Here is a 69,412-nt window from a genome sequence, read left to right as displayed (position 1 = left end):
CCATCCACAGGCAGAGAGACTGGAACAGCACAAAAATGATGTATTTTATTTATAATGTGCATACAGTGTCTGAAAATAAAGTATCCACAGAAAAAGAGAAAAGCCCACATTTGTTACATGGGTTATAATTACAGTATCTGTTATATTGAGGAAATGGTAGTAGCAGTGATATGTAGATGAAAACTGACAGAATTTTTCCTGTGGAAGGTTCCAGAAAGTCTGCTAGCACTGCTGCACTAGTGAATACACATACTCTCACAATCGTGTGCACACCCACATTTGAACGCATTCTTTGAATGAGCTGAACTCCGCCATGGGCTGATTCATTGGCTACTGATGCAATCCCTCGTGCTGACAATTTTGTTGTATACAGTTCCTACCTTAACCCTTTAATGTGTGAGATCACAAATATGTGATCAGAATGTTCTTAACTGAACATTCTACTGCTGACCGAACAGTCACGACTGGTAATTGAAAACAGTGGAGTTCTAGAACACTGACTTAGACTTAGAATTTTGAACAGACATTCCAAAAAACCTGCTCTTCGAAGGGTTAATCTCACCAGGAAGTGACTAATACACTGAGTATACCTGCGCCCCTTGTTCTACGAATAATAACCATTACACAAGAATTTTACAAGAAATGCCTGGGCCAGAGTCCTTGTTCAAAGAGCCCCATCCGCAGTAGGATTGCAGCCAAGACTTCGGCATGGCCCGCCCTGGCTACTTTTGTCGGTTCACCCATAATTAATGCGCCACCGTGTCCTCGAGTACCGCGGTAATGTTTGCTCGCGAGCCGCCAGTTCGTGTCTTTTCTTGCACGGCCGTGAGCGGCGGCAGAAGTCTGTACGTCAGGTTGCGCTGACTCAGTCCATATAACGCGGCGTCCAACCTGATCCCAGTCTCCTTATTTACACCCTTTCTCTCACACTATGCAGTTAAACAGGAATGCAAACTGTCCACTCATCAATATGTTTTTTTTTTATTCTTTTCTTTTTCTTTTACCTGTGCACCTTGCGGAATAAACGGCAATGGGGGCATGATGGTGGATTTACACACGACAAAGTACAACGACAAAGATTTTACCGTGTCTGCAAATAATGAACCAATTAAGCCAAAGACACCACAGAACACAGGCAATGGGACTTAAAACAGGAAACAGTACTGTTTGTCCAATATTATTTGTCATTATTTGTTGTATCAAATCAAAGCAATGTGTGTGTTAACCAAGCCATAAACAGGCTTTAGCTGGTGCACAGACTCAGGCCAGGAGTAGACCAAAACCTGAACAAGCAGGATGAAAAGCAGCTTCTTCCCCCAGGCGGTCAGAATCGTGAACATATTGTGCCCCCTGCAAGCACGCCCACTCCCCTCACCCTCTAGCACCCAAGCACTGGTCACTTTAACACTGAACTCTTAAAATATGTGCCCTTATACTGGATAAATAAGATGGACAATTTAAATGTTTTAAATGCATTTCAAAATGCATACATTTTATACAATTTATTTATACATTTTATTACTTCAAGTATTGTATTACTTCTGTGACTGGACAACTTGAACTCTGGACATTTTATTGGATATTTTATTCTGATGCTGGTACTTGTACTTATATTTAGTGTAACTCAATTGCTGCGGACTGTTTTTTTTTACACTGAGTGTGCCTTCTTTTCTGATATACATATTATTCTAGGCATATTGTCTTTTTCATTTGCACTGTTCTGGACTGGGAGGAACAACATTTTGTTTTTACGTATGCAAGTACACAAAAAATGACAAGTAAAGGAATCTTGAATACACGTGCATTTTAACAGCAGTGGCTTAAAACATCATCCAGGTGATTGTGCCATTTTGCCACTTTGTGTGCATGTGCGTGCGTGTGTGTGCCTGTATACGTGCGTGTGCATGTGTATGTGTGTGTGTGTGTGCACGCACGTGTGTTCATGTGTGCGCATGCGTGTGTCTGTGTGCATGTGTGTGCATGCTGGCCGGGGCGGCCATGTTGTGCTGCTGTGTGCGTGTGTGTCATTGTGTATGCTATTGCGTGTTGCAGGGGTGTGCGTAGGTGGCGGCGGTGCACGTGTGTGTGTTCATGCGTGCGCATGTGTGTGTGTGTGCGTGTGTGCGTGTACTGCATGGAAATTTCCAAGATGTGCTGATAAGAGGACAGCATCCCCGCTAAGGGACAGGACTGGGGGAATTTGGGTGAATTCATTTTCCGCTGACACAGCTCATCTCAGGGGCAGAATAGGGTATAAAAGAAAAGCAAAGGAAACTCTCTTTAAACCTGCAGCTACCTACTGCCTACTGCCCTGCTGGTGAGTCAAAGAGTGAGCAATATCTCTCTGTTTGCCTCTTCCTACTGCTCTCTCCCTTTCCCTCCCTCTCTTTTCCTCCTTTCCTGACCACCCTTTCCATATCTTTTCCGTTTTCTCTACCTCTTCTTCACATGAACTATTCCCTTTTTTTAAAACTCTTTTTCTCCTTCTCTCGCTCTCCCTATCTCCTACTTCCCCCTCACTCCCTCCTTTTCACTCTTGCTGTTGTTGTTCCTTTCCCTCGTCCCCCTCTCCTTCTCCTTCTTTCTGCGATAAATGGGCTAGTCAGCGGCGTTCGCGGCGGGGGGAGGCGCGCGCTGATGTCACGGAGTAATCCCGACGCAGACGGTCTAACGGCAGGTATGAGGCCTTTTTTTTTTTCGACCTTGCGATCTTCTGAAGATCCGGGACAGCTGTTTAAACTTCAGAAGAAAGGCCGTCGATGTTCCTTCATTCTTTCCTCCCCCTTTTTTTCCTCTTGTTTACTCAAACCTCTTGTTCACGCTCCAGGCACACCTCCGCCAGTCTAAGGCAGGGCTGCCCAACCCTCTTCCTGGGAGATCAACCCTCCCGTAGGTTTTCATTTCAACCCTAATTTGGCTGACCTGATTCTATAATTAGCAACTCGAGGAGATCTATAGCTGTGGAACGAGGTGTGCTTTTGTTTGGCTTGGGTTTGGGTTTGAGTGAAAACCTACAGGACGGTAGATTAAGGTGACCAGATTTCAAATCACTGGTTCTCGAGGGCCGTGCTGGTTTTCCAGCCTCCCTTTGCCTGGGAGTCAGGTGTGAAGACGGTCTGGCCAATCAGTAGCACTAATTGTTCAGTTAATTCACGAGGAGAAAAGAAAATAGGGCACCAAAAACATGGGGACGTCTGGTCACCCTACGGTAGATCTCCAGGAACAAGGGTGGGCAGCCCCGGTCTAGGGTGTTTTCCAGTTTCTCCCGGTCAAAAACACACTTCCTGTCACCTTTCTCTCCCAGGCCATCTCACTGCCTTCCCTCTTCACCATGGAGTCTGCCATCAGCACCCTGGTCACTCACTTCAAGACCTTTGCTGGGAAGGACGGCTCCTCCAGCACCCTGAGCCGCGAGGAGTTCCGCAGCCTGGTCGCCTCCCAGCTGCCCACCTTTGTCAAAGTAAGGACGCTCCTCGTTGCTGTGACGACCGTCGTCGGGGCTGTGTGTCCGAGTTTAAGGGCAGGAAGGGCTCGTACTTGCCCCGGTCCACCGTGTGGCTTGACGATGGCTACTTTTAGCCCTTTAAGGTGTGAGATCACGAATGTGTCATTAGAATGTTCTTAACTGGACATTCTAATGCTGATGTAACGATCACTACTGGTGGTCGAAAGCAAAGGAGTTCTAGAGCACTGACGCAGAACTCTGAAGAAACATTCCGAGAAATTTCCTCTTCAAAGGGTTAACAGGCGCTGGATTAGCATGTTGCACCATGCAGGTTGTCCACCGTTCCTCTCTACCCCTCACACCCGTGACCTGGAGTAAGGGGGGCAACCTAGTGGCTGGTCACATGCGTACTGCCTTGAGGTCATGTATGTATGGGTTAGAACCGAAGCTTCACTACCATGCGTTGGTCCTTGTTATCCCGTTTATTTAGCTCGCACATGACAGAAGAGGAGTGTTAAAAAGCGAGAACAACGCCCCTGACTGTATAAACCACCAAAGCTTTAAGTGTATGTGGCAACAATTATGTACTGTATGTTTATTTATTTATTTATTTATTTTTGATGGGAGCAGGTCATGGTAAAACGTGTCAGGTAAAGCAAAAAATTGAAAACCAGCACTAAAAAAAACAAATACAAAATATGCTGTGTATATAGATAGAGACTATGATATATAGTGTATTCTGTTGAATAGCAGTGCTGTTTGTTGGTCCATGAAAGAAGATTCAGACATGAAATGGAATTTGGGGTGATTCTATTAATCTGGAGAGGATGAGGAATGTAAAAGAATGTGCGGTACCACGCACTGCCACAAGGTGTCGCTGGTGCTCAGCATTCTTTCCCCAACCGGTTCTTTCTGCCACGCTGAACATTTTCTGCTTTCTCTTTCATCGTTGACTGTCCGCAGAACAGCAGTGATCCCGGGGTAATTGACCAGCTCATGGGTTCATTGGACGAAAACAACGACGGCGAGCTTACATTCCCGGAGTTCTGGCAGCTGATTGGAAAATTGGCCTGCAAGCATGGGGGCTTCAGCCAATAAGAAGCCAGGGTGATTTGGCTCTCCTTAGCAAATCCATTGTAATGATGTGGTATTTCTTAAATTTGGGCCAAAAGTGGTTGTAATCATACAGTACATTTTTTAATAAGAACTCATATAAATGGTTTATTTAATCCTCTTCCGATATAGAAGTGTAATAATAAAGCTGTTCTCGTTTTAAACCTTCCCTTCGTGTGTCTCACGGTCTCTCATCCTTTCTGCCCTTGTTTCTCAGCCACCAGGGCTAACATGCACCTTCTCTCTTCATTTTAAATGTATAAATCAGGTCTGAATCATTGCTATTACGGTCTAATTATGCATCAAGCCTATTGTTAAGCCTGCATTTAAAACATCCTGTAATCAGCAACGAAAACGTTCGCAACCACGTGGCTACTCTCAACAAAACGTGAAAAATAGACTCAGTCAGCAGGCCTATAATGTCTTCTCATTGTGTAACAGGGCTATGCTTATACTATATGTAAGTGAACGCGTTACTTTATACAGGAGGTTGTGTTTGTACACGTATATTTGCTAAAGGTTTTGGGGAAATTATTAAAAATGGATTTAAATCCAAAACAATATGAATGCTGTATTTTCATGGAATGTCAAGAACTCGTTCAGGAATTATGAATACGAGCTGGAATGTTTTTTAAACCTTCGGCCTCGGTCACCGTACAAACTGAAACAATGGAGTTTGCGTCGGGGCAAGTCTTCAACAAATACTCCCTGTTGACACTGAAGGCGCGGCTGAAGCCTGACTGCTTCTGAAAAACGCTCATTCCACCCTGGCGGACTGGGCGGCTGCGCAACACGAACGCGTAGTTTCAGTGAGCCAGTACGCGTTCGTCATTTGGCGTTCACGCAGCCTGACGGCTACACAAATGACACTCTCACGTTGTTTTAACGTACCCGAGGCGCAATCAGACAACTTTCCATAGCCTGCGACATTGGAGCCTGTCGCTGACAAGGACGCAGTTGTGCACAATATAACTCAACAGTGGTTTTAAAATAAACGTAGGCCTATAGGCAAAAAGGTGAGGCATTTGAAGCGACGGTTTTCTATAGTCAGGAAAGGGTTATTATTCTGTCCTACCCACTGCAGCCTGTGTTGACACGCTCTCTCTCTCTCATTTCCCCTCCCCATCTCCTCGAAGCTGCGTCCTGTGAATCTGATTTTTTTCTCTCCTTTTTTTCTAATTCGAACCAGCTTTACTGGCGAAAACTGCATTCAAATCACGCACAACAAAAATAAGTTACACCCTGCATTCCAATCATTAAAAAAGCAAAATGCAACCATTTGTAAGCTGCAGTACTTGTCCTGGCATCCCCAAATGCGCGTTCGTTTTCCCTATCCCTCTATTCTCTCTCTTCACACTCTTCCAGGTACACGCCCTTTGACTTGTCGGGGGGGAAAAGTTTAAGAAAAACTACAGCACGGAAGAGATTCCACAGACCGTCTAGTTTAGCAAGTTTGCTGGTTCAGAGAGAGAGAGAGGCGGGTTGAAGAGAAGGAAAGTGAGAATAGCATAAGAAAAACAGGAAAAAGTTTCGTCGATTCTTTTTAGGTCAAAATTTTACGGTAAGTTCTCTATTGTACCGCTACTTATGCTAAAAGCTACTTTATAGACAAGACACGATTATATCCCCACGGCCACGTTTCAGCCGACACCCTTGAGTGACAACGAGACGTTTCGAGGTTCACAAGGGTTACAGATACAGGGGATGTGTTAATTCTAGAAAAATGCTCCAATTTAAATCAATGTGTTAAAGATTTAAAGTGTTGATTTAAAGAAAAAAGTTAGGCAGTGCTAAAAGAGAGTAACTTCCTTTGCCAAAAGACTAATTGAAACTGTATGGCAAAGCCAGGATCATGTGTGTTGTGCTATGCGTGGTATTTCACGGCACGATTGTAAATAATAGTTAAATCGAGGGGAAATGGTTGACTTTATGACACAGGTAGATTAACATTAGGCCTATAGAATAATGTGTAAACTATGGATTTGTACTCTTTATTAAAACGTGTAGCCTAAAGATCGCATATTTTAAAATAAGTACAAGGTTTGGAAAAGTTACTAATGTGCCTATTTTTCGACTGCAAATAGCCAAGTACAACTGCCTTTTCAACAGCAATAGGCAAGTAAGTTACCATACGCATGCTGGCCGTTATCATGGAGTACCGTGCATTTGGATTAGTCACACATTCCACCCCACCGCACATCTCCCAACGGACCTTCACATAGTAGCCCAACGTAGGCTACATTTTTTAAAATCGAGATTCGAAGTTTAGTTGCAGTAAACTGGAAGCACGGAAGTTACCTTTTGAGAGATGCGTTCATCTAACCTGTCTTTTATATTGGCTCACGATTGCATTTTTAATTCCACGAAAAATAAATGACAGTTATTAGCCAGTTTGGCGCAGTCAGTAGCCTCCGCCTAACTTGTTCCTCTATTAATTTTTCATAGCATACGAGCGGCGGTATTGTCGTTACTCAGGGAGAACACATATCACATTATCCCAAATGGTAATCCAACTCTCAATCTCTTTTACGTTATAGGGCGGAAACCGGAAACCCGCCGTTAATTTATTTAACTAATTTCAGTCTTGCTTTATTTATTTATTTATTTATTTGTTTCTGGGGGAGTGCAGGTTTGCAGTAACTAACGGATATTATGTTAATTTCGTGTCTGAAGACCGGTGTGTGGCCCAATATAGCCGCCCTACCTTCAGCAAAAGTGGGGGGGCGAAGGTGGCACGGGCAGCGTTTCTAGAAGAGCCTGTCTGTTAACTACACGCCCGTCATAGCCAGGTAGCGGCTAGGTTGTTAATAATGAATGTGCCGAGAAGACGGGGATGGCAAGACAAGAATTGTGACCTTGGCATAGAAATCTAGGAAGAGAAATGGCCTGTCGCAGGTCGGTTGTAGATTTAAGGATGTTATTCAAACCATAGACTGGAAACAATTAGATGAATCATGTGTGTGAATGTTGTTCATTGAACTATGCCGCGGCTTTTTAAATCGAGGGTGGATTTATAACGCCTCGTTGAACACCAGTGCCACTTGGATTGGTTTGCCAAATTTCAAACTCCTGACTCGGGTTGCGACGAGGCTTCTGTCAGAATGATTTGGATTCTTCAGAAAAGGAACAATACATTTTTGTCCGCCAGCATTGGGACCTTGAAATGTCATGGTTCTACCTGTCAGCTTGTTCTTTATTACATAAAGGTGTTAAATACATGATTGAAATGTATACGTTTAAGAAATGCGACATTGTTGCTTATCTATACTGTAGCCTACCTACGAAAACATTTAACATTTAACTGAATCAGTATCTGAATCTGTAGGCTAACAAGACCAAACTGTGACATATTGAATCCTTGTCCAAACTCCCTCAGAAATTTCCGTGAACGGTTTTTTTTTTTTTTAATTTATTTTAATTCTGGTTAAAGCAAAACATTTTAAAAATTAAAAACACCTGAAAGATCGAACACGAGCGTAAAGCAGCCATTTTCACGCTTCATTCCTAGCGCATGGACGCGGCCCGTTATATTACATTGTATTTCATTAATATAGCTCGTTCTAATCCAGAGCGACGCAGTCTCCACCCACGCCCTCCCACCGGAACATCTGTGTAACGTTGTCCATTCATGTTACCAATGGAACCACGCTTTCTGTTGTCATTTTGTAGCTAGCACTGTTCTGAAGGGACAAGCTGAAACCGCGGAAACTGGATGGCACATTTTGGAAGCCTGAATTACAATTGTGCAGATGTACCATTTTTTTTTTTTAAATGAATGTGTCGTACCGCTGAGTTGACGGAGGCAGTGTCGCGAAAAAGCTAAAGCACAGGTTTCAAACTCAAGTCCGTGAGGGCCGCGGTGTCTGCTGGTTTTCGGTGTGTACTCGGCACCGGTGGTTCAGTGAAGTCATTGATTAGCTAAGCGATCCACACACCTTGTTGCCAAGGCCTTGACTGGCAGCTGATTGAAAGGAAAACACAAGAACCGGCAGACACTGCTGCCCCCTGGGAATTCAGTTTGGCACCCGCGAGCTAAAAGCTTGACGAGTCACCGCAGTGGCAGCTGGTTAGCCTCGCAATGTGTCGATATGGAGGGTGGGACGGTATACGGTGGCTGAACGGGCCTGGAGCCTGAGGGAGAGTTTCACAATGCGGGCAGGGGGATTTTTAGGGTGTGCTGGGGCGTGGAGCATCTGTGTCAGACTGGAGACTACTGGCAGAAATCGCCTTGCAGGTTCCCCCGAGGTCATAAGAGGGGAGGGTGTGTGTGTGTGTGTGTGTGTGTGTGTGCGCGTGCATCTCCACGTGTTTCTGTGTATGGTGTGTGCTTGTGAGTCCGCACTTTTTTTTCTGCGTGTTTCTGTAAGTTTGTGTGTGTGTGTGTGTGTGTCCACACTTGTTTATGTGAGTGGATTTGTGCTTGCACTTCGGTGTGTGTATCTGAGTGCGTGTGTATGTGTGTTCACCTGTTTGCGTGTACATGCTTTTCTGTGTGGGTTAGGGGTCGTGTATAAAGTGTGTGTGTGTGTGTGAGGGGAAAAAGAGACAGAGAGTAATAGACAGGTAGCAGGTACTCCCTCAGGTAAGGTGAGCCTTCGGCCTTGTGGTGGCTCTGTAGATCAGGTGTCCTATCAGAGATCAGAGCTTTCATTGTGTATCTCAGCGTGTCCGTCTCTCTGACTCCCTGTCGCCCTTTAAAGTGTTCTCACGTCACCTTTCCATTCATATGCTTCATACACACCCTAATGGCATGCCATCAATGTGTCAGCGTCTGTTTGCACTGATTTGCTTCATATATGTGTGCCTCTGTGCGTGTGTGGGAGTGTGTGTGTGTGTGCGTGCGTGCATGTGTGAGTGTGTGCGTGCATGTGTGTCTATGTGTGAGTGCGAGAGACAGTGTGTGTGAGTGAGGGGGATTTCATACGCCCCTCAAAACTTTGTTTGTGTTCCTTTTTTTCGAACAGATAATTCGACTCGCTCACTTTTCCAGAGTCCTACATTTATCACCGCCCTTCCTTCGCCTCACCTGTCTCCACTCTTAACCTGCTTCGCTGTCCAGTTTGTGCTATGGCTTGTGTTCCACTGCTGAGTGGTTTTATTAAGAGTTCCTTTTGACCGCCTTTATGCGCCGCAGCCTGTAACCGGCGGGGCTCTCCCCGCGGTCGTCAGGCAGAGCGTTGTGGCGAATGCAGGACCCGCTCGTCTGATTGGTTCCCCGTTTTCCCTGTCCCCGCAGCAGCGCTCATGGAGGCGGCCATTAAGACTATAGTGGAGGTGTATCTGAAGTCCTCCGGGGGGAAGGACAGCCTGAGCGCCGGCGCCTTCCAGAAGCTGGTCAAGAAGCAGCTGCACAACATCATGACGGTCAGAACCCGGGCCTTCGGCCGCTAATGACATCACTGCCCGCGGCCGTGACCTCGCGCCAATGACATCACTGCCCTCGGCCGTGACCTCGCGCTAATGACATCACTGCCCTCAGCCATGACCTCGCGCTAATGACATCACTGCCCTCAGCCGTGAAGTCACTGCCCTCAGCCATGACCTCGTGCTAATGACATCACTGCCCTCAGCCATGACCTCGCGCTAATGACATCACTGCCCTCAGCCATGACCTCGCGCTAATGACATCACTGCCCTCAGCCGTGAAGTCACTGCCCTCAGCCATGACCTTATGCTAATGACATCACTGCCCTCAGCCATGATGTCATGTCAATGACATCACTGCCCTCAGCCATGGTGTGGTGTCAAAGACGTCACTGTCCAGCCACTACACGCAGCCTTAAGGAAATGGAATACCCAGAGCCATCTTGTGAATTTGTGCCTTTTTCTTCTTGAAATATATAATGATAAATGCATTTTACAGAAGATTATTTTAAATGTATACATTTCATTATTATATTTAGCCATATTTAGTAAGGTGTTGCAATATCTTGCAATTATATTTGATTCTATTATATTTTCTGAGTATGTTCAATTTGCATAAAGGTTCAGACCATGGCCCTTATCTGTCACTGTTTGACTGATGATTTTAGTATATGTAGAGGTTAACTAGAGTGGTTTCTATGACAGGGCAGTGGTTGAATATTGAATGGGTGATGATTTTTTTAATGGAATTTGAAATCCCTGAACATTCAATATGGTCAACAACTGTTATGCAATTAAATAGTCTATATTGATAGCATCCACGTTTTGGAATTCTGATGCTATTATAATTTAATTTTAAAACGTTGCCCCTGAAATATTTGAAATAAAATTTCCTCATAACATAAAACTCGCAATCCAGCTTTTTTTTTTAAATAAAGTTTTTTTTCCTTATTCTGTTCACAGACAACCCAATTATCCACTGGTTGTTTTAATCAGTGGAACCAATCGGTCAGACCAGGGGAAAACACAAAGCAAATGCAGGTGTTAAAAGTGGCGAAGAGACAAACAACCTCTAGACCCACTGTGATGATGTCACACACAATTTGTTTTTTGTTTTTTTGTAGAATGTCTACGGGTTGCCCAGTAACAAACAATTGTAGGATTCTAATGTAATGATGTCACAAAATGTTTCGTGCGGGCTTGTGACACGGTCAGATTGTTATGTCGCGCGAGGCTAATTCGCCCTGTTGCTTGTTTCAGGACACGGACAGCTCCAAAGCCATTAAGGACATGCGTCAGGGGCTCGACGACAACCAGGACGGGAAGGTCAGCTTCCCGGAATTCATGACCCTGATTGGCTACCTGTCCACCTCGCTTAGCGAACAGCGCGCCAAGGAGGCCAACCCTGCAGAGACGCCAGAGGCGGGAGATGGCGCGGCGGGGGACCAGGAGGCCACATAGACTCCTCAACCTGCAACGGCCATGCCCACACACTACCGTGTTAACACGTACCAGTTATATACCGTAATATGCCAATCATCATACCCCAGTATATCACTACACACTACACTACATAGCTCATATGATTAATCTGTCTATTGCCATTTTGCATTTGCTGCTTATTGTTTGCCAGTCGAATATGCAGAACACTCACAACAATTAATGCAATTTGTTATAGTTTTTTTTTCTTCTTTCTTATTCTTTTTTACATTTTATTTTTTATTTTTTTGCATTGGGTTGCATACAGGGGGCAAGCTTCGTGTAAGGTCAAAGGGAAGACTTGGCTATATAGCATTCCTAAAACTGCCGGAGGTGTTCTTCCAGCAAAGCTAAGGTGCTTGGTGAGAACCTTCCATTGTTCGGACATCGCAGCTTTTACTGGCGGGAGTACCGCAGTCTTTTGTGCGCTTTTTCGACGCTTATTTTTATTTTAGATATCAAACATAATATTGTATTCACACTCGGGCGTTTAGCAGATGCCGTTATCAAGTGCTAGTTACGAGTGAAATATGAAAAAGCGCGTGATGACTTTCAGTTAAAAAGCATACGCCGCAGTGTCGATGAAAACCACGCTGCATACGACACAATGCCATGAGATACACCGCAATATTCTAAATAGCATACTATATAGACGTGCACATCACTAATTTACCGTACCGTGTTAATGCACACCACACAGCATATTCTACAGCATTTACTTGCGCGCGCCGCATACACGCGTGCACTCCATAAAACTTTGCGCCGCGTAGCCAGCTGTATTAGCATTCTGACACGCTGACATCAGGATGCTCCATACGTGCTCGCCATTTTTTTTTGCACTGCTTTCAAGGTTCTGTACAGCACTACGCGTGTTAGCCTTGTGTATTTCCATAGTGATTACGGTTAGCTAATTGTAGATTTTCTCCCGGAAGGAAGGCGCAAGGAGAAGTTTGCTGTCTGTGATGCAGCTGATCCTCGTGCCTTGCGTAAAGACTGGACATTTACATTTAGGCATTTAGCTAACGCTTTTATCTAGAGCTTTTTTTTTGTTCGTTTTTTTTTAAATTTTTTTAAAGAGCATATAACAGTGCTAGCAAAATAGCGCTATTCCTAGAACTGGACTTCTCCTGGCCCTACCCCTTCCCTTCATACGTGCAATGTGGGCGCAGGTGCGTGGCGCGCTATTGGGCCCGCTGCGACGCGCGTTGACGGCGTGCTCCGCGGCGTCGCCCGCCTCGTCGGGCAGGCCGCAGGTCGCCATACCTGACTTATTGATACCTTTTTCTCAATTAGCGTTGGACCCAGGCCTGGAATATCAGGTGCATGCCATCTCATCCATATAATGGCCCCCGGTAAATAATTAAGGGCCAAGAGGCAATGAATACCAGGGGACCCCTGTAGCCCTCTGAGGCTGAAAACAGCCCATTCTTTTGACTGGATAACCTTCTGTCTCCAGGTCCCTAGAGCTATCAGAGGGACACGCCCGCGGCTGATCCCACTAAATGCGCCTTTTAGCGACACACTCCTGGCTAATCCCGCTAAATGCTCTCCTTCGGTGACACACACCCTTGGCTGATTCCACTGAACGCACTCCTTCAGTGACACGCTCCTAATCACCCCCCCAGCGTTGCACGCGCCGTTCTGGATCCAAGCTACACACAGCCCCCCCTCCCCCTCACATTACAAGTGTCCTGCACATCGCAAACATTATCCTGACATCCATCCACTCTGACACCCATGCATATATGCACGCTGACGCCGGGACACCGCAGTTTCCATCCAGCCGCAGGGACTTGGGATTGCATACGACGCCCCCGTGTCGTTTTACCGGACGCGTTTTTCCAGCGCTAACTTGCGTAACCGCCCCGACGCGGGCGGCGGCTCGGGGTCCGGGGGGGCGACCGGACCCCGAACTAAATATACGCACGCGCGACTCTTTGGCCCGGCGCTTACGGCGATGTACCGCACCGCTGCCCCTCCGTCCCGCTCGCCGCCTGAAACACTATACCGCGCATTAGCTTCGCCCTAAATTAGCCGCACGCTAAGCTTTCCCCCCTCCCTCCCCCCCCCGCGCGGAGCTGGACGTATAGCTTTACGGCTCCATACCTGGCCTGTCGCGTCTGGCTGTCTGGGCCTATCCCTAGCCACTGCACGTGTAGCATTAGTAGCCTGCCCCACTTCTGCCGCTCTGTGTCGCTTTGCGTGACACGACCGCCGACGCGCTCCAAATTGCCACGTTGCCAAATTGTCTGTAAACCACTCTTGCTTGCTGAAATACAGACAGGCTGACAGACACTCGGTCGGAGACGGGGATGGAGGCCGTTTCAATTTCAATACACACGGTTGAGGAAACGAACCGAAATTAAGTCAAAATTAAGCGATTAATAATTTAAAATTATGTAATTAATTGGGGGTGGGGGGGGGGGAGGACACCCCCAGGTAACAACATTTGGGCCTTTTTTTTGTTGCAATTTATCAATTGAAATTTTTGACCAAATTAAAGTGGAATTGAAACTCCAAACCCCTGGACTGAGACCGGAGTTAGGGCTGACACCCCAGCTCAGACACAGCCCCCCCCCACCCGCCCACCCACCCACCAACCCACGCCAAGACCACTGCCTCCATCCGAGAAGAACCACTATGCCCTGTGTATGTGATGTACGCGTTCACTGTGCTGTGACTGATGTGCGTTTGCAGTGCTGTTTCAACTGGCCGTAGCACGGCATGTGTGCACCCCTGTGTCTGTTAAAGCAAATAATAATAAAAAAAAAATAACTGTGAAAACGCGAGGGAAGAGTCCTCACTGCCGCTTCTGTTATTCCTGTGTGTTAATGCTCTGCTGTTGCGCCGCGAGTGTGTGTGCGTGTGCGTGCGTGTGTGTGCACGTGTGTACCTGTGCATGAGTGTGTGTGTGCGTGTGCATGCGTGTGTGCACTCCGTGTCTGTTGTGTTACTCTGTGAGAAAGTACTGCGCTTGTGTGTCTTTGTGAGAGTATGGGTGCATGAGTGTGCATGCGTGTGTGTGTACCTGTGCATGAGTGTGTGTGTGTGTGTCTCTGTAGGTGTATGTGTGCTTGTGTGTCTTTGTGAGAGTATGGGTGCATGAGTGTGTGTGCGTGTGTGCCTCTGTGTGCGTGTGTGTGTGCGTGCGCACATGCGTGTGTGCGTGCGTGTGTGTGCATGCGTGCCCGTATACCTGTTCATGTGCGTATGTGTGTGTACCTCTGTGTGCGTGTGTGTGCCTGCGGGCGTGTGCGCGTGTGTGTGTGTGCCCGCGGGCGTGCGTGTGTGTGTGTCTCTGCGCATCATCAGATCGTATCTGGAGCCGGAGAAAGGGATAGGGGAGGGTAAGAGACAGGTGGAAGGAGGGATGGAGAAATGAAAGGAGGGGGTGGGATGGAGGGAGGGTGATATTTAAGCCCCCGGCGGACTCTCTCCCCGTCAGTCTTCCTCTCCCTCTTACCGGAAAACAAAAGCCACACGTCCTTCATCCACTCAGGTAAGACCGGAGGAGGAGGAGGAGGAGGAGGGAGAGGGCTCCTTCTTTGTCCCTCTCGACCGATGGGGGGGCCCAATTTGCAGGATCCATGTCAGCGATTCTCTTTTGTTTTACTGTCATCGCTGTGGGGGGGTGGGGTAGGGGGTGGGGGGTCATCTTCACCCCCGGAGATTGTTGAGGTTCCGGAGGGTTCTTTCGACTGTGTGTCATTGCTGAGGGCCAACCCGAAAGATCCTTTTTCTGCACTCTCTATCTCCACACCCATAATCTTTACAGAGCAGTCCATCCACACGAGCAGGTGCAGTTTCTCTCGCTCTCTCTCTGTCTCTCTCTCTCTCTCACTCTGTCATTTTACTGTATGTGTGAGATCAAAAACTTTGCAGACATCAAAGTCCTTTGTAACATTTCAGGGGGCCGTGTTGGAGGTTGTACGTGGTCATTATTTTGCAGTGAACAAAAGTGGCGTATTTGCCTGTGATGCACTGTGCTGGGTAGCGTAGCGTGCTGGTTTCTGCTGGATGAGCTGCTGGTCCTTCATCTAAACGTCTTCCTGTTGTCTCTCAGCGGTGTGTGTGGTCTGCTCTCCGTGGTTCCTTTCATCATTATGCATTTTTCATAATTATTTTTTGGGTTTTTCATTTCCTTGGTTCTCCTTCTATGATAATCCTATATGTACTTGCTAAATGATAAATCTGCCATCTTCGGTAATGCTAAGTTTACTGTCTTCTGTCATGCTAAATCTACTCTCTTCTGTTAATTTATTATAATACTAATCTACTTCTCTAGTAATCTAAATCTACTTCTTCTGTAATCTTTAATCTATGTCTCTTCGTAACTTAATCTATTTCTGCTTGTAGTACTAAATCAACTTTCTGCTGTAGTACTAAATCTACTTTCTTCTGTAGTACTAAATCTACTTTCTTCTGTAGTACTAAATCTACTTTCTTCTGTTCAAGTAAATCCATTTTCTTCTCACATACTAAATCTACATCTGGAACCCGAGGCTGGTGCCTCAACCAGGAAGATCAGTGGAATGTTTCATGTTTGTATCAAGGTTTTGCATTCTGTTTGACAATTTATGATGTGAATAGTGTCAATTTTGTGTGTGTGTGTGTGTGTGTGTGTGTGCGTGCACTTGTTACTACTACGTCCTCCTGGTGTGTTTGCCATTTTAAGTGTAATTAAATTGCTATTTGAATCCGTGACCACTGAGCATCTGAATTATGACTCTTATACTTAAATAAGGTTTTTCTGTCTGTGCAAGATGATATCTTAATGTAAGGGTTCAAGTCAAAATTCAGAATAGCTGCAAATGTTATTTGTCCTTTTATTTTTTAAAAAGTAAAACATTTTAAGAATAAATAGTGAAAAGTGTTCATACTAGCGCAACATTATGATGAGTTGCTCTGTAATTCTGCCTTAGCTTTCTTTAAGTTGCTTTTTTCAACTATACTGAACCCGTGGTGGGGTGATGCTTTTTTTCACATTTAAAGATTTATCCTTTGGAAACCCAGCAGAATGAAGTTTAATTATTTTAATTATTATTATTAATTTTAAAATGATTTATTATTAATTTTTTTGACATAATTCAAGTGTCTTGGGTATAAAATACATGTTCCAGTGAAAATATTTTCAAATATATTTCAGAAAATATTTCATTTAAAAATAAAATTCAATGAATTTTATTTTTATTGTATGTGCCTTGTGTAGATTTCAGCATAGTAGATTATACAGCTCTTGAAAAAAATGAAGAGAACATGTCAAATTTTGAGTTTCACATTTTTTAATACTCTTTCATGAAAAATTGATTTTAATTCCAAACAAAAATATTGTCATTCATTTACATTTATTTGCAGAAAATGACAAATGGTCAAACTACTAAAAATGTTGTTACCCACTGAATTATGCAAACTAAACAAAAAATGTATACCCATAAATAAAGAATAACAATAACAATGTAATTTTTTATGAAAGGTCCAATCAATCCTTGGTGGAGTAACGTTGATTTATATATTTTTAATATGGGGTGGTCTTAATTTTTTTCCAGAGCTGTATGGTTCTTGAAATTGAGAGCAGAGACTCATGTCCGGGTCTTAGGAGGTTAAATAAAGTCCTGTGTTGTTATGTGTCTGGCCCCTCCTCCTGCTGGCCCCTCCCCCTGGCAGCATGTCGTCCACTGAGCCCACCTCCAACCTGGAGAACGCCATGCAGCTGATGATACAGACCTTCCACAAGTACTCGGGCAAGGAGGGCGACCGGTTCACCCTCAGCCGGGGCGAGCTCAAAGAGCTGCTGACCGAGGAGCTGGGGAACTACCTGGGGGTGAGAACCCCGAAACACACGCGCGCGTTTATACACACACTCATACTCATGCACACTTATACTCACGCTCACACTCTTACTCACACACTCATACTAACACTCACACTCACACACTCACACTCTTACTCACACAATCATACTCCTACTCACACTCACACACTCTTACTCACACACTCATACTAACACTCATACTCACTCACTCATACTTTTAATCACACTTACTCATTCATATTCACTCACACACACTCTTACTCACAATCACACTCTACTCCCCTCACACGCACACACTACTCTTAACACACCATACTAACACTCATACTCACTCACACATACTAATCACACTCTATTCTCACTATCTTACACTACTCATACTCACACTCACACTCATACTCACACTTTTACTCACAAACACACTTACACTCATACTCGCACATGATGATACTCACACACACGCACGCACTTACACTCATACTCGCATACACTCATAGTCGCATGCAATCATACTCACGCACACTTACACTCACACTTACATATGCACACACTTTCACTCATAATTACACACACACTCATATTCACACACACACACATACAAACACATGCACTCACTCAGGCACAGGTTATCCCCGATACCAGCCCCTTATGTCTGTCTGTCTGTCCGTCTGTCCGACAGAATGCCCAGGATAAGGATGCGGTGGACAAAGTTATGGCCGACCTGGACGCCAACAACGACGGGGAGGTGGACTTCACCGAGTTCATCATCCTGGTGGGGGCGCTGACGGTGGCCTGCAACGACTTCTTCGACAAGAAGGCCGAGGAGAAGAAGTAGGGGCGCGGGGTCGGCGGGAGTGTGGGCGGAGCTAAAAGCGTGAGGTGAAGCCGTCTCTACGACACCTTGGTGGAGGAAGAGGACAATGATGAAGAAACAACCCCTCCACACACACACACACACATACACACACACGCACACACACACACACACACATTCCTCACGACAGCGGGGGTGTGTGCTATCGCTAAGAATCAAACGGTGCAGGGCACGCTATCGCGGAAAAGGACGGAGACGCCATCACCTCCAGCACTCCACTTCCTCAAACTTCTGCCCTCTCTCAGGGGCGGAGCCAGAGGCCCTGTCCCTGCCTTCCTTACTTCCTATGAGAAACCCTACGCTTCAGTGTCTGTTGAAAGTCAAACCTCAGCCATGGGGACCAAAGCAAATGTAACATAACACATTTTGGGTAATGTCCACAGGAACTTTGTTTTTCGAGAGATTAATATTGATATAAATATTTGTTATTTATTCAATGTTAAATGAGTGAATGGTTTCTTCTTTATAGCTTTATAACTTGTTTTCTTTTGTTATGTACCAAACTGTTTCTCTTTATTTAATTAAATAAACCTAATATTTAACCAGCTTGTGTACCTTTTCCATTTTTGGTCTTTGAATTGAATTGGACTTTGTCTCATTACACAGTTTTCATTGTGTTTAGAGAGATAAGACGCATTAAAATCTAGTGACTTTGGCTTTTAACTCTCAAGTCTACATCATTCAAGTTCACAGGTAATATTATTGGAAACCTGTGAAAGTGCCAAAGTCTTGCGGTGTTGTATGGGCAGGTAGTGCTGTAGGCCCATTACAAATGACACAAATGAATGCAGTGTGATGTCACACCACAAGATGGAGACGTCCTGATGTCGCACACAGTCTTATTAGAGGGGTCCCCAAAAAAAACATGTTTTTTCAGATTTTCTGCTCACACAAAACATTTTTAGATTTCTCGCGGCATATGAAATCCGAGTCTGCGTTCAGAGACCGGATTAGGACTTCAGTGGTGGCACTGGAGCGATCTAAAAGTGAAACTGCAGGCCCTACTTGTGAATTAATATTCTATTAGGTGGAACAGCCTTAGTGCTACCGGTTTACAATATCATAAATCAATCAACATCAGAGATAAAACCGTTAGTTTTTGTTTTTTTTTTGGAGCTATTGGAAGATTTGAGAAATGCATACACTTTAATCCGCATTAATGCAGACATATTTAGCTCTTGTTATGTGGAGCAAACACAGCCATGTGAAAACTGGTGCCAAATGTCAAGTAAATCACATTACATTTTCCCTGTGTTTTTCTCTCACATTTTGCCTAAATATTACACTCCCCCAATGATTTATGCTGAATATGAGTTGTCTTTGCTGAATTTGTGCAGAATTTTATTTTAAAAATGTATGTAAGGATTTAAAATAAATCCTTATTTTCCAAAACCAAGATTTAACATTGAATTTATATATTTATTTTGTGTTTTAAATTGAAATATTTAGTTTAATATTTTGTGTTTATTTATTTCTTAAATCTTGGGTTTAACATTTATTTATTACAAATCTTGGTTAGAATTTTAAATATACAGTTGAGGTCAAACGTTTACATACACCTAGGCTAAAGACATTCAAACTAACTTTTTCACAACTCCGCACATTTCATGTTACCATACATTTCTTCTGGCAAGTCAATTAGGGCATCTACTTTATTCACATCAGAGGCAATTTTAAAAGAATTGATTAGAGACAGATTTATTTCAGCTGTAATTCACTATATCAGGATTCCAGTGGGTCTCTTAAAACACTCTGGAAGATTCCAGACATTGATGTAATGACATTTAGAAGCTTCTGATTGGCTAATTGTCATATTTAGAAGTTAACTGGAAATTAATTGGCACCTGTGGCTGTATTTAAGGGCCTACCTTTAGAGCCACTGCCTTTTTGCCCTTGATACCAAAGGAAAATCCAAGCAACTCAGTCAAGACCTCAAAAAAAAAAATTGTGGTCCTCCACAAGACTGGTTCCTTCTTAGGAGCAATTTCCAAACAACTGAAGATACCGTTAGCATATGTACAAACTATTGTCTGCAAATATAAAAATCTTGGGACTGCACAGACACAGACAGGAAGGAGGCTCAAATTAACTCCCAGGGCTGAACAAACTTTGGTCCGGAAGGTTCGACTGAACCCCAAGACAACAACAAAGGAACTGGTGAAGAAGTTGGAGGCATCAGGTAACAAAGTATCTACATCCACCATTAAGAGAATCCTACATCGCCATGGCCTGAAAGGCTGTCGCGCAAGGAAGAAGCCCCTACTCCAAGGCCGGCATAAAAAAGCCAGAATGAACTTTGCAGGTGATCACTAGGACGATCTAAATTTGTAACACAACGGATTAATGCATCACAAAGCCCTGACATGAATCCCATATTATATTTGTGGACTGAACTGAAAAAGCATGTCCAAGCAAGGAGGCCAACAAACCTGACCAGTTCTGTCAGGAGGAATGGACAAAAGCGAAGTATTGCGAGTAGCTTGTGGAAGGCTACCCCAAGCATTTGATTTAAGTTAAGCAATTAAAAGGTAATACCACCAAATACTAACAAAGTGTATGTAAACTTTTTACCCACTGAAAATCTGAAATAGTGCATAAAAGCTGAAATAAATCTGTCTCTTAGCTATTATTTTGAAATGACCTGACTTAACACGGGAATTGTACAGTAACATGAAGTGTGTGGAGTTGTAAAAAATTGAGTTTGAGTGTCTTTATCCTGAGTGTATGTAAACTTTTGTCCCCAACTGTATAGCCAAAAATAACGATTTATTTATATCTTAAATCCTTTATTCCAAAGGAAATATTTATCTTGTATCTTATATCTCCATTTGTACACTAAATATTTAGCTAAATGTAAATCTTTCATTTGAATCTTTTAAAAAGATGTGCTAATTAGCCCCGCCCCTTGATGATTGACATCCAATGGAGGGAGGAGGAGAAATGGCTCCAGGGTCTTCTAGGAGGCTGTGACACTTAATGTTACAAGGACTATATTAATTTCTGTTTTCCACAGATTATTCAGATACACACAGAGAGCATCTGTAATAATCATTTAGCATGCCTGACATGACTAAGCCTATGGCTACAAGTATCTGTGAATGCTGTAGCAGGTTACCTAGCTAACTAACTAGCTAGTGTACTCATGTCAAACATAGTCCACATCCACAGTAGCTATTTATGGTCAGCATGACATGCTTGGGATATGTTTCGGGTATATTGGCAACTGTTACTTCTGGTGGCCTTGACTCACATTTTATAGCGAAGTTGAACATTGCTGGCCAGCCAGGCCAAATAATGAGCCGGCATTTTCAGCATAAATCTTTGGGGGAATGCCATATTTATGGTAAATCTAATATAAAGGCCCAGGAAAAACGTGATGTGCTCTACTTTATATTTAGCACCCCATGGAATATATGGTTATAAACCACGCTAATGGTTCCAGAGCAAAATTCCATGCTTTGGCTTGCGATGAGGGCACAGCTCTTTTTTAAAAGAATATGTAATCCTGCTGCAGTTTTCTTGGACCGTTGAATTTGCATTTCATTCGGCCTTGACCGCGTTTCCATGGTTTTTCATTGACGGACGTTTCGACTTGAAAATCAGCACCAGCTGCTGGTACAAAAACAAGTTTTAACCCAATTGCCACCCCCTTTACACCTATCCCGTGCTGAATGGACAAATCCATAGACCAAACACCCCTGTTCAAACAGATTACTGTGCAGCCATGAAAGGTTTGTGTGTTCGCGTGTGTGTTTGTGTTTTTTTTTAACTGTGTGCACACATGCATTCTTTGTATGCTTCTGTTTGCGTATGGGTTGAATCTCATCATGCTCCTGTTTCTGAATGAGTGCCACGCCCACATTATCACGCAAGCAGACGCCATGGAGCTGGACGTAGCATCTTTATTTGACACGCGGAGGAGAGGAGGCGAGCGCTCTTCACTGCTTGCGGCACTGGGGGGTCTTCAGCGGAGCGGCTGGTGAGACCGAGGCCGCCGCGACGGGAGAGCGAGGTTTTACCGAACCCACAATGGGTGGGGCTAGAGCGAGCCTGTCAATCATTTCTTTTTCTGGACCAATAGATGGGTGCTGGTAGCCACGGCAGACCACAGTGAGTCACTGTTCAAATTAGTGAGTCACTGATGTATATCAGTACATACGGAATATATGGCTACTGTATGTGCAGTTGAGCTCCGCCCATTTTTGGGTTCACGAAGCCTCGTTCTCACAACACTGGAAAATGGGGGATTGTGGGAAAAGAGGTGGAGCCAGAAGAATAGGGACTTGATGAAGAAGAGATGGAGGAGTGAGAGATAGTGGAATATATGGTGTGAGGAATACCTGAACAGAGAAAGAGGGAGAGAGACAGACCGATTAAAACAGGAAGGAGAAAGATGGACACGTGGAAAAACTGAGGCAGAGGCAGAAAAAGGAGGAAAAAAGACAAAAAGTGTGGTAGAGCAATGGGGCCAAGCCTGAAGACGTTAAGATGAAGGGGAGGAGTGGGAGTTGGAGGAAAGGAGAACAGGAAGATAAAAACACTGTCTGTCTCTGTTATGCTGTGGAAGCGGAAGAAACAGGGAACAGTTAGACGCAGAACCCAAACTGCCTCTGCCCGTCTGAGGGGGGGAGAAAATGTCCTTGATCCAGAGCGACATTCCGCTCGACGCATTCCAACACGTCTGCACCTCGGCCGCACGCGCCCCCCCCCCCACCCCCACCCCCCCAACTCATTCGATTTCCTGCTCACATGCTCCGGTCGTCTGAGGATTTGTTTCCAGGGAGGTCAATCCCGGCAACCACTCCTCATAGTGCAGATGGACAGACAGACAGACATACATACATCCAAACAGGCAGACAGACATACAGACATACATACAGAGAGACAGACAGACAGACAGACATACAGACAGACGGACAGAGAGACAGACATACAGACATACATACAGAGAGACAGACAGACAGACATACAGACATGCATGCAGACACATCTGGCTCAAACCTTGTTTTTATACACCACATCACAGCATTTTCCTCCAGTGGCTAAACCTGATTGGTCACATGCCCTGCACTGTCTCCATACAGAAGTGTATTAATACATGTTTTGTGCGTGTATTTTTATGTCGTACATAATGTCAGATTTCCTATTTCAGCTAAATAATTGTATCTCACAATATCTTGTATCAATATCTGTCTATATAGAAGACACTGTCTCATTAGGTCATGTGGAAATATCTTCAACCTTCATACCATGGCTTTAGAAAATGTTTTTCACAAAAAAAATATGTTTCTTCCTCTTTTTTCTGTCCTTCTCTCCGTTGCTGTTTTAAGAGTGTGCTTCTTCATTCCAAGTTTCCAGTGGTTTGTAGTAAGCTCGAAGCATTTTGGGTAGGGAGGGGGGCTGAGTAGACATTTTTATATTTCTGTCTGCATAGAGAGAAGAGAGGGATCACAGAAGTATGTCGCCTCCCCCTTCCTGATTGCCTTGTGCTGTTGTCTCTCAAAACAATTTTTTGGGGGTGTGGAGGGTAAGGAACGCCCAAAGAAAGGGGTTGTCAATCTATAAACAAAAATCAAAAAAGTTTCATATAAATTTTCTAAACCTTGTATAAACTTGAAGTTGGTTGCTCTTGGGTTTTCCATCAAGTCCAGTTTGCAAATTAATAAAGAATCTTTCTGGAAAGGACCTTCCTTTTTTTAACCCCCCCACCCTCCCCCCCCTCCCGTCCAGTTCCGATCAGCATTGGCTGCTGGCAGTGTCCGTCTGCGATGCGGAGGCGCCGATTGGTCAGCCGGGCGTGTGGACGAGGGGCTTGGCGGCGCTGTTCTGGAAGAGCGGCTGCAGGAACATCCCCAGCGTGCCCACCACGCAGACGAAGACGAAGATCCAGAGGAACAGCCGGTCGATCACCATGGCAACGTACTTCCAGTCCTCGCTCACCTGGGGGGGAGGGGGGGGTTCAGGGGTTGGAGAAAGAGTTTTAACATGCGCTGATGATGTCATTCATTACCCTGGTAACCGTGGTTGAACACTGAAAAGGGACGGAGCCTCGCGCTGCTGCAAAAGGAGATCCCAACAGCTGCTGGGCGCTGAGCGGCCGGGTGACAGGAGCCATACGCACATAAAACCATTATTGTTATCATCACAAACGCTCTGGTATTGAGTCGCATTGCTTCTTTACGCTTACTATCCATTTATGCAGACAAATAGTGACTTGGATTTATTCAGGTTAAGTGCTCAAGGGCAAAACTGCAGTGCCCAACCTGGAAATCAAGCCCACAGCTCCCCGGTGATTCCTAAAGGGTGTTTGGTAAGAGGCATGAAAGTGAGCACCAAATTCAAAAGAGGCAAGCTACAGTACATATTGCATATTTACACCCACATTCAACATCAACCGCAGTCTTCTCAATCCACTATGCTAACTAGCATTTTGATGAGTGAAAATGTTTGGTAAATGGTAAATGGACTGCATTTATATAGCGCTTTTATCCAAAGCGCTTTACAATTGATGCCTCTCATTCGCCAGAGCAGTTAGAGGTTAGGGGTTAGGTGTCTTGCTCAAGGACACTTCGACATGCCCAGGGCGGGGTTTGAACCGGCAACCCTCCGACTGCCAGACAATCGGTCTTACCTCCTGAGCTATATCGCACCCTGTTTGGTGTTAGAAAAAAGAAAGTTGCCCGATATAAAAGTGCTGACACACCACATCTTTTAAGTGACTCTCCCCTTGTATAACAATCCTTACAGATACTTCAGCAACACAGAATCGGACAACAGAGCAACACAAAAGGAAAAGCGGCGATAAAATAAATATGAGGGATTAAGCCTGAAGAGCGAGGAGAAGAGGCAGGCCTCACAGAGCAGACGCCACTCCCCCGCCGGCCCCCGGCAGCTTCGGGGGTAACCTGCCCTGCGCGACGGCCGTTTTTTTAAACTTATTTATTTTCCCCCAAACGGGTGTTGGGTGCGCGGGGCGCAGACATCGGACCTGAGGACAGGCGCGCGCCGCGAGACGGGGGCCCCGCCCCTGGCCCCGGGCCACGGGCGCTACGGTGTCCTCCGGCTCTCCGTTTCATCCCCGCCGTTAATAACTTAAAAGGCTCGTTTACCCGAAGCTCGCGGTTCAAATGACCGTGCGCCGCCGGCGCCTGGCCAGTAATTTAACTCTACTGGACCAGGGCTGCACCCCCCCCCCATACCCATCCTCACCCCCATCCCCACTTACACTTAGCGGAGCACATGAGCTACTGGGGCATAACAAACAAAAACCAGAAAACTCATAATCAATACAACTAGAGAACTCATAACCAATAAAAACCTGAAAACTCATAACCAATAAAGCCTGTGAACTCATAACCAATAAAAACATGAGAATTCATAACCAATAAAAACATGAGAATTCATAACCAATAAAAACCGACAACTCACACTCTGGTCTTCTACTGGGGAATAACCAATAAAAACTGACAACTCACACTCTGGTCTTCTACTGGGGAATAACCAATAAAAACTGACAACTCACACTCTGGTCTTCTACTGGGGCATGGCCAATAAAAACCGACAACTCACACTCTGGTCTTCTACTGGGGCATGGCCAATAAAAACCGACAACCCACACTCTGGTCTTCTACTGGGGAATAACCAATAAAAACCGACAACTCACACTCTGGTCTTCTACTGGGGAATAACCAATAATAATCGACAACTCACACTCTGGTCTTTTACTGGGGAATAACCAATAATAATCGACAACTCACACTCTGGTCTTCTACTGGGGCATGGCCAATAATAATCGACAACTCACACTCTGGTCTTCTACTGGGGCATGGCCAATAATAATCGACAACTCACACTCTGGTCTTCGTCCTCGCCCTTCATGTGGTTGGCGATGAACCGCACCCCCTCCACCGCCTCCTCGAACCCGGGGCAGGCCTGGCCCAGCAGGGCCTGCGTCAGGATGGGCGGAGACGGCTGCGGCGACGGCTGCTTCCCGGGCCGCGTCAGGCTGGAGGTCTGCAGGGGGGCGGAGCCCACGCCCACGCTGTCCTTCCTCTCCCTCAGCCCGTTCTGCCCCTCCGTGGCCCCTCCCCCTCCCCCGGACTCCGCCCCCAGTTGCTTGACGGACGCCTGGTTGACGTAGCAGGCGCAGGGGTCGCTGTTCTCGGCCGGGGGGGCGGGGTACTCCGCGCTCCCCGCCGGCGCCGCCCCCCCCAGTCTCCTTCCTCCTCCCCCTTCGACTCCGCCCCCGCGCTCGAAGGCCTGCCTCTTCCTCCTGAGCCGTTGCCGCTGGCAACCGTGGCGGGGCTGCTGCATGAAGAGGAGGGCGGGCAGCCGGACCAGGAAGACCAGCTTGACCCACGGCGGCATGGTGTGCGTGGTGGGCGAGCGGTGGTGCACGTTCAGCACGCACACGCTGGTGACGATGGAGAAGGTCACCAGCACCATGGTGAACATCAGGTACTTCCCCACCAGCGGCACGTCCAGCGAGGTGGGCGGCACGATCTTGGAGATGAGCAGCAGGAAGACGGTGAGGGCCAGCAGCACGGAGATGCACAGGGTCATCTTCTCGCCGCAGTCGGACGGCAGGTAGAAGACCAGGATGGCCAGCGAGGTGATGAGCACGCAGGGGATGATCAGGTTGATGGTGTAGAAGAGCGGCTTGCGGCGGATGATGAAGTCGTAGGTGATGTCCACGTAGGCCGCGTCGGCCGGGTTCTCGTTGCGCCGCCCGGGCAGGGCGATGATGTCCCACTCGCCGCTGGGCGTGAAGTCGTCCATGCTGGCCACGTCGGCCTTCAGGACCAGGTCGATCTCGGTGCGGTCGTACGTCCAGGAGCGGAAGCGCAGCGTGCAGTTCTGCTGGTCGAAGGGGAAGTGCTTCACCTCGATCTTGCAGGCGCTCTTGTAGATGGCGGGCGGGAGCCAGAAGACGCTGCCGTCGTGGGACACCACCGCGTTGGAGTAGAAGGACACCTCGTACATCCCGTCCGCGCTGCGGGGAGGGGGCGAGAGGCACCCGTTACCACGCTAAATTTAGCCACTTAGCAGTCCCCATTAGCCAAAACACTTAGCGGTGTTGTGTGAACACGTTATTACATACTTATTAAATGTTTGATTAGCCGAAATACTTTCACGTTAAACCTCTCCTCACTGCCCACCCCTGGTTCTGTTAAAAATGGCCTCTTGTTGTTTAAAGTGTGAGCTTTTTGCTGTGCAGTACAGTCAAAAAAAAAACCCACTGAAAATCATCCCATAGTTCAAAACGTCCTCTATTTGACCTCTACAGTTTGGCTGTAGTACCGTGTGTAGCAATGACTTGGTACCCTACCTATCAAATGCATAGCTGCTATTTTTAAACCAGGCCACCAGCCAATCAGTGACCTATCTTCCTCACAGAATCTGTACACCACAGAATCGCTAATGGAATTTCCACATTAATTATACTACGGGAGCTGAGCTGGGTGCTCCTCGATAAGTGTCTTCACGTTCACGCTCTGCAGCTTGTCAGGTATGACGTCATTTCCTGTTTGAACACGTGCCCGAGAGAGCCCGGATTATGTGGCAAGCCGGTGTCTCTCTGCCCGAGTGTAAATGTTTCCACGGCAGGGCGGGCACACCGACCCGTCCCCTGCATTGGGACCCGCCGGCCTCCCAAAAAGGCTGAATTAACGTTAACGAGAGCCGCCAGCCGCGAAGGTGACACCGCGACAGACAGCCTGTGCCCCGCCCTCGCGCCGCCAGGCTATCGCCGCACAAAACAAGCACCCCCCCCAAAAAAACAACGGAGCCGCACGGATCATCCCCCGGCTGTTGTGTTTACGTAACGCTATCCAATATTAATGATACTCAGAAAGGGAACAACAGGACCACGGGAGCTTTAGTCTTGACCCAAAGCTAAAAATAAACGGTCCGAGCTGCGGTTTAAGTTGCGCTCGACTTCGAAGCGCGCACTACGCCACCGGCCAGCGTCGCACTCGGTGAGGTTCAGACGGTCGAATAAAGTTAGAGGGCCCCCCCCGGAATCAATATTAAAGTGCGGGGCAGTTTCCCCCGGAGCTTGTCCGTCCATGCAGGAGTCGGCACTTTGCCTCCACGGTCCCCACAAGACCCGTGTCCTGCTAAAGACTGCCATCATTCCGGTCGGTGCAGCAAGTGTAAAAAAATCCTTCTTTTTTTGGTGAATTTCATGTATTGATATGAAGGAGGTATAAATAACTTTGTTACAGTGGTCGGTAGAAGAGATATACATTTGTAATTTCTTTTTGTTTTGTTTGATTAACTGGCACCCAGATGGTACACAAGCACATTTTGAAATAGGTCAGTGTTACAAATAACAGATCGAGCACATTTATACACATCCGTGTATGAATGTATATGCACAGAAGGTTAAAAAGCTTGTACGTCGCGGGCAAGCGGTCCGTGCGCTGGTTACCTGCCACCTTGGGGGGGAAGGAAATTAGCGACGAGCGGGGAGGGGGGGGGCCTCACATGGGTAAGACGGCCAAGGTACGTGCGGGGGGTGACAGAGACACCCGCGGCGGCGGCCAGCTGTCCCGCAAGAGGATCTGCAGCCCGGCGTGCCCAGGTAGAATTCCCGGGGGGGTGGGGGTTAGGGGGGGGCAGGGCGAGAGGGGAGTCAGGTAAGGACAGCAGGGACACTTCTGTTACCGCCGGGCGGGTAAGGTGTCTCGAAGACGTCAGGCGGAGAAGCCACGCTAATTAGGCGCGGTCAGGCGGGCGGGCGGGGCTCGGTCACGCCGATCGGCGGGCTAAGGTAGCGGTACTGCCGCCCCCCCCCCAGCCCCCGCCCACGCGCAGTCGAAAGGTAAGAGCCGTGAAGAGCCAACAAGGTGAGGCTCCCTCCAAAAAAAACGAAAATAAAAATAGCGCACTCAGGACAGCCGCAGTTCGCCCGGTTCGCTATCATTGCTTACCGCTGCTCAGGCGGATACGCTTACATTCGCTTACATATTAAAGCGCTCCGGAATAAGAGCGTCTGCTGAACGAACGAAGCACAAAAGCCCAGGTTTGCCCGCGAGTAGCTCCCCGAAATGCCCCCCGACCACTGCTACCTCAGCCCAAGGTGAGGCTGGCGCGGGGGGGGGGGGGGGGGGCTCGTCCGGGGAGATCCGGCCTCATCCGGAGTCTTATCAGCTCTCTGACTTTGACAGCAGCTGAAGGTCAAGGTCAAGGGGGGGGAGGGGGGGCGAGGGGGGGGGCAAAAAGCTGACAGCTGATGTCAGACTCGGGTAGGATGGCAAAGGTGACAGACCTCTCTCTCCGGGCCCCCTCTTTCCGCATTAAGTGGCCCATACACGCCTGTAATGACACCGCGGCAACGCGCCTGTCACTCAGCCGTCGCCCCCGGTTACTCCGCGGGAGTCCGATTGCAGGCGCGGGGGCGTGTAATCCCCGATCCGGTCCCCAGCCTTCAAAAGCCGGCCCGGGTCGTTCCGCGAGAAAACGGACCCCGGAGGAAACTCTCTGGGAAACGGCATCGCATTGTGACATCACCGCGAGCGCGCTCAGTAGATCCCGTGGCACTCTTCTCAATGGGGCTCATCACGAAGCTCCAGCTGTCTTTCATTCAAGCCCATTTCGACGCAAATGACTGGCGTTCGCGCCGCGCGTCGTAAAAAAAAAAAAAGCGCGTCTGCGAGGGTGAACCGCCGACGCCGTTTCGGTAAAGCGCCGGCGGGGTGCGAGCGCGCCCCCCTCCCAGCGCCGCACCGAAACAGTCCGGCGTATTTCTTCGGCATACGCGTCTCGTTACGCGCGTGTGTGATTACCTCTTAAGCTCGCTTAACACCAGCGGCGACAATTACAGGGGAATGGCCTGCATTAGCTCACTTAGCGCTTCATTCACACCCGCTAGGGGGTGGTGGAAGAGGCTCTGCGGGGGGACGGGGGGGATGGGGGCAGGGGGGAAGGGAGGGGGGGTCGGGACACTCACTTGTTGTAAAGCACGACATCTGGCAGCCAGATGTGCTTGGAGGGCAGGCGAACCTTCAGCATACCGTCAAACTCCTCGGGGACCCAGGACAGCCGGTAGTCCTGCCACTCCTCAACACAGAATCATGGGAGAAAAAAAGCAGCTCGAACGGCAAATCTGGAGTGTTCAAAACGTCAGGTTTCCTCACTGTGCACGAACAATAAAGTTTCTATTTCATTTTAGGTTTTTTTTTTGGTGAGAATAGGCAGCATATGCTTTAAAGGGCATAATTTATGGTGGGTTGAGGTTAGGGTTATTACAAAACAGGCCAAAATAAGAATTTCCTATAATAAAGATGGGGATTTCAGTTGTGATTGGGATACACTGACCAGTAATCTAAAATATTTCCCTTTAGAATTCACCAGAAATTATAATTTTACGGCTGTTCTTCTGAAGGGAGCATGCCCCTGGAGGGTTGTAGTTCTCAGGGTCTATACATTTAAACCCCCCAAATATTCAAACTGATGTTATGCCCTTATGCTGCACTGTAAATACAGCATTACGTATAGCAAATATGTTTTTTTCTACCTTTAAACCATTGTACACACGATTTACAATATTATTAAACATTAATTGATATGCATTGGAAATTACACCCATAAATGTTAGCCAATATCCCAAATGAGTGGAAATATTTAGCATATTGTGCTATCTGGGCCAGGTGATTTGGTATATTCAATGCTTAAAATACATTGCTTAGAATAATGGAAATGAAGGTAATGATACAGATTTATGTGAATTCAGCACATTTAACAGACAGCACCATTTCTACCGTGGTAATCAACGTAGCCTTCTGAGGCAGAACATGGGCTGTGTGTCCTTACTGCCTCCCAGTGTCCGCATTCAGCAGCTCCTAGAACATTAATGGGCTTTCCCTCCCTCCCTCCCTCCCTCCTCCCTCACCCTCCCTCTCTCTCTCTCTCTCTCACCTCCCTCCCTCCCTCTCTCCCCTCTCTCTCTCCCTCCTGCCCTCCCTCCCTCTCTCCCTCTCTCTCTCTCTCTCTCTGGATCGCTCTCTCCCTCTCTCTTTTTCCTGTCATCACTCAGCCGGTACCATAATTATTTAAAACACATTCAGCCCCTTTCTAGTGGCAGCCATACAACTCTGGGAGGGTATAACAGACAGTCAGCCCTGGGAGGGTATAACAGACAGTCAGCCCTGGGAGGGTATAACAGACGTGTGCATGTGTGTGTGAGTGTGTGTGAGTGTGTGTGCATATGTGTGTGTGTGTGTGCTTGTGTGCGTGTGTGTGTGTGCGCGCATGTGTGTGTGTTTCTGGTTTTAAGCTGGTTTGGAGATGCACAAGCTGGCAACAAAATGGTTTAGCTAGCAACCGTGCTGGCAAGACCATGTCTGACTGGTAGGCCAGCTCTGTACCGACAACAAACCATCAACAAATTCCATCTTAGCCTGGGAGCTGGAATTTCCACCAGGGAAGATAATGGCCACTGCAGTAGTGTGTGCTTCTCTAGTGCGCGTATTTGAGCAAAAGTGGCATCTCTGTCCCCTGGCAGTACAGACATCGACAGGAAATGAGATAAGGGAGAGGCAGGAAGTGATGAGCTGACTCACCTGCGTCAGCCAGACATTGGTGGTCATGATCTGTTCCCTCTCGTGCTGGAATGGAAAACGGAACAGCAGACGTCACCGATAATGGAGAATGGTACAGTCAAAGCTTATGTTACGCTAACGAGATGCTCTTTAGCATCCAATCAGGACTGTCTTTTTAAAAAGAGGTGTCGTTATTTCATTGGGAGGCCATCGTGGCGGGAGAAGCGGCGAACAGAACAGAACGTGCAATGTGAAAAAATAACATTTGTACGCCAGCATGCGGTGTCGCACTGCCGCCTTGTCACAAGAGCAGGCCGGCACAGCTGAGTTCAGAATTCTCAGGTGCTGACAGCAGGTGGACACTAGAGGGCAGCAGAGAACAGCAGCACATACTGGGCACTAGAGGGCAGCGGAGAGCAGCATGGCGTTACCGGCACTGGGGGATTAACGGCTCACTCACCACACTGATCAGCTGTGCCAGAGACACCATCAGCTGCACGGTCACCACCTCCGACCCATTGGTCGCCGGACGAATCAGTTTGTTGTAATGGGCGGGGTTGAGGAGGTGCTCCACCAATCGCTCCTCGGTGTTCACCCCAAGGCTTCCTGCGGACGCGGACAGAGATTGGTCAGGAAGAGGCGTTCCATTCGCAATACGAACGCACGCAAGCACAACACGACACACCTGCCCGACGGACAAGCCCTGCTCCACCCGAAGCCCGTTCCGCTGGTGATGTAAACCCTCGAGCGGGCGCGAGGAGCGAATCAGCTGCAGCTCTCTGTTTTTTTCTCTCGAACGCGTGCCACGGGGGGGTGGGGGCGGGGGCGGGGGCGCTCCAGTTTCGCCTCAGCTGTTTAAATATTACGGTGTAAAAATAGGGTATTGCGCATCATCGGGGAAAAAAAAAACTGCAGAAGAGGAAAACCCTCTCTCTTTATCTCTCTCTACCCGTCTCCCTCCCCACCCCCCACCCCCCCACCACTTCTCTGTTCTGTGTGTCACTGTCCTCTATATTTCCCCTTCCTATATCGCTCTTCCTTCTCACTCTATTATTTTTTTCCCTCCATTTTTATCTCCTTCTACTCCACCTCTCCCTTTCTTACTCTAAGTTAAATTCTGTTTTATATCAAATGGAATTTCATTCTGTGCAGCAGTAAAGCGCTTTCAACTGTACCAAGCTCATACACAAACCCCTCCCTCATACATCTAACATGTTACATCACACAACATTTCCTCTCTTTCTCTCTCTCTCTCTCTCTCTCTCTCTCTCTCTTGTTTCCCGGGTTCAGTGAGCAGGAATGATAGTTTTACAGCCTGGATCATTGAAGACTGTAATCATGCCCCATAAACTCTCTCTCTCTCTCTGTCTCTCTTTATCTATCTTCATCTCCTGCAGACATCAAAGCTATTGCCAAACATGTCCTGCCATTACCATATTCACTATTTATACAGACTGCTTGTCAGTTATGTTTGTGTTAGTGTGTGTGTGGGGGGGGATGCACAGCCATGCTTGTGACATCATCCGTGTGTGAGAGCTTCAAACAGGGCCCTTTTGCTAAGCACACTGCAGTGTGCACGTAACCGTGGCGACCCCTCTTTGGTGAGCGATAAGCCACAGGGAAAGGCCGCACTCGGGCCCGTGAGGGTGTCTGAAATATAACAAACTGAATGTGCACGATTGCCATTCAGAATGATACAGATATAAGCCTATTGTGCTATGTCATGTTTTGCGCTCTTATTTAAAAAGAAATCATATTCCACATGTAAGTTCATTGTAAAATATAAAATCTAATGTGTATGGTCTGTAATACACATTGCATATATATTGGATATATCTCAAAATACTGAGCATATAATAAACATATTATTGATCGCCAGTTGTATACAGAGTGCAGAAAATTATAGAATTTGTGTGTATGTAAAATGTCATTGTGTGTAAAGGTGCCAATTGCTAATATATTTAATAATATATTTGATAATAATTACAATATGTCGTAATTCCGTATAGGCTGGAACGTCCTGGATATTAGCAGCCACAATAAAAAAAGTAATATTGCATATTACTTTTTTATTGTGGCTGTTTAAATTATTAAGTGATGCTAATGTTTGTTTTTTATTTGTTTGTGCATTCTGATAAGCTGTGAACTCACAGCAATATGAATATTTTATGAATACTGCTGTTTAATGTGCAGTCTGTATGTGAGGGTATGTAACCAGTTAGTTCTTGTTGAAGGCACAAGAGCATAAAATGTTGCAGGACTTTAAACTATACTGGCCAGGCAGCTATATTTTTGTTCCAAAAAACCTGTAGACGGGCAGAGGCCTATGGGCTATGGGTACTGAAAAACTGTACTAGGACTGCTTTGAATCATCCTGTTTAGGGAATTACAGGTTCTGTATATACATGCTCACATTTTGGGAGGTGGGGGGGGGGGAGCAAGGGAGGGAGGGAGAGAGAGGTAGAGAGAGAGAGAGAGATTAGGAAGGAATAAGCAGAGACAGAAACAGTGAGCTCTATTTACTGCGATGGAGAGAGGCTCGGCTGCTGCCAGAAGCTTTTACGACTCAATATCCAAGAATCAATATGACATCAGGACGGAGGAGCGGGTGCTGAGAGAGAGAGAGAGAGAGAGAGAGAGAGAGAGAGAGAGAGAGAGAGAGAGAGAGAGAGAGAGCGAGAGAGAGAGAGAGAGAGAGAGAGGGAGAGAGAGGCGCTGATTTGTGCAGATCTCTGAGGCGTGCATTATTGAACGAGGCCTTACAGACTGAGGACAGAGCTGAGAGCTGATGGCGAGCGGCGACAGAGAGCCGGGGGCTGCAGGGAGAGGAGTGCGCAAAAAAAATCTGTGAGCACATGGATCCAGGCCACAGCCAGAGGAGTGTGCAAGAATCTGTGTCCCAGAATACTCTAGCACACTACCTCTGGACTGAGCACATGTTCTGGAATGCTCTAGCACCACTTCCTCTGGACTGTACATGTGTTCCGGAATTCTGCAGTATACTTCCTCTGGACTGTGCATGTCTTCCGGAATACTGGAACACACTTCCTCTGGACTGTGCTTCTGTTCCAGAATGCTGTAGAGCACTTCCTCTGGACTGCACATGTGTTCTGGAATGCTGGAGCACACTTCCTCTAGACTGTGCATGTGTTCTGGAATGCTGGAGCACACTTCCTCTAGACTGTGCATGTGTTCTGGAATGCTGGAGCACACTTCCTCTAGACTGCGCATGTGTTCTGGAATGCTGGAGCACACTTCCTCTAGACTGTGCATGTGTTCTGGAATGCTGGAGCACACTTCCTCTGGACTGTGCATGTGTTCTGGAATGCTGGAGCACACTTCCTCTAGACTGTGCATGTGTTCTGGAATGCTGGAGCACACTTCCTCTAGACCAGGCATGTCAAACTCAGTTTGGCTCTGGGGCCGGATCCAGACTTTCTGTTCTCGGGTGGGCCGGATCAGTAAAAGAATGTCAACTCCAAATATTTCGCTTTGTTTTTCAGTACTATGCTTTATCATTCAGCCTACATTTGTAGCCTACCCTACATATTATAATCACGGATGACAAGGGATCTTTTCTAAGCACAACACATTTATTCACAAACAATGGGAAAAAAAAATGATTTCATGTTAGGCGGTGAATGTGTTAACAACTGGTTTATTTTAACAGTTAAGTGAACGCAGTTTTACACCTGAACCCACTCACCACACTAAACAAACTCAAGTGGGAGCTATGAAAAAAATATTTTCGCCTTAATTGTCATACTGCTTTGAAATAAATAAAAAAAGAAATACAAAATAAAAGTTATAGCAGTGCATGGGCAATAAGATTAGACTACATCAGATCAAACTACTAGGCTGGGCCTACTGAAGCTGAGAATATACTGCACAATATTAATTGTCTTTAATATGAAACCAGATTTATCTTATTTTTAATGATCTGTATTCATGAGTGCAAACAAATTTCGTGTCATCACACTTTTTTTCTCTCTCACTGCACTCCTGCAGTCTACTTGCTGCTGCTGGCTCCTGAAACTTGGGATCTTTTTGCCTTCACAAGTGTATCGATATTAGGTGTCAAATCCTGAGTAGCAGAACATTTAACAATGTCATTCAAGTGTTTATTTGTTAACCTTGAGCGCTGCTTTGTTTTATTATTGTTCATTACGGAGAACACCTGTTCACAAAGATAAGTAGTCCCAAACATGGATAGAACCTTTGCAGCCATGGCTGTTTATTTGGGGTAACCTGGCACGAGATATTGATAAAACGTATCCAATCCCACGGACCCAAATGTATCCTTCATAGCGGAATCGCACTGCAAGTCAATAAGCTCGAGTTGAATGTCAGCTGGCATATCAGAAGGCTTCACTGTAAATGGCGAGCGAAAAAAGCCAAATTTGTTCTCAAGTTCACTGAATACCTGAAACCTCTGCTCAAACTCTCGCAGCAAATCTGTTATGTTGTCTTTATATTTTTCCAAATCATTATCGGGACGGTCCGGTGCCTCCGGACGCACAGCTGTGAGACAAGAGAAATGCGCCTGTCAAGTCACTTGAGAGTTCTGTCACCCGATCTGCGACAGTGTTCCTCGTTAGACTAATATTGGCAAAGGCAGGTCGCTTTTCAGGGCACACGACTTCTGCAGCCTTCAGCATGCATGTTTTTACAAACTCCCCATCAGAAAATGGCTTGGATGCCTGCACCAGCTCGTTGGCAATAATGTAGCTGGCTCTTACAGCCCCATCAGCGATATCGCGGCTGCGCGTAAAAGTAGACTGCTGTTTCTTCAGACCAGCCACCAATTTGTTTATCTCGTCTTTCCTTATTTGTCCTTTCAAGTGGTCATACTTGTCTTTATGATGAGTCTCATAGTGGCGCCGAATATTAAACTCTTTGAACACTGCAACTTGCTGATTACATACCAAGCACACTGGTTTTGCATTCACTTCTGTGAATAAATAATTCTCAGTCCATTTTTCCTTGAAAACTCTGCACTCCGTGTCCACTTTTCTTTTTTTGACAATTTTGGGAAGGGTGTGTTGACCGATAACTTGTTTAGTAGTGGTGAATTGTGAAGCAAGATTGCCGGTTTATTTTTAGTACTAACTCGTGTCAATGCCGCATGCTGGACGTGAGCTCTTTTACACATTTACTGCCCTCCCGCGGCCGGAGGGAGCATTTGGTTTGTATTTATTTTAAAAAATCATAACTTTTGATAGAAATGAGCTAGAGACTCGCTTCTTTTTTTGACATACTCAGAAATTTATGCCGGGCCGGATTAAATCATCCAACGGGCCGGGTCCGGCTCGCGGGCCGTATGTTTGACATGCCTGCTCTAGACTGTGCATGTGTTCTGGAATGCTGGAGCACACTTCCTCTAGACTGTGCATGTGTTCTGGAATGCTGGAGCACACTTCCTCTAGACTGCGCATGTGTTCTGGAATGCTGGAGCACACTTCCTCTAGACTGTGCATGTGTTCTGGAATTCTGTAGCACATGGATTCTGTCTACAGGACCTCTTCATGTGCAGTAATCAATCGAGAGTGAAAATAAATAAAAACAAAGCTTCTTGACTTGATTCTTGATTACAAAAAACGTCCATAATCTTTCATTTAACCTTCCATTAAAGATACAGCACATGTTCAGTTGTAATGACTTTTACAAACCTTTAAGAGAATCATTTTTGGCTGGACCGCAACAGCGGGGCCAGCCCTACAAACGCGAATGTCTGTGACTGAGTGAGTGACTGAGTGAGTGAGCGATGAAGTTACACCATTGGTCGGCCGGATCACGTGTGTTTGGTCCAGCCATACACTAGGTTTTAACCTGGTCTTGTTCATTCTCATTTAGTCCAAAGGAACAATGCACACTAGTCCACAAGCCAGCAGTTTTGTCAATCAAATCCATAAATGAATATTCCTAATTCAGGTTAAAAAAGGTTGTTTTGAAGAAAAGTCGCACTGAAGCTCTAAATGTTGACGTTCCGGCTCTTGCTTGGCAAGGCTTTCAGAAACCTTCAGGTCAGATTTCACGCTCTGCGGTGCACCACAAGTCAATCTCACATTGTGCGCATTTAACGTGAACATCACAAAGGCTCTAAAGCACCAGAGAGCGAGAATCTGTTTCTCTGGGTTCGAATTTCGGTCATTTTATACAAAGTGCTCTAGGCTACGGTTTTTTTTCCAGTTTCACAGAAGACCGTGGTAACCATGACAGCGATATAAACGACGTTGATATATTCCTATGTGTACAACTGCACCATTTGTATGGAGACAGTGCCAGCTCGTCAGCTTTAGCTGAACATATGCCAGTGTAAGCTATATCTCCGTCTGTCACAGCTGCACTTTGTTAGCATGCTAAAAGTAGCGCTAGCATGCTAACTGTCACTGCCCATTTTTGCACAGCCTGCCTGATTTGACCAGGATCAATTTCTGGTTCCGGCTACTTTTGTCATACCAACAAAGTACGAAGCATAGCTTCGAGTGACAAATGTTGTGCTAAAGCCAATGAACTTTGGCTAAAGCTGACGAGCTGAGGATGAGATGTCGTCTCAGGGCCACCGTACGTGCGCCCGTGCAGTGGAGAATGGAGGCTCCCGAAGTGGCTGTCCAGCAGGTGATGGAGCAGAAAAGCTTCATAAACCAAAAATAAATAAATAAATAAACAAAACAATAATATCATGTGAACGAGTCACTGATTTTAAACTATGGTACTCTTATTTTGTCTTTCTCCTCTGGCCTGGTGGAGATAAGTCACCTTCACAGTGCCCTACTCTTCTGCTCTCAGCGCGGGCTGCTACCTGCTTTCCAAAGCAATTTAGCCTGCCTTTAAAAAAAACAAAACAAAATCTGACATAAACGAACACTGACACTTGCATAAACAAAGCGCATGTGGTTTCGTTTGCGTTTTCCATTTTATTTGTCCTTCTTCATTTACTTCACTTAGGGGACAACAGCCTTTTCCCCACGCAGGTCTTGAACACCAGTACCAGAATCCAGTGCTCTACCCACTGCGATGCCACCTGCCCTTCTATGTTGTTTGACCTTGCAGTCTGTTTATTCCTGGTGTGTGTATATGTGGGGCAGAGCGAGAGAGACAGAACAAGGGAGGGGGGGGGGGGGGAGAACATATGAGATTATGTGTGTGGGAGTGCAGGCATATTCTGTTCCAATTTATACAGCAGATGTATGCATTGCTATATATCAATACTGATTTTCTGTATTGTCTGTGCGCATGTGTGCTTGGTAATGCATGTAGCCTTATAATCTAAAAAGTAGCACATTTGTATTACTGACAGGGCTCGCACACTGTTCCATTTTGGGATCACTTTCCTCCTGGTCATTATTGACCGATGCCTTTAAGGAGATGATAGATGGCTGGTGTCCACACAGAACGCCGTTTAGCTGATTGAGTTGCTGGTAAAAAAACGGGAATTGTAAGCCGCGAGTCGCTTCATTGATTTTGCCCGACTGGAAGGTTTCGAGTTGAATGGAGACATCTCCTAATTCAATTAAATATTTCAGCTGGTCAATATAAACAGCCAAGTGGCTGCTGGTGATGGCGTGCAGTATTATCCACCACACCGCTACATTGATTAAGGACAGCACGGGACATTAATATCTTACATCTTTTCCGTACTTCTCACGTGCCCAGGGTGCCTACACTTCCTTCATTACGAGGAATGCTAAGCTGTCCGGCCCCACGTGGAGTTCACTCTGACCCTTCCCCATCTGCTCCGCGTACTGTCGGCTTGGCACATCTGTCGCAGCTAATTAGCTCAGGGGACTGAGCCGCAACGGCGGCCGTTTTCGAGGAAACCACGTCGGCTCGGTCGAGTGATGGATGACGCTGGAGAGGGAGAAGCGCCGTGTGTGTGTGTGTGTGTGTGTGTGGTGTGTGTGTGTGTGTGTGTGTGTGTGTGTGTGTGTGTGTGTGTGTGTGTGGTTTTTTTGTTTTTTTTACCTGAATATGTGAATTGATGTAAAATGGTTCTGCATGGTGCGTTGTGATTGACACTGATATGTGTCCTGTTTTTGTGGTGCAATATATTTCAGATTGTGTGTGTGTGTGTGTGTGAGAGAGAGAGAGAGAGAGAGGAGGGAGGGGGGCAAAACTGAGGTTTCAACTGGAAATACAATTTTCTCTGGATAAATATAAAAAGGCAAGACAACTAGTATTTGCACAAAACGCTTTCTGACAGCGTTGTACGACGTCACCATAGTACACAAGAATGTTGCTTTAAATAACTACACCCTGTAGCATTGTTGCAGCCATCGTCTTATATCGCTGTGTCATAAACGGGTTTAGTACAGACAGTAGATTTATGTGAAGTACGATTATATTATTATTTATTACTGTACTTTAACAGCAACTTATTCGACACCTTCTAAAAATGTACCCGGGACAGACTTTCTGTGTATTTATATTACCCCACTTTAAACATCAACCATATTGTAACCACAATGTATTCATAATTTATACTGGGGAATGCAGCTGGCTACCCAAGGTGCACCAGTGAACACGGCCATGCAAAATATTCTGAAGTACGACTCGTGGCGACACATCTATCTTTTGACAATTTTAAACCATACATCAGTTTCTCAAGTTCTGTTTATTTCATCTCTGTACAGGCCGTACAACGAAGTGTCTGTCTGTCTTTCGATCTGCGTGAACTGTTAAAATCACATTCTCCCCCTGGTTATCCACCCTTTAAATAGCGCTGATAAACAAGTTACTCACTTTTCACAATGGCGAGCAGGTAGAACAGCATCCAAGGACCCATCGCAGCGCAGAGGGAAGCTCATCCGCGGCTGGTGATATGTATAATGTGTGCTTATGTTCGGAGATTTGCGCACATGTATGCCATATAACGGAGTCTTTTGGTGTATTATTTGGTACCTGGGGTGCTTACGTCAGTCCTTCCCGGTCGAGGCATTGTTTTCCTGTGGCGCGCATAAAATCTCCTGCCCAGAATTCAGGTATGTCCAAACTACTCGTTTTGGGTTACGCGAACGAACGAGAAAAGCGGAGGTGGCGAGAGAGGGAGGGGTGGAAATGTATCAGAATTTCCCATCCGTGATCAAGCTGGCAGCAGTCGAGCCTCGCACTCATTTTCTGTCATACCTGAAACGAAGAAAAAAATCCACATTGTCCGTGTCATGTCTTGGAACGAATATCAATATGGGAAAATAGGATCAGCGGATGATTGTGGCGATTGTGATTGCGGGGTCAACGTATCTTTAGAGGAAGAGATTGCAAAGCAAAAAAAGTCGGAAAATCGTTCGTAATTAACCTAGTTACGGGCCCATTGCTGATGCTTGCATTTTCGTTATTGCCCTCTTTATTATTCTTCGTTATTGTTTTGTTTTAGTTGTTGATGGTGGTGTTTATTCGGAGCGTTGTGGTGTGCGTTGATGCCTGTGCGTGCGCCGCCACTGTCCGCGAGCGAACTGGAGCTCGAGGGACCTGAACGCGTCATTCACGCCTGAAGAGGAGAGACGGTACCGTGTTGCTATATTCAGGCACAGTTAGCATCCCGCTACATCACCCCCACCCCCCCCCCCCCCCCCACACGCCACACACTCGCCACACACTCACACAAACGAGGCTCAAGAATCTTTGCCTGCGTCTTCATGTTCACGGAAATATATCCCCCATCCATATCAGATATCTTTATCTAACCTAACGTTTCAGACTTTTCTCATAACATGGATACTATTATAAGTGCCGTCGTCACAATTAACTTTGATTGTCCCCCCCCCCCTTTTTTTTACTGTATGGCTTCAGCGCTCTTTTATTGATGTGTCTTGTTTTTGTCACTTTATCCCATGGGGGTATTCAAAAAAGTGACCTCCATATACACAGCAGGATGGAGGGGGGCAAATGAAGCACTGAACAGTTAAACAAATAAATAAAATCACAGGACTATACTGGAGAAAATGAAAGCAAACAAAGAAAGGAGATCAGAACAACGATAAGGGACATCGAGGGAGGTGTGTGTTTGTGCGTGTGTGGGCGGGGGGGGGCGGGCGGGAGGTGAAAACCAGATGTGGAGTAAAAAGCATAATTCCTGCATTAATCACTACCTCTCTTTCCCTTCTGCTCTGTCTCGCTCTCTGTCTCCCTCTCCTCCCTTTCTGCCTTTTTCAGCGCTGTCTTCCGGTCTGCGTTTTCCTTTTTGGCCTCTCTGTGTTGCTCTCTCTCTCTCTCTCTCTCTCTCTCTCTCTCTCTCTCTCAGGCTCACTGCGGTGCACGGGGTGGCCTCCTGCCGCTGGTCCTTGCGCCATTGCGAGTCTGTGGCCATGAATAATTTAGGAGCTGCAACCTCCCTGAGTGCTTCCCTCCAACTTCTCACCAGTGCTGACTCTGCCTCCCCCCCTCTATCTCTCTGTCTCTCCCTTTGCCTATATCACTCCCTCTCTCTCAAACTCTCCCTCTCTCTCTCCCTCTTCCTCTATTTCTTCCTTTGCCTCTATCACTCCCTCTCTCAACCTCTAACTCTCTCTCCATCCCTCTCCCTCTATCTCTCCCTTTGCCTATATCACTCCCTCTCTCCCTTTGCCTCTATCACTCCCTCTCTCCCTTTCCATTTGCCTCTATCACTCCCTCTGTCTCTCCCACTCCCTTTGCCTCTATCACTCCCTCTATCTCCCCCTTTGCCTCTATCACTCCCCCTCTCCTCCCCCTTTGCCTCTATCACTCCCTCTCTCCCTCTCCCTCTATCACTCCCCCTCTCTCTCACTCTCTCCATCTAGCTCTCCCTTTGCCTCTATCTTTCCCTCTCTCTCGCTCTCTCTCTCTCTGACATGTCCGTATGACTGTCACACTGACAGAATGCTGCAGGAGGCATCAGGAGCCAAACAGGATGCATTTCACTTACCACCACAGACCAGAGGTGGAAAATCCAGGTTCGGGAATTAAAAGTCCTCCCCAGTATGTTCTTCCAGTCACCTGGACTTACTAATTAGCACAGTTCTTCAGCCTGGAGGCAGAACTAATTAGTGAAATCAGCTGGCTGAAACACATGGCAGGACTTTTACTTTCTGACCCCTAGACTTTCCACTTCTGGCACAGACCGGTGCCACTGACACACTGACTAGCTCAGTATTGGGATGTTGGGGTGTACAGTATTAACATCATATGAAAACAGAGACACTGAAGCATACTTGTTTTTTTTTTTTTATAATTTCCGTAACCAAACAGATTATACAGCATTACAGGCATACAGAAGTACACATTCTGCAAAGCTTTGTTGATTAACGAAGACACTTTATTAATATTAATGATAACAATTCCTTAATTTGACATGAACACCAGGTAAATATGTACACAATTACATAAAACAATAACAGCCATTTTAAAACATATTCCTCCACATGACCAATATACAAGTCACCAAAAAATAGATTAGTAAGAAATACAGGTCGAATTCTCATTGAGGCCAACAGACTTAGGGAAACGGTATTAGCCCTGTTGGACTGAATTCTTGTTATTCACCGACGGTGCTGTTTGAGCTACATTCAACGCGGCCACAATCCTTCAGGTTCCTGTTTTGGCAGTCAGTTCCAATGAGTGCTATGTGAATGTGGGCTGCCGTGGTGTGACCCCTCCCCCCACAAGTTTCCGTGGAGACGGGGGTAATGGCGTCCGTACCCCTCGCCTGAACTATGTCTAATCGATGGGAGTCTCTTACTGGCATTCTCGAGATCTGGCATCCAATGAAGTGACACGATTTCCCTGAAAAATGAACGCACTTCAATCCGCCGTATTGATTTTTTTTAATGGCCTGAGGGGCTGTCATTGGATCCCGTGGGATCCGGGCTAATTGGCGTCAGCCAAAGACAGCGCACTGCATTAGGCTGAGTCACAACACAGTTAGCAGTGCCAACCCCGAACAACGTCGCAGTCATTCACAAAAGCAAATTAAGAAATAATGAACAGAGAGGGAATGAGATATAATTTTCCTCTGGTCCGCAACACCTCCTTGCTGCGAGACAAACGTTATGCTTTTGGGATGGAAGAGGGCCAGAGGATTTCGTCGTTCATTCTGAGGGCGTGCACAGAATCTGATCGTCAGCAATTATCAAGCGTTTCCAAAATGGATTGAGTCCAGCAGGATGCAGTGTGCGAGCTCGTCCACCAGAGGGGGTGAGCAAACGTCCCTTTTGCTATTTCGCCATTGAGAACTTCAGAGAAGTTTGTAATAAACTGGTGAACCTGACAGGGGTTTGTGAAACAAAAAGGCAGGTTTTAAAAAGTTGGAACAAAGAAACTGATTGATGAAAAGGTGTGTGAGGAGAAGAATATGCATCATCCGATGCACATGCAAGAATATAACCTCCTATTTGTTCAAAGTACTTTCAGTGAATTTGTGAGTGCACTTTGTAAGGGAGGTAGCAGAGTCAATAAGCTGAGCGTCTATTTAAAATATTACTGTTTGAGAGGGGGGGGGTGTGTGTGTTACCCTTGTTTGTTCTGTCATACTATCCACCCAGATGTGGTTCTACCGGGTTTTCCAGTACATTTTCTGGTCCGGAGAACCTATTACCAGTCTCTTAGCAAGATTAGCAGATTAGCAAACTGCACGCAGCCAAACTCGTCCTATAAGGAGGAAAAACATTACAGGAGGCTCTAAGGGGCTTGCTTGTGTTATCGTTTGGTGAAGTAATACATTGAAGACATCCAAGCCATCCTGTAACTCTATACCAACGTTTCTGCCTTCTAGAAATATAGGTGTGGTCAATATAGTCAGTAGCTGTGCTTATTTATCGTGTGTGATAAATACAAAACATAGCGAATGACAGCTGTTTTCATATGCGAGCAAGCTATATAGATCTCATTTCTGAAGCATCTCATTGGTCAGAACTTGATGGAACTCAATAATAGTTTGGATAATGACCAATGGGTCGGGAATGCTACCTAGTGGAACATCCGTGGCCATACGACTCAACAGGAACTCTTCAGAACGGGCTGGACGTCGGTTTTGCGGGAAAAGCGCCCCCTCTAGAATAACCCAGCGACAGGTGACAGTTCCTGAAAGGGGGGATCCGAGGGGCTCGGTTGTAGTTGTGATGTCAGAAGCCTTTATTCTATTATGGCAAAAAAAAAAAAATTTAAAGCCTCAAAACATTTCAGGTCATCTGAGTCTTCATGAAGGTGGGGCCTTATAAAAGGGTTGAAGCTATAATGGGTGGGTCTCCACACTAGATTATTCTCCACAGCATGTGCCAGTGTTGTATTGCAGTCCTGTTGGACACTGCAGTGGAATCCAAGTCCGGTCCTGGTTTTCTTTCCGCCCAGGTAATTAACTGAACAGTTAGTGCTGCTGATTGGCCAGACTGTATTCACACCTGACTCCCAGGTAAAGGGAGGGTGGAAAACCAGCAGTCCTTGGACCTAGAGGGCCGTGATTAGAGTGACAGGGCTATGAAGAATGGGCTACAGACAGACAGACAGTCAGACAGACTGCAGGACAGGGTTAGCGTGTGATGAGCGGAACAGAGAGAAAGAGAGAGTTACAGAGACAGAGGTGGAGAGAGGCACCGGGACACCGTGAGTGGAGGGGGGGGGCGGAGTCAGAGCGTGACGGACAGCAGCCGGAGTCACTGTGGGCGGGGCACGGGGTGGAGCAGGGTCATGTGCTCGGCCCCGGTGAACGGCAGGCGCTGGCTGCAGTAGTGGTGCACCACCTCGGGGATGCTGGGAAACACGCAGCTGCTCTGGTCCAGCGTGTAGCCGCTCTCCTTCGTCTGAGCCACGATGATGTGCACACAGCCCTGGCTGGTCCTGAGAGAGGGAGGGAGAGGGGGAAGGAGGGAGAGGGGGAGAGGGAGGGAGGGAGGAGAGAGAAAGGGAGAGAGAGAGAGGGGAGAGGAAGGAGAGGAGGAGAGAGAAAGGAGAGAGAGCAGAGGAGAGAGAGAGGGAGGGAGAGGAGGAGAGGGAGGGAAAGGGAGAGAGGGAAGGAGAGAGAAAGGGAGAGAGAGCAAGAAATAGAGGGAGAGAGGGAAAAAGGGAGAGAGAGGAGGAGAGGGAGGGAGGGAGAGAGAGGGGAGAGGGAGGGAGGGAAGGAGAGGGACAAGAAGGGAGAGGAGAGGGAGGGAGAGGGAAAAAGAGAGTGAGAGAGGGAAGGAGAGGAGGAGAAGGATTGAGGGAGAGGGAGAGAGGGAGGGAGGGAAGGAGAAGGACAGGGAGGGAAGGAGAGAGACGGAGGGAGGTGGAAGGAGGAAGAGGGAAGGAGAGCGAGAGAGATAGAGGAGACAGAGTTAGAGACAGAGAGGGAGTGAAAGAGGGAGAAAGAGAGAGGGAGAGAGATAGAGGAGTGGATGCAACAGAAGCGTTGTCTCATTGAGGTGATGTGATCATTTTCTCCCATATCAGCATAGAAAACCAAGACCACGTCAACTTTCTTAAACTAATAATCAAATAATCAAACCGGGTGCTTCTACCTGAATTCTACTACCCTCTTCAACCAACACACACACATGCACACATGCAAACACACACACGCACACACAACCACACAAGACGCACGTGCACACATAAACACAAACACACACGCACACGCACACACATACACGCACACACACGCAAACGCACACGCACACACACACACATGCACACACACACACACACATGTGTTAGGCGAGGAGCGCTGTGTGGAGAACAGCTCTGATGAGCCTGCACTCACTTGAGAGCGATGGAGTATTTGCTGGTGCCTGATTCGCTGTTTCTCACCAGGAAGCTGGCCTCCTTACAGGGCAGGAGCTGTGACTCCGCCTCTTGACGTGTCACACAACCATGGTACCAGCTGGGAGGGGGAGACAGCAAAGCCATGTAAGAATCAACACACAAAAAAAGAAGAAAAAAATGTCCTGCATTATTTGCACAGGGCAATAAGAACTCAAGCAAAGCATGTGGAGAAATACATTCAGTGTGAGAAAAAAAGCATAGGACCAAAACTGTGAGCACAGAAAGTTCCATAAAAGATATTAATTTATCCTTTTCTACATGTTGGTAATCATTAGGGTCTAAATGTGGATACAGTCTAACAAAGAAATACCTTTTTGTTTTAAAAAAGAAAAAGGTGCATTCACGGACGAAGAAAATGGACGTGCGGGGACAATCATGCGCAATAAGAGAATTCCAGTAATTATTTGAAGAATTATTTTAGGAATGTCATGTGGAAAGTAGAAAAGCCTGTCTGCTAATTAACGCGTGGACCAACAAAAACAAAAGAAGAAGAAAAAAAAAAACCTGGAGCAAAACAAATAAAAAAGGGTGAGCATGCGCTATCAGCAGATACAGCACTGTTCCCTTCCTGCGTTTGTGCGCCGCTGGTCAAGGGGTCGCTCGTATTATTATTTCTTATTTGGTACGGCCCCCCAGACGGAGGGCTTTCTGCGGCCGGGCACGTGAAAAAAAAAACGGCGATGGAAACAACAAGGGACACAACCGCACTCAAATCAAGTTGAGCGAAGGTGCCACGGAGCAAATCATGACAGGAAAACCTCAGCGCCTAGCAATTATCTTCACAAACACAGCACTGGCGTAGTGGAGAGGGAGCAGAGCCAAAACACTATTGCAGTTGTAATTCTATAGCAACCTTAATTTAAAATGTGTGCTTTGCTCCAGACCAGTGGAGTGTAAGGGCATGGTTAACTTTCAGCACATTGTTATTTGAAAATACACACAGTACAAACTACACTGGTGAGACTGGGTTAGGTTCATATGTATATTTGAAATATTTTAAGGCCTTAAAATTTTAAAAAAAAAAAAAAAAAAAAGGCTTGCAGATGCCTGAAAAATCTCAAGGAAACATGTCACAAACCCAAACTGCTCCAAGTGTTTTTATATATAGTTACTATACGAAAGAAGTCAGGTGAATGGCAGTTCTTGGTCTTGAGTTTTTATTGATAAAATATGTGGCTGTGAATTGTATTGAAACTGAAAGCACTTTTGCAAGTAAATATTTTTGATGCAGCTATGGGTTGCACCTACATTGAAAGTAGGCGTGGCTACCCGTTCGATACAAGACATGTCACTCATGAACCACGGCAGATTTCTCCGGGACAGTAGACAGATATCGCGATAAGGTTGACGTTACATTTGAAACTTTTCTCTTGACCATATTGTTAGCAGGTGGGGTCAGTTTACCATCAAAAATTGATTTATGGTGAAATGTCTGCACGTTTAAAGTTATTTAAGGAGGTCACCGCAATTAACTGCACGTTTTATATTCCGTATCGAGTCAGCACGCTGGCGCGCATTAACTTAGATCTGTAAGTAAGCTTTTCTCGGTGAAACTTCAAACCAGGCACAGCCTACGTGGACAAACAATGCAAAACCTCCCAGCCAATCAGAGTTGAGCATTCAGCTGTCACAGGCTTCCCGCTTCACCTCTGTTTCTCCAGCGGAAGGGTGGGGTCGACCTTCGCGGACTCCGCCTCCGACGCGGGGCCGGGCGAGGAGAGAGGGGGGGGCGAGGGTTTGAGGATCTTCTGGTTCCAGCTCTTCTGCCTCGGGTGCTGCTGGCGCCCGGCATGGGGGGGGTCGTCTTTGGTCGGGACGGGGCGCTCCACACCCTCAAACTGAGCTGGAGGACAGGGGAGAGAGAGAGAGAGAGGGAGAGAGAGGGAGGGATAGAAAAAGGCAGAAAACGAAAGCATGTAAATACAGCATACAAATTATAGGCAAATGATACATTTTGGCACATCCTGTGGTGTGCTGTTGCTCAGAGATACCTGGGCTGATTACCAGTCAGCCTCAGGCGTGCTTGGCTGTGGGTGAGGCAGTGAGTGGCTGACTCTCTAAGTCTACCCCGAAGGCCTCGCTCGACCTTCAGGAGACACCAGCGTTCAAGAGCATTGGAGCTGAACTGAAAGTAAACTAGCCATGTAAACAAGCGGAGCGACTCGGTTCCGGTTTGGCACCAGGATGTGTCTCAGTCTGCCCGAAACCAGTTTTATTGACACTTGGGGGCCAACAGGAAGCTCTGACAGCAGCCAAAGAGGAGGGGCTTCGCCATCTGCCCCTCCCCCTGCCCCCTCCTAGTGGCCACGCCCCTTCTTCTCTATAGAGCAGAGACCAGGACTGCGGGAGGCAAATGTTTTTTATTTGTGCTGGCAAACGAAAGATCTGCAACAGACAGAACCGCAGTAAAAGCAGCAGAGAGAAAGAGAGAGAGAGAGAGAGAGAGAGAGAGAGAGAGAGCTGGAGGATGCATATTCAAGCCTGTAGCCCTACATAACTGACAGGTGATGTTGCAGTGTTGGGACAAGATTGGGTAAAACACACCGTGTATGTGTGTGTGTGTGTGTGTGTGTGTAAATACCCAGCTCCATCAATAGTGCGATAATCATAACGTCTGAGCACAGTTATCATGAAACACAACATGCACGCTTGGCTTAAAGGGATAGTTCACATTTCTGGGATGTCTTAAAAGTGTTATTTGAGTCTTACAGAATGATAAAAAATATTATTACATTAATAGAATGTTATTGGCCTCGAAACCTTTTATGTGCAACAAAGAATATCTAACATTCCTGAAAACCAGCCAGCTTTACAGTGGCTTATATAAATCTGTTCTGGGGTTTATGGTCAAAAAAGCAAGAAAATACACTTCAAGTAACGGCAGACCTGTATGTCCCTGTACCAGCCTATGTACCACCAACTGGCAAACAGAACCTTCTGTAAATATCCTCCATAACACTAAATCTGTTTCGGTAAACGGCAAACATGCACTAAAGCTGTAATAATATTTTTAAAACTCCAAAAAGTGAACCATACCGAACAGTGGGAAAGGAGTATTAGTGTACCTCGCATACCAGAAGCAGTGTTGCTAAGCGACAGGCACCTGAAAGCCAGCCTGGTTCCAGCTCCACAGCGGAGCGAGAGCATCTGCGCATCGCTGTGTACCGGATGCGGTGTTGCTAGGCGACGGGTACCTGAGGGCGCCTTGGCGATCGGCTCCTTCTTCCACTCCCAGGGCAGCTCGTACTCAGCCGGCGGGCGGGGCTCCAGGTCCGGCCGGGCGACCGGAGCCCTGACTCCTCCCACCTCCCCCTCCGTGCCCGCCTCGTACGGGGTGTCGTATATCTGGGGGGGCGGGGGCCTCCCCTCCTCGGCCGCCCCCTCTCCCCCCTCCTGCAGGGCGTACCGCCTCTGGAGCTCCATGCAAAAAGCAGCAACGTCTGCAAGCGAGAGGAAAAGAGTCCCAAAGATGTCATTAACATTTGCACTTAATTGTTTTTTTTTTTTTTTTTATTATGCCATTTTACATAACCCATGTAACTTAGGAGTGGATCGAGAGCACCTCTATGGTCTCCACATAGCAGAGAGAAATCAGACACTGAAAACCCTGCGGAATGCCCAGCACATGCAGTGAACACTTGTGCAGGAGTTTTTTTTTTTGAATAACAGTATGAGAAAAAAGATAGAAACAGGGAGGTTTGTTGATGCATTTGCACCTGTTGATGCTGCTTCCAGACTCGTGTTGGACTGAAATAGAAGTACAATGTTAAACCTAAAGATAATGAAGCTCGTTGGTTAAGGAACTGGATTAAATAAGGAGTCCAATCCTCCTTATTTCAATCCCCGGTCAGCCACTGCTGCTGTAACCTGAATTGCTGCAATAAATATCCAGCTGTATTTAATATTTACAAATAAATAAGAAATATTACATATTATAAATAATATTATAACATATATATATACACCTTGCATATTATAAAATGCAGGTTTTGTGAGTTAGTCTGAATAAGGTCACCAGCAGATCTTTTCTAAAATGTTTTTTTCAAATGCACTGCACCAAGCTGTGCTCTTCAAACTCACTACAGTACATGCTATTGAACATTAAGCTGCAGCACACCAATGTGGTATCTGTGTAACAACACTGGCAGTTTGTTTCTTACATGTTGATACTGGGCCTGCTCAAATCTCCACTGCTTTTAAAAGCCAGGAGTCATTGTTCTGAATATAACTGTAATAAAGAGTATCTGGCTATGACATAGCATGGCTACATACATCATCACATTACGTTACAGGCATTTAGCAGACACTCTTATCCTTGCGCTGCTTTTCTACCAGGGAACTGAACCTGTGACAAACTCCTTACCCCCATAATGCTACACTGCCGCCTGTGAGTATTTTGTGTGTGTATCACAGCATGGATAATGCTGTACCCTGATTTTATTAGGCCACTGTTAATTTTAATTGGCTGCAGCGTTATCGTAGTCATGCAATGGGGCCGGCCAGTGTCAGGGCAATTGTGTGTCTGTTCCAGGTAAAACAAAGGACTCACGGAGTGAAAGGTCATTTGGATGAATGACAGCTCACTTCCTGAATTCTGGGAATTTCTAAGCATGGGGGGAAGGGGGGGGGGGGGTAAGTAGGCCATCCTACATTAAGGGGGGAGCATGCAGGAGTGATGTGGAGGGGTGGTGGTGGTGGGGGGGCAAGGGGAGGGTCAGTGGAGGGCAACTTCCTATCCAGAGAATGGGACCAGGAAACAGAGACAGGAAACAGGAAGTAGAGACAGGAAACTGCGCCCATTGTCCCAGCACACCACAGTCACCGTGGCAACCTCCTGGGGAACTGAATAAGAGCTGGGGGGGGTTGTGCTCGCAGAGTCTTTAGCTCCATCTGAGCGTAGCATGCACATGCACACACGTACACATGCACACACACGCATGCGCACACATGCACACTCACACACACACATGGACACGCACACACACAACCGCAAACACACACACACGTACACATGTGCACAGTCGCACATATACACATACACACTCACGCACACATGCACACACACGCATGCGCACACATGCACACACACACATGCATGCATACACACACGCACACACATACACACATTGGTGCACACTCACATGTGCACACTCACGCACACGCGCACACACATACTCACACACACATGTACACACATACACACACGCACACGCACATTCACACACGCACCCACACACACACTCACGCACACATACACACTCACGCACACACATACACACACACGCACATACACACATTGGTGCACACTCACATGTGCACACTCACATTCATGGATACTACACACACATACTCACACACACACATGCGCACACATTCACACACGCATGCACACACACATACACACACACACGCACACACACCACACACACATACTCACACACACACGCACAAGCACATGCACACACACACACACACACACGCACACACATACACACACATGCACACACACATGCACACACACACACACACTCACACACACACACACACATATATTCACACACACGCACACTCACACATACATGCACACACACACGCACACCCACACACACACGCACATACTCACACACATGCACATGCACACACACACACACACACACACGCACACACTCACACACACATGCATGCACACACGCGCATACTCACACACACATACACATATTCACACACACGCACACACACACATGCACACACACATGCACTCACACACACACACATGCACATACACACACATACTCACACGCACACGCATGCACACACACACACGCACACACACACACACACATACACACACATACACATGCACATGCACACACACACACACGCACACACACAGTGCGAGGCAGACACCTGTGATCATCTGCTGGGCGTCGTACGGCTCCATGTACCCGTCGTTCTCTCCCACTCTCTCCGCCTCCCTCTGCTCCCGGGTCTTCTGCGCATCGAAGGGGTCCGCGTAGTCCTCCAGAATGATCACCTGGAGGAGGCAGAGGCCCAGAAACCGCATGAAGTCCGAGTGGTTCGCTGTGGCTAACGGCTATGCTATCTGAATTCACGTACGGCAGCTTAAACACAGTGGTCTATAACACACCGACACACTACACAAAAGCCAAATTAACCACTGCAGCGTTTCTTTTTTTTTTTTTGGCGTGTGTTTTCAGGAAAACAAGCCTGTCGATGCGACTACGTGTCATTTTTGGCTAGAAGAGAGGGCGGGGGCGTAGATTGAGGGGGGGGGCGTGAGCTTCACCGGTACGTCTCTGGTGCCAGCTGTCAGAGCTGTTTGGAAATACGACTGGATTTATGTCTGGAGAGGGGACGGTCCGCTGGCGCGCTAGATTGGGCGCGAACGGCGGTTCCCAAACTAAGGGCAGGGACCTTCTGGGGGGTCGGGAGAGCGGTTGAGGTGGTTTTGAGATAAAAGTAAAAACGTTTATCTCAAAAATTGTTGCTTAAAAAAAAAAACTTAAAAAATCTTAAAGCTGAATTTTATGCACCCACAACAGTCAGTTGCCATTCCATGAAAATAAATGTGGCAGTGTCGAACGCATGGTTGTTCTGACAAGCTGTATAAGCGTGTTGATTCCATATATGAACGTGGGTTTAGCATCATCTTAATGAAGCACGCTCGCTTACTAAAAGGGGTTTGGGCTCAGGAAATTAGGGAGACACTGGGTTGGAGGAGGAACCTTGGATGACTGCAGTATTTCAAGGTCTCAGGTGTTCCATATGAAATAAATCAGAACAAACCTTAAATTTAAATTGGGGGGGGGGGGGTACAATACAGAGGTGTTAGAACATCAGGTCTATAAACCTAGAAAAATGACCAGTTTAGTTATGAAAATTCATAATGCATGTCAATCAATACTGAGACCAAGACTGAACCATTATTTGTCCTTAACACTGACTTGAAAATAAATCCAAGGGACACTTTCCTTCAGCAATACATTGAGTTGAGTACATTGGTGAGTACATGTGTTCAACAATGTTGCTGAAGATAAATATTGATACTATTTGACTTGCATTCAACTGATATTGTACAGCATCGTTAACTGAATCAAGCTACTGGGAGAAAAAATCTGAAAAGCCCCCAAAAAATGATTTTTTTCTGGCTGCACTGGGCACACGCTCTCTCTTGTCTGGTGTTTGGCTGAAAGAAAACTCCCGGACTGTAAGTCTTCTGGCTCGTCGCTGTCAAAGTTCCACGGGAAATGCGCGTGATTATGAAACAACTGACAGGGGGTCCCTCTGACATTTACCTGCCATTTAAGCCAATCTGCTTAGAGCACACCTGCAGTGTCACCTTGGCCTTTTACATTCTCGCTTCCAAAACGAGGCAGATCCAGGCGCACTTCTCTCCAACGTTTGTTTGTCTGAGCGTTTGTTTTACACTCAGCACAGCATCCGAGCTCTTTGTTAAGTCATTTGTTTTATACTTTTTTTTTCAACTCTGCATTAACGGAAAATGTCCAATGCAGCCACATCTCGTGTGCCTAACGATACTCGGTGGCAAAACAAAATTTGTGAGTTTTTCCTGCCAGTGTAATAATTCCCATCATGCGTTGCACCATTACAGGAAATACAAAATCAATCAAAGGCCAGTCCTTGTGGATGTTGTCCCACAGTTGAACATCTCTTCATATGGATTAGTAAACAGTTGACTGGGCTTACACACCTACATTCCCAATTTTCTGTAGGATTAACCATTTAAGGTGTAAGATCACAAATATGTGATTAGAATTTTCTTAATGGAACATCCTAATTCTGATGTAACAATCACTACTGGGAATTTGAAAATCAGTGGCATTCTAGAACACTGACTTAGAATTCTGAAGAAACAAAAAGGAAAATTCCGAAAAACTCCAAAGTCTCCGAACAGTTAAAGCAAATGAAGTGGTGTCCCACTGCAGCCTGTGGCGTTTCCCACAGCATCGTCATGGCTGACGAATCACGTGACATCACCCCCACCGCGCTACGCAAATAGCCCTGTCTGATTGGATGACTTCTCAACACTGATATCAAGTGCCACAGAACCGTCTACAGGCCTATCGCAAAATTTGTGACGCTTTACAAAAAGAAAAAAGAAAAAAAAAAACAATAATCATGTTGTGGTTTTTGTAATCTAATGATCACCTCGAAGTCACCAGATAAAATGAGAATGCGATGATACATAGCTAGAAATGTGTAGCATACTCCTCACCCCTCAAACTCCACCACCTCTTCTTCGTCTCTTTTTCCCCCTCTCCTTTATCTTTCTTTTTTAACACACCCTCTCCCTGCCATTCTTTTTTTTTTTGTATTATCAAAGTATAGCCAGAGGCCTCTGCCTTGGACAAGGTTAACACCTGAGTGTCAGGTGACACAGTCCTTTAAAGAACCTGATAGGCTTCACCGGGGGGGTTGAAAGAAAGAAGGAACATATGAGGAGGAAGAGGAGCGTGTACGCGTTTCATGGTTGGGGGTAGGAGGTGAGATGGGAAAAAGGGATTAGGAAAAATAAGAGAGAAAGAGACAAAGGCTGAAATCTTTTTTCTGCTACTTCTGCAAGGCTAACGCAGTTTATGACTGTTAGGCTGATTTTGAAAACGGGTTCCTATTCAAAAGAGAGTTGGTGGCAGTGGTTAGGAGGGTGTGGAAAGAGAGTGAGAAAGGAAGGTTAAGAGAGACAGGGGGCAGACAGGGAGGGGTAGATACAATGAAGGAGAGACAAAGAGGGAGGGTGGGGGCGAACGCAACAATATCGACTTTCATGACTTCAACTTTTCAATGGTTTTTACTGTGACAAAACCCACAACGCCCAAACCCTCTGACAGCATGAGCATACTGCAAATATTAAAACTAAGGCTATGCTACCACCACACCAAATATGTGTTAACAATGGTGATAAAGTGTATTGACAATTCTGGCACAAATCATCGGTGGGATAAGTTCTTCTTAAAATCGAAATGAACTGAACATCTAAAACATTAAACAGGCCGTAACCAACAGTAGCCCCTTGGAACTTGTTGGTTTGATTACAAGTTTAGTAGAGTCAAGTGCGCTTCCTATAGGTGGTTTAGATTATCCCGGACTAAATTACACTGTTGTGGCGTTCGTGTAACGTCCGGGGGGAAGTAGGCAAGGGAATTATTTTAAAAAGTTTTCCCGTTTAATAATGCGAGATTACGCAGTGCCAAATCTGCACCTGTTTGTGAAGTCAATAATCCCCCGTTACATTAGTTTATCCCACATTAAAGGAACGTTTATGCCACTCACCGTCTCTGTTCTACAAGCAGTATTTCCTTTCTCCGTTTCAGGTCCAGCAAGACCACCGGTGCCACTGCTGAAGTTCGGGTTTTTGTCCTGTTTGTCTAACTTTATCAGCCGGCTGATGTAGGCGTTCGCCGAACTCGAACTTTTAAGTGACCGGTGCTCTTCCAATCCAGACTCTGCCTTTGAGTTTTTCCGACTCTTTCCCGGGATAAAGCTATCCCAGACCTTTCCATCTTTCATCGAACCTCCGCCGGTAGTTCCATTCCGTCCCAGTTCTATAGCCGAATTTTTCCTATTTCTCCCTGAGAGAAGCGAACCCACCCCACTAGCGCTGCCACCCTCGACTCCAGAATTTTTGCGCGGACTGCCTTTGGTGCTGCCAGTTTTAGTGCCTATCCCGGCTGCCAGTCCGGGCTTGGCTCGAGACTGAGAACTCGACTCGGAGGCTGAGCGGATCCTGTCGGTACCGTTCTTGAGATTTATGGGGAAATCTTTGAACCACTTTGCCATCGTCGCTTATTCGTATAGAGTGAGAAGTTCCGCTTCTCGATCGCTCCTCAACGCCATACACTCTCACGCGCTGACACAGGCTTTCAGGAGCCACTGTATACCCCGTCACAGAAACACTTCTTCCAACTTTTATATTTCTATGGAATTAAACCTATAACTTTACGGTTACCCCAATTATCAAAGTCTTTCTGCTTTGAACAACAGTTTAGCCAACCTATCTATTGTTTTGTAGTAAAATAGTGCGCATAGGCTAGCGCATCAGCATTTGCAATATTTGGAAGAATTTTTTAGCTTACCGGTTTAACATGAATTATAAGAAAGTAGTTTTCCCCTTCACTGGAGCAGCTGAGAAAGCTCGTGCAGCCTATAAAATCGTTTCTTAAATATTTGTGCCCCATAGACCTGTAGCTGTCTTTCTTTTCAGTTATTCCCCACTACCTTCTCTTTTTCTTCCATTCGTTTTTTTATCTGTCTTTTTTCGTTTGTTCTTTTATCTTCTCGTTATTCTCGCAGAACTAAGAAAAGTATTTGGAACGGATAGACTCGCCTAAAGGTAATTTTTATCTTGACTCTTGTCCAAGATCCCATTCCCGGAGCGATCAGACCAAGCGACTTTCTGACTCTGGCGGAGAGATGAAGCAGAATAGGTGGAGGAGAGGGGAGGAGGGTGTACTGTATTGGTTGGGGTGGGGTGGGGGGTGGGGTGGGTGGTGAGAAGAGACTTAAAATATAGAAATTAATGTGCGAAAATAACGTAAAAATATGATTTATTTGGCATAACTTCTTCCTGGTCATTATCATTTTTTTTTTTACATATTATTTCTCTTTTGGATTGAGATCCGGAGACCGTCTCCAGGCCATTGAAGTAAACTAAACAGTATCTGTTTAGCAAAGGGTAGGCTGTGGCGAAGGGATGCACATGGTCAGCAACAATGCTTAGGTGTGCTGTGGCATTCAAATCATGTTCAGGTGGTATTAAGAGGTCTAATAGTGTTTAGATCACTGTCGTAAAAGGCTGCTGTTTCAGTATGTATGGCCTTTCTGTTAGCTTGAAGGAGTCTGCCCATCCTCTTCTCACCTCTCCCCTTTAAACAAGGTTTTTTTTTTTGCCCACAGAACTGCCACTCACTGAATGTTTTCCTTTATTGCAACATTGTGTGAGCTGTGGAGACTAGTGTGTGACAATCCCAGGAGGGCAACTTTTTGTGCAATGCTGCAACCACCATATCTTGGCACCAACAATCATACCATGGTCAAAGTCACTTAGATCACGCTTTGACCACCCATTGTAATGTTTGATCTAACAACAACTAAACCTCGTCACCATTTCCTCGTGCTTTATTGGGTTGTAGTCACATTATTCCCTGTTTGTAGGAGCGTGCTTCTTGCGTTATCAAGTGCACCTAATAAAGTGGCCACTGAGAGTATATCCACGTAAAAAATAATGCCATCCATAAAACAGTTGCTGCAAGCATTACGATAAATGTACGCATTTGCTGTATTTGAATGCACTTGAACACACATATGAGTGTAGTTCTATTTTCATCTGTGTATGTTGATATAGGGTCTGTTACACTATTCTAGGATGGTAGCCATGTGGACTGTGGTGCCAAAATGGGATTTTTAAAAATGCACTAAAGAGCCCGCAGAGCAGAGCTTGTCAGCAGCGAATAGAATAGAGGTAGCATTGGACGCAGGTTTTTGGTTGCACATTATTAAAACTATTTATTAAACTACATATCCCGACAATCATGTAGTGCGCATGCGCATCAATCACAGACTCCAGTATGTGCCATACGTATAAGATGCGAGTGGGAGCTGTGGCTTTGAATTTTCCTCTTCATTGATAGCTGAAATACATAATTACTACGTCCGTTTCGTTTATCAAACGAAAACGTAACCACTAACTTACGATTTCCTGTGACTCACGCTAGGATTGCCGGACGTGTAGTTTAATAAGATAGAGCTGTTCTGTCACCCCTCCTCCCACGTTTAAAAGTGGACTGTTCTCGACTGATCTACCACTTACGGAAGAAATGGCCATTATTTATAATAAAGTACTAAGAAATGCATATCCTGAGTACGGTATTAAATTAACAGTGTTGCGTTGCAGTATATAAAAACGGACCTGGTCGTTGCCGTAAAATATCTGTTTCCCGATAGCCAATGAGCAACAATAGAAAGATTCCCCCATGTTATTGCCATCTTGAAACCTTCCCGGGTGCGCGTCTCTCTCAGTCGGTCTCTCTTTGTCCAGCGGCGACAGTAGGCCGGAGTAAGACTATGGTTGATTCCCAGCTTTGGGATCGATTACATTTGTAGTTTTCTCGGAGCATAACGCGGTTGTCGTCGTGACGCTGGTGCACTGGCTATCTCCACAAGGAACGGCCCGGGTAACGGACCCCAGAGTAAGCATCGGACGAGGGAGATGCACAGAAACATAGAGTCGAGCTAACGTTAGACAGCCAACCATAGCTGGCGAGCAAACGCAAGGCTAGCTAGCTACGTTGAGTTGGGCAAAACGTTAGCTAGACTAACTGTTTTAACCCGTCGGTAGATTTTAAATGTTAACGCAAATACCACAGCTAGTAGTTCACAGCATCCCAGTTAACAATTGCACCTATCCGTTAATCAGTCATACCCGCGGCTGTGCAGCGATGTTTGGGGCAATAGCTTGTTAGCTGTCGTGCTAGTTGCACATCTGTTAGCGATCATGTTTTAGGAGGGGGAGTGTTTCTGTAGCCAGCTAGCAACGTTGTTTCACCTTCCTATTCTCCGGTTGCTGACGACCCCAGGTTTATTTTAGCACAGATCTTATTGTCTAATTACAATTACAGGCCCGGCTTCTAAGATCGGACACGACTAGCATCTCGGGAGACAGAACTGGACCCGTTAGTGAGCTTGTGACAGCTGAAACGTGCGCCACCAAGGAACAAAAAAAAAAAAGAAATCTGAATCCTGGGATTTTGGAACTGACCGGAGTTCGGTTTCGTGATCATCCAAACCGTTATTGAATTAACTGGAAGAGCACTTGTTTCGCTTCTCACATTTTTCTTTGTATGTGAACGGTGGCATGGCACCGCACCGACAGTCATATTAATGGCTGCCGAATCTGGGAGGCTACCGGCGGGACAAGGTCAAGGAAAACGAGGCAAAGGTAGGCTTTTTGTGCCCGCCAGTCTTTACCCTGTATGTGATATGACATTTCTTTAATATCTCTTCTCGTCTGTATGCACCTGACTGTCTGGTTGTCTGTTTTCCAATGGGTCTGTCTGGCAATCTGTCTGGCTGTCTGACTGACTTTGTATCTGCCTAGCTATCTGTCCATTCTCGATCTCCCGCCTGTCCGGAAGGTACTGTCGCTCTCTGTGTAGCTACAAGTCTCGCTTTGTCATTTTGCCTGTTTGTCTTTTTAATTTTTTACCTTTCCGTCCATCACTTTGTCTATATGGCCCCTTTTGTTTTGTTTGTCTGTCAAGAACTTCCCATCTCCCAGGGGTATGTATGTATGTATGTACGTACGTACGTAACTCAACTGTTCACGTGTACCCGTTCCCTTATTGTCGTTGTGGTTTGCCTGTAAACATGCAATTTCGGGTACAGTTGCTATGCGAATGAAGTATTCAGAAACCGAAATCGTACCGTCTCTGCTTGGCATACTAAAGTAAGAGTAATGTTGGGATAATGGCGAGATTGATGGCTCGGGCAAACTGGTTTCCCTCTCTGCTTTCCGAAACAAATAAAATAAATACCGGGGTCTGACCGCAATTTGGCTGTAGCATACTTTGTGAGACGCCGTTTCTGCCCCGGAATGCGATCGTTTCAAGTAGCCTACAGGCTGACTTCTGCCCCTCTGGCACGGTTTCTGTGTGTCAATAAATGAGAGAGAATCTTTTTTTTTTTTAATTTTTTATTTTATAAAGTAAAAGATAGTAGTTTTGCCGATGATCTCCTTCGTGTGTTTCCTCTGCTTCTCCCTTAGGTTCACAAATGAAGAGCCCGGAGAAAAAGAAGCGGAAATCAAACGCACAGGTAATGCCTTTGCGGATCGATGCGACGTTCCTGCAAACTGCAGTGAGCGGCTGCAGTCTGTACGCGCTCTCGCACAGAGCAACTGGCTGTTCGTCATCATTGATTGCTGTATTACTTTTTTATCATGACTAATATTTGCCTTCTTCTCTTCTTTCCTTTTTTCCTTTCCCTTTCCTTTCCACGACCTCCCAAACTGTGTTTATCCTCCCCCCCCCCACTCTCTCTTTTTGTCATGTCTCTCTCCCACTTGTAAAGGGGGCAGCGTTCTCCCACCTCTCCGAGTTTGCGCCCCCTCCCACCCCCATGGTGGACCACCTGGTGGCCTCCAACCCGTTCGACGATGACTTTGGCCCCCCCTCGCGCGCCGGTGGGGCGGGAGGCCCTGGAGGAGCCCCCTTCCTGCCCAGCCCGGGCGGAGCGGGCGGAGGAGGAGGGGGTTACGGAGGCGGGGGCAGGATGGGCGGGGGCATGGGGTTCATGGGAGGTCCCGGCGGCCCAGGGGGCGGGCAGCCCAACCGCAGACCCCCCTTTGGGCCCCCGCCCCCCAACGCGGGGCCACACCACCAGCTGGGGTTCGGCGGGATGCCGGGGTTTGGCGGCGGGGGCGGCGGGGGAGGGGGCGGTGGCTTCCCGCCGGGGGGGCCCTCTCAGTTTAACCTGCCCCCAAATTTCAGCCCGCCCATGCACCCCGGCCCGGGATTCAACCCCATGCTGTCCCCCGGGGGCATGGGGGGTCCGGGAGGTGGGGGTCCGCCTCACCCCCGATTCGGGATGCCCCCGCAGCAGCCCCAGCACGGACAGGGGGGCAACCACCCTTTTAACAGCCCGCCTTTACCTGGCGGGGCGGGGCCCCGAGGGCCTCCACACGGGGCCCTCAACCCCATGGGCGGAATGCCGGGCGGGATCAACTTGATGGGCGGCATGGGAGGAGGAGGAGGGGGCGGCAACATGGTGGGGGGTCTCCCGGGGTTACCCCCGCCGGGGCAGTTTCCCCCCTCGCAGGACGGGCCCTACCCAGGCCCCAGCCCCCCGGGGAGTGAGGACGGGAAAAACTTTGGGGGAGGGGGAGGAGGAGGGCCGCAGTCGGGGCCGCCCTCTCAACAGCAGCAGCCGCCCAACTTAAACCCGCCCCCTCCCAATAACTCCACCCCCGGGCCTCCACCCTCCTCCGGTCCCCAGGCCCCCCAGCCCGGAGGCGGCGGGTTCCCAGGCCACCCCGACATCCAGCAGCAGAACCCCAACACCCCGAATCAGCCCCCCTCGGCCACACCCCAGCCCAACCCGAACTCTTCCCCGACTGGTCCCCTCAACGGACCGCAGCCGCCCCAGCAGCAGCAGCCCTCCAACCCGCTCCAGCCTCCGAACTCCGGCAACGCCCCCTCCGGAAACCCAGCCCAGCAGCAGCAGCAGCAACAGGCCACGCCCCCAAACTCCGCCCCCGGCCCCGGCCCCGCCCCCTACAGCCAGCAGAACAGCGCGTCGGTGCCCGGCTCCATGCCCAGCCAGCCGCCCAACGCCAACCAGGCCAACATGACCAACAGCAGCAACACCAACGCCCCCTCCAACAACCCCAACCCTCCTTCCAACTCCACCCCGACCCCCACCACCCAGTCCCCGCTGCCGCCGGGCCCTACCGCCCCCTCCTCCGCCGGGCCGGGTCCCGGGCCCCCGAAGCTGGGCGGGGGGATGGTGTGCCCCTGCGGCTTCTGCCTGTCCGAGGTGCACGACGACCAGGAGGCCATCTTGTGCGAGGCGTCCTGCCACCGGTGGTTCCACCGCGACTGCACGGGCCTGACGGAGCCCGCCTACGGCCTGCTGACCCGCGAGAGCGCCGCCGTCTGGGCCTGCGACTTCTGCCTCAAGACCAAGGAGATCCAGGCCGTCTACGTGCGGCAGGGCATGGGCCAGCTGGTGGCGGCCAACGAGGGCTGAGAGCTGGAGAGAGAGAGAGAGAGAGACACTGAGGGATCGGGGGACAGACCGAAACGACTCGCCGTCTACCTTCGGACAGAAACCTCATCTTTTGATTGGCTGTCAACCAAACTTTGCCACCCCCTGCCCGTCTGACTACGCAACAAGAACCTTTTTTCTTTTTTTTTTTTCTTTAAACGGCTGTTGACTGACATGTCCCTTTTCTGTATGACATACACACGCATGCACAGGCATATGGCATATACACACACACACACAAGTACGTTTGAGGACTTAATGCTGACTGACCGGGTGAACTTTTCTCCCCGTTCAGTTCCGATACGTCAACTGACATTGTATACCCGTGGACCAGAGGCAGTGACCCACGGGGGAAAAAAACGCACTGACCGGCAAGCACTGACCAGTTTCACTACCTCACGCAGCCACCTCACCGACTGACACCGACGCTCCCGGTGACACCGTTGACATACTGAACCAACCGTGTGCTTCACGGCGAGATTCCTCAGACACCACCCACCCCACACTCCAAATCCCATAGTGCTCTGCCAGGAGACTCCAAAGGACACCTGGGTAGCCCTCTCGTTGTACCTGACTTTCCCCACAGACCTCCGATGCCTCCCAGAGACTACCTTGCTGTATGAATACGTGTAGATACTGAAAATTATCCAAAAAATATATCGTTCCGCTCGACTTGTAATGCTGGAGTCTGTTGAGGAGGTTGGACTGAAACTCCCTGCTTCTTAAAAACAAACAAAAAAAAAAACGTAAAACAATTTTATGTTACATTTGAGTCACCTGCTCGTAGTCGGTTGATGTAGGTGAGCGGTGAATTCAGTGCTGACCATATCACATCCGTGTAGTGAGTAGTGCTCTTGTGCCACATCCGACCTGTAGTGTTCAGTTTGTATACAGTCCAGCACGGTGAGTTGACATGCTCACACGGCCTTGAAGACCAAATTGCTCTGAGCTAAAAGTGTCCGTTATCAGATTACTGTCATGGCAGGGGATGTTTATAATAGCTTAATGGTTATTGTTTTTTTTTCTTTTTGTTTTTTTCCCCCACGATTTCTGTCCAAAGCCTCATTTTTTTGGCTTTTCTTCTTTTTTTTTTTTGTACTGACATCTGTGCTGTTCAGTGATCTCTGTTCTGCTTCCCTCTGGTGGTACCAGTGGGAACAGTCACTCCTGGGGGGGGGAAAAAGGTACTGAACTGAAGTAAAGAGAATCATTTTTGTACTTGTATTTGTGTTTTTATTATTTAGTATGCCTTTATTTGATTAAACTTAGGGTCAGAACACCCACAAAACCAGGACACTATCGCAGTTCCTGTGCATCTTTGTCTGACCGTAAGTGCCATTTCAAAGCCTGCTATTCACTAAAGGTTTACAATGCTAGCCTTTTCCAGATAGAATACCTGCTATCTGCGGCTAAATATACAGTGCCTTCGGGAAGTATTCAGACCCCTTCACTTTTTCCACATTTTGTTTTGTTTGCAGCCTTATTCTACAATTGATTAAATTCATTTTTATTCGCATCAATCTACACACAATACCCCATAATGACAAAGTGTAAACGGGTTTTTAGAAGTTTCTGCTAATTTGTTAAAAATAAAAAAACTGAAATATCACATTTACATAAGTATTCAGACCCTTTGCTCAAAATTGAGCTCAGGTACACCCTGTTTCCATTGAGATGTTTCTACAACTTGATTGGAGTCCACCTGTGGTAAATTCAATTGATTGGACATGATGTGGAAAGGCACACACCTGTCTTTATAAGGTCCCACATTTGACAGTATGTCAGAGCAAAAACCAAGCCATGAAGTCTTGAAATTGTCCATAGACTTCCGAGACAGGATTGTGTCGAGGTACAGTTCTGGGGAAGGGTACAAAAAGATTTCTGCCACATTGAAGGTCCTGATGAATCATTCTTAAATGGAAGAAGTTTGGAACCACCAGGACTCTTCCTAGAGCTGGCCGCTTGGCCAAACTGAGCAATCGGGGGAGAAGGGCCTTGGTCAGGCAAGTGACCAAGAAACCGATAGCCACTCTGACAGAGCTCCAGAGGTCCTCTGTGGAGATGGGAGAACCTTGCAGAAGGACAACCATTTCTACAGCTCTCCACCAATCAGGCCTTTATGATAGAGTGGCCAGACGGAAAGCCACTCCTCAGGAAAAGGCACATGACAGCCAGCTTGGAGTTTACCAAAAGGCACCTAAAGGACTCTCAGACCATGAGAAACCAGATTGAACTCTTTGGCCACAATGGCAAGCATCACGTCTGGAAGAAACCAGGCACCGCTCATCACCTGACCAATACCATCCCTACGGTGAAGCATGGTGGTGGCAGCATCATGCTGAGGGGATGTTTTTCAGCAGCAGGAACTGGGAGACTAGTCAGGATTGAGGGAAAGATGAACAGAGCAAAGTACAGAGAGATCCTTGATGAAAACCTGCGCCAGAGAGCTCAGACTGGGACGAAGGTTCACCTTCCAACGGGACAACGATCCTAAGCACACAGCCAAGACAACGCGGGAGTGGCTTCAGGACAAGTCTGTGAATGTCCTTGAGTGGCCCAGTCAAAGCCTGGATTCATACCCGACCTAAAATCTCTGGAGAGACCTGAAAATAGCTTTGCAGCAACGCTCTCTATCCAACCTGCCAGAGCTTGAAAGGATTTGCGGAGACGAATGGGAGAAATACCCCAAATACAGGTGTGCCAAGCTTGTAGCGTCATAAGAAGACTCAAAGCTGTAATCACTGCCAAAGGAGCATCAAAGTAAAACGTCTGAGTACTTATGCAAATGTGATTTCAGTTTCTTTTATTTTTAATAAATTTGCAAAAAATGTAGATTTATGAGAATAAAAATGAATATAATCAATTTTCGAATACGGCTGTAATGTAACAAAATGTGGAAGAAGTGAATGGTTCTGAATACTTCCCAAAGGCACTGTAAATGTGACATTGAGGACCAGGACAAGTATATTTTGATATTCCCAGCCTAACAAATCCGACTTGTCTATATCCTGATATTTTACCTATATATTTTAGGGTAAAAAAAATGAAAAGGGTATTGAAAAAATTCCTCGGCACCCCTTGCCCCTCGGGCGTTGCTACGTGTGGCTGCGTATAGGCTTCTTAACGTGAACAACTTTTCTTTTCCTATCCTCCTAATTGTATCTCCGTGACCATAAATAGATCACAAAACCGCCTTAGTACAAGGCTAATTTGGGTAAACTAACATTTATTGTGTCGCTCTTTTTGTAATGTATTATTTTCCTCGCCAAAAAATACAACTCACCTATAAAAAGTAAGGTCCGTGATGTAAAAAAGAATATATTTGATTGACAGGTAAGTAAACCAATTGGGGACCTGGACACAAACGTTAAAAAAACTAGATTGGCATATTAACACCACCAATGCGAGAAAAGGAGTGTGCGTTCAGGTACCACCTATAAATGTGATGTCAGCCAATGGGATTATTCGGTGGGTGGGCCTCAGGCTATTTGTCTAAAAGGTAACAGGTTGTGCGAGGAGGATAATTTGCATTTCTACTGAAAGTGGAATTAGCCTATACCCGAAGCCATATAATTTAATCCTTGTTTTTCTGTTCCCCCCTATAACGTCTGGGCATACTTGAAAATACCTTTAAATTTATCTATCAGGACCAAAACAACGGGGACGAGAACCACAGCTCAATAAGCGATTGAGAATCGACATTTGTCACAGGTACGCTAACACGCCTACGATGTTTATATAGTGAACTAGCAGCTACATCTTTCTCTTCGCTGTCAGACTGTTCGGTGATGATGGTCTGTGTCACTCTCGAGGTGACAATAAATGGACAAACCTTTAATTTTCCGAGTGGCTGCTGCGCTGCTAGCGTCTGTTAAATATTCTGCATTTGAGCAGGTGTAACACCTGTGGCTCTTTTGAACTGCTTGGTCTGAACCTGTCGCAGACGCCGTCGGTACCCAGGCTATTCCGTGAACACACCGGGCTATTAGACCTTATCATTAGTGAAGTTTGTTGTAATAAATTTCCATTCTACGCTGCATCAAAAATGTGCTTTCAAGTCTGTTTATCATTCAGTCGTGTTTGTGTTACTCTAGATAGCTTTAAGTTATCTTACTTGACAAAGTATGATACTATAGTAACGAAATTGCGCGAACACATCGGACTCTAATTTGATGCTCAAACGCGTATGCAAACGCTAGCTTGCTAATTATGTATGATCTTTTAGGCAGACTGTTGAGCGCAGAACAATTGGCCGACTGTTCGACGCACTTCAAAACGTATAAGCTCGTTGTGTGTGTGTGTGTGTGTGTGTACACCAGGTTTCGCTTGAACCGATACTGAATAGTTGAGAGAGTGACGCAATTTCGAGAGAATGGTAATTGCCCCGAGATGGCCCTCCGTGGCCACGCGCGGTTCAGGAATGCCACTCGGGCTACATATTTATTAGCCTGGGACGCTTATTTTGGAGCATTGTTGGAGCGCTATTCATTGTGCATTGGACAGGCGACGAGTGAAATTTACGCATGGTGTGTCTCAAATCCAGCCCTAAATTTTGTTAACTGTGTAATTTGTTTTAGGGACAGTGGGGCCATGCACGTTTGAACGAATACATCTGTCCTTACGTCCACGTATATCTATAGACTCTGCTACACCGTGGTAAAATTTGTTCCCGGAGTCAAGGCATATGAACAAGCTCAAGAAATTATGAATTCATGTCAACGCCACATAGGACGTGCTGCGTACTCCCAGATCTTTTTTGAGACCACAGTGAAGATAGCCTGTTATATTAAAATCCAAAAGGGATACCGACAATATATGAAAACAATTTTTAAAAAGTATTTGTGTTTGGAGCATGGAACACTTGCATGTTCCACCATCTACTAAAGTTCTTATTTATTTTTTAAATTCCACTGTAAATTGTTGCCACTTGGATACGTTTCAGTCATCTCTTATGCAAAGATGGCTAGCAACAGATGGACGAACAGCCTTGCAGCATTCCATATGGCCTTGTGCCTTGTGATCTGTAACAGTATACAGTGCTTGGGGGGTGGGGACTGCAAGGATCTGACTGACTTTGGGTTGCTTCATCCAAATCCCTGACTGTGTATATGGTTAAATTGTTCGTTTTTAATCAGTTTAAGCTGGAGGGAAGTTGTGTGACCCTGGAACTCTACAGGACTTGGGGGGGCGAAAGGGAGAACCAGAACAAGGAGGAGATGGGGGAGGGGTTTTAAACCTGTCCTGTCCGATGACATTCCTCACTGGACACTCTAACAGGAGGCTGTGATGGAGGGGGGTGTGTCTGTGTGTGTGTACTTATGTGTGTGTATATATGTGTATGTGCGTGTGCATGTGTTCATGTGTGCGTGTACGCACGTGTGCAAGCCTGTTTGTGTTTATGTGCACGTGTCTGTGCGTGTGCATGTTTGAGTGTGTGCGTGTGTGTGTACGCATAAATACGTGTGTGACTGTACATGTTTGTGTGCCTGTTTAAGCAGTTTAGTCCTCAGAAGTATAGCGCTTTGTGTTTCAGGGAGTTGTTTAGTCCTGTTAATGTATTGCTGTGTGTGTATTTCCTGGAGAAGTTTAGTTCACTATGTGCAGTTGTGTGGTGTGTTTTTTGTGGTTTAAACCACAGCGGACATGCTTACAGAAAGTCAATTTAAGAGTTGCTGTGCATGTCGTCTTGTCAATTTAGTTGGGGGTTGGGGGCGGGCAGATTGACTGTTAAGAATTGAACGAAGATGGGTGGGGTGGGGTGGGACGTGGGGTGGAGGTCTGACCTTGCTCCAAGGTTTCAGAGCAATGGAGTGCTTAACCGCTCGATTCGGGTAATTATTACCGCGAGTTCACCAATTAAACTGCTGTTGCCCCAACCCCCACACTGGCCAGCAATGCAGCCCTTCCAACCCTCTATGGTGTACGTTTACAGATACGTTAGTGGAATGTTCTCAACCGAACATTCTAATGCTTATGCAACAGTTGCCACTGGTAATGGAAAAAGCGATGGAGTTCTAGAACACTGACTCTGGAGTCTTGAAGAAAGCATTCCAAAAAAAAAAACCTAGCCTACTTGTCGAAGGGTTATGCCTGGAAAGCCATAATGCTCCCGGTCCTGATGTACACACCAGTAGAGACCCCGTCAGGCAGACCGCAGCATGCCGTCCCGATGGCCAGGTGTCTGGCACACCGTACGTTTATCTGGAAGGTGGGCTGGGCTGGGCTAGGACGGAGTGTAGCACAGTGGGTAAGGAACTGGCCTTGTAACCGAAAGGTCGCAGGTTCGGTTCCCGGGTAAGGACACTGCCGTTGTACCCTTGAGCAAGGTACTTAACCTGCATTGCTTCAGTATATATCCAGCTGTATAAATGGATATAATGTAAAATGCTATGTAAAAAGTTGTGTAAGTGGATAAGAGCGTCTGCTAAATGCCTGTAATGTAATGTAATGGGCGAAGGCTCCTCCACAGCAAATGTAGGCCAAGCTACACGGCCCAAGGCTACGGCGAAATGGGAGAGCCGCACAGCAAGAGCTGAGAAGGAGGCCGCTGCCGTGAACCACACTGCAGACGGCGGTTGTTGTTTTGAGCTAGCTGAGAACGGAAATCTGGCTGGCGGCTTTTAAAGCGCCCGCGCGCGCGTGAGACCGCCAGCGGAGCGCCCCGTTACCGCGGAGACCGCGGGGGGGGGGGGCGGTCCGGAGTGCCGGCGTCCGTAAGCTCCACCCTTTCGCCCTTCTCCGCCCGAGCTCCGCCTCCCTGTCCCTCTTCGAACCCTCTCCCTCGCTACCCATCTTCCGCCGCATCTCTTCAGACTACACCTGGACCGACTGCCACCGCTCTGTATATCATTTCACTTTAAATCCCCCCCGTTTGTGACACTCATGTTACATGTAGCCCCAATTCCAGCACTTTTGTGGTAATTTATATGTGTCCTAATATTGTAGCTTGTTCTTCTCCCTGGTTTGGCTTGGCATAAGTTAGGTCAGAATAGAGTCAACTGCGTGAACTGAACTGTGTTCCTGGCTAGAAACAGCTGTGCGAAATGAGTATCGTGCTTCCGTTGAACCTGCGTTTTGTAGTTGCCCGTGACCATGAAATGCACTTTTTTGTACGTCGCTTTGGATAAAAGCGTCTGCTAAAATAAATGTAAGGTAATGTAAGCCTCAGACGAACGGCTGGAATCTGGTCCTCCTCGTGCGCGGGAGCGAGGACGACCTGGCGGAAAGCC

At 46.9% G+C, this 69,412-nt stretch overlaps 7 protein-coding genes across 11 annotated transcripts in view; 5 read left to right on the top strand and 2 right to left on the bottom strand.

Annotated features, from left to right (window-relative positions):
- The first annotated feature begins 2,159 nt into the window (after window positions 1-2,159).
- Window positions 2,160-4,727, top strand: LOC135261890 (protein S100-A11-like). 3 transcript variants are annotated; one of them, XM_064348578.1, is made up of 3 exons: window positions 2,160-2,317; window positions 3,305-3,460; window positions 4,409-4,727. In XM_064348578.1, exons 2-3 carry the CDS (start codon window positions 3,332-3,334, stop codon window positions 4,541-4,543), a joined length of 264 nt encoding a protein of 87 aa, XP_064204648.1. In that variant the 5' UTR covers window positions 2,160-2,317; window positions 3,305-3,331; the 3' UTR covers window positions 4,544-4,727. The 3 variants fall into 3 exon arrangements, with proteins under 3 accessions (XP_064204648.1, XP_064204649.1, XP_064204650.1); XM_064348579.1 differs by having other exon boundaries at window positions 2,258-2,329; XM_064348580.1 differs by lacking the exon at window positions 2,160-2,317 and adding an exon at window positions 2,404-2,677.
- Window positions 4,728-5,873: 1,146 nt separating this feature from the next.
- Window positions 5,874-14,190, top strand: LOC135261887 (protein S100-A16-like). 2 transcript variants are annotated; one of them, XM_064348576.1, is made up of 3 exons: window positions 5,874-6,119; window positions 9,798-9,922; window positions 11,183-14,190. In XM_064348576.1, exons 2-3 carry the CDS (start codon window positions 9,803-9,805, stop codon window positions 11,381-11,383), a joined length of 321 nt encoding a protein of 106 aa, XP_064204646.1. In that variant the 5' UTR covers window positions 5,874-6,119; window positions 9,798-9,802; the 3' UTR covers window positions 11,384-14,190. The 2 variants fall into 2 exon arrangements, with proteins under 2 accessions (XP_064204646.1, XP_064204645.1); XM_064348575.1 differs by having other exon boundaries at window positions 5,883-6,119; window positions 9,795-9,922.
- Window positions 14,191-14,830: 640 nt separating this feature from the next.
- On the top strand, window positions 14,831-18,633 carry LOC135261889 (protein S100-A1-like). The gene is made up of 3 exons (XM_064348577.1): window positions 14,831-14,900; window positions 17,066-17,222; window positions 17,893-18,633. The coding sequence occupies exons 2-3, from the start codon at window positions 17,067-17,069 to the stop codon at window positions 18,046-18,048; spliced, it is 312 nt and encodes a 103-aa protein (XP_064204647.1). The 5' UTR covers window positions 14,831-14,900; window position 17,066; the 3' UTR covers window positions 18,049-18,633.
- Window positions 18,634-21,969: 3,336 nt separating this feature from the next.
- Window positions 21,970-41,135, bottom strand: LOC135261880 (neuronal acetylcholine receptor subunit beta-2-like). The gene is made up of 6 exons (XM_064348564.1): window positions 40,374-41,135; window positions 32,092-32,237; window positions 31,653-31,697; window positions 30,041-30,150; window positions 25,939-27,079; window positions 21,970-24,027 (listed from the first exon to the last, which is right to left on the bottom strand). The coding sequence occupies exons 1-6, from the start codon at window positions 40,414-40,416 to the stop codon at window positions 23,875-23,877; spliced, it is 1,638 nt and encodes a 545-aa protein (XP_064204634.1). The 5' UTR covers window positions 40,417-41,135; the 3' UTR covers window positions 21,970-23,874.
- A 1,664-nt stretch (window positions 41,136-42,799) lies between these two features.
- Window positions 42,800-56,834, bottom strand: LOC135261882 (SH2 domain-containing adapter protein E-like). The gene is made up of 6 exons (XM_064348569.1): window positions 55,695-56,834; window positions 52,290-52,416; window positions 49,577-49,822; window positions 48,030-48,225; window positions 46,321-46,440; window positions 42,800-45,419 (listed from the first exon to the last, which is right to left on the bottom strand). Exons 1-6 carry the CDS (start codon window positions 56,199-56,201, stop codon window positions 45,236-45,238), a joined length of 1,380 nt encoding a protein of 459 aa, XP_064204639.1. The 5' UTR covers window positions 56,202-56,834; the 3' UTR covers window positions 42,800-45,235.
- Window positions 56,835-58,238: 1,404 nt separating this feature from the next.
- On the top strand, window positions 58,239-63,407 carry pygo2 (pygopus homolog 2 (Drosophila)). 2 transcript variants are annotated; one of them, XM_064348559.1, is made up of 4 exons: window positions 58,239-58,609; window positions 59,039-59,358; window positions 60,184-60,233; window positions 60,489-63,407. In XM_064348559.1, the coding sequence occupies exons 2-4, from the start codon at window positions 59,301-59,303 to the stop codon at window positions 62,163-62,165; spliced, it is 1,785 nt and encodes a 594-aa protein (XP_064204629.1). In that variant the 5' UTR covers window positions 58,239-58,609; window positions 59,039-59,300; the 3' UTR covers window positions 62,166-63,407. The 2 variants fall into 2 exon arrangements, with proteins under 2 accessions (XP_064204629.1, XP_064204628.1); XM_064348558.1 differs by having other exon boundaries at window positions 58,239-59,358.
- Window positions 63,408-65,641: 2,234 nt separating this feature from the next.
- LOC135260408 (cingulin-like) overlaps window positions 65,642-69,412 on the top strand; it is a 31,640-nt gene continuing 27,869 nt past the window's right edge. Inside the window, exon 1 of the mRNA XM_064345620.1 lies at window positions 65,642-65,894. The gene's annotated coding sequence lies outside the window, so the exon portion shown is untranslated. The remainder of the gene's footprint in view (window positions 65,895-69,412) is intronic.

The sequence above is a fragment of the Anguilla rostrata genome, chromosome 8, assembly GCF_018555375.3.
Source record: "Anguilla rostrata isolate EN2019 chromosome 8, ASM1855537v3, whole genome shotgun sequence".
NCBI lineage: Eukaryota > Metazoa > Chordata > Actinopteri > Anguilliformes > Anguillidae > Anguilla > Anguilla rostrata.
The sequence above is the reverse complement of the archived record's forward strand: the minus strand, read 5'-3'. Positions and strand labels throughout refer to the sequence as shown.

Bases quoted from the DNA above. Each gene is read 5' to 3' on its own strand.
- LOC135261890 (XM_064348578.1), top strand. From the start codon at position 3,332: ATGGAGTCTGCCATCAGCACCCTGGTCACTCACTTCAAGACCTTTGCT. The intron at 3,461-4,408 runs GTAAGGACGCTC...GACTGTCCGCAG, and splicing joins AGCTGCCCACCTTTGTCAAA to AACAGCAGTGATCCCGGGGT.
- LOC135261882 (XM_064348569.1), bottom strand. From the start codon at position 56,201: ATGGCAAAGTGGTTCAAAGATTTCCCCATAAATCTCAAGAACGGTACC. The intron at 49,823-52,289 runs GTGTCTGCCTCG...TCTCGCTTGCAG, and splicing joins CGCCCAGCAGATGATCACAG to ACGTTGCTGCTTTTTGCATG. The intron at 46,441-48,029 runs GTGAAGCGGGAA...TCCCCCTCCCAG, and splicing joins CTTCCGCTGGAGAAACAGAG to CTGGTACCATGGTTGTGTGA.
- LOC135261889 (XM_064348577.1), top strand. From the start codon at position 17,067: ATGTCGTCCACTGAGCCCACCTCCAACCTGGAGAACGCCATGCAGCTG. The intron at 17,223-17,892 runs GTGAGAACCCCG...TCTGTCCGACAG, and splicing joins AGCTGGGGAACTACCTGGGG to AATGCCCAGGATAAGGATGC.
- LOC135261887 (XM_064348576.1), top strand. From the start codon at position 9,803: ATGGAGGCGGCCATTAAGACTATAGTGGAGGTGTATCTGAAGTCCTCC. The intron at 9,923-11,182 runs GTCAGAACCCGG...TGCTTGTTTCAG, and splicing joins AGCTGCACAACATCATGACG to GACACGGACAGCTCCAAAGC.
- LOC135261880 (XM_064348564.1), bottom strand. From the start codon at position 40,416: ATGGGTCCTTGGATGCTGTTCTACCTGCTCGCCATTGTGAAAA. The intron at 31,698-32,091 runs GTGAGTGAGCCG...TTTCCATTCCAG, and splicing joins TGGCACAGCTGATCAGTGTG to CACGAGAGGGAACAGATCAT. The intron at 24,028-25,938 runs GTGAGTTGTCGA...CCTCCCCCCCAG, and splicing joins GCGAGGACGAAGACCAGAGT to GTGAGCGAGGACTGGAAGTA.
- pygo2 (XM_064348559.1), top strand. From the start codon at position 59,301: ATGGCTGCCGAATCTGGGAGGCTACCGGCGGGACAAGGTCAAGGAAAA. The intron at 59,359-60,183 runs GTAGGCTTTTTG...CTTCTCCCTTAG, and splicing joins TCAAGGAAAACGAGGCAAAG to GTTCACAAATGAAGAGCCCG. The intron at 60,234-60,488 runs GTAATGCCTTTG...CCACTTGTAAAG, and splicing joins AGCGGAAATCAAACGCACAG to GGGGCAGCGTTCTCCCACCT.